Source organism: Blennius ocellaris, assembly GCF_963422515.1.
Source record: "Blennius ocellaris genome assembly, chromosome: 9".
Classification (NCBI taxonomy): domain Eukaryota; kingdom Metazoa; phylum Chordata; class Actinopteri; order Blenniiformes; family Blenniidae; genus Blennius; species Blennius ocellaris.
This window is the reverse complement of record NC_137658.1, coordinates 14,916,878-14,981,503: the sequence shown is the minus strand read 5'-3', so window position 1 is coordinate 14,981,503 and position 64,626 is coordinate 14,916,878. Positions and strand designations below refer to the sequence as shown.

Below are 64,626 nucleotides of genomic sequence, written 5' to 3'. Positions count from 1 at the left end.
CATTCAAACCACATCTGCATCGATTTATCTTTCAAACCTTCTTTATATAGACTGCTGTCAATAGAAACTGGAGCCCAACTTCGCTTCACTCTGGGCAGACGCAGTGTGTGCACAGATCACCAATCCATCACAGGGACAAACAATTTAAACCCTATTTAAATAGTCAGGCATAGAAATATTACCCACAGTTTGAACTTAAGTACAAACAAAAGTGGAAATACAAATATGGTAAAAGATTAAAGTATTAATAATTAATTCATGATTGATAACTGATCTCATCACATTGTCAAGAACATCTGGTTCAAGTTAGCTGCATATGATAGTTATGTTCAAAGCACATTTTTTGAGACAAAGTAGCTAAATTGTAAGCACAATTTAAAATCTAATTCAAACTGTGGGTGTATTCAGTAGTGACTTGCAAATCATATGGGAGAAATTGTGCGCTTGGATAAAATATTCCCATTAATTCTACTCGACCGTGAGTAAGTTGTTACAAGCAACACAAACAACAATGGAAAATTAGTTCATTGTTCTATTTGTGAAAGAAATCCACAGCGAATGAGATCATTTTTGACCTGTTTGCTCCATTTGCACTTGTGAAGCGAAGAGATCCGTTATTTTTAGTTGAGAAGTGAAACATTTTCATATAAACAGTCAGCAGAGGATTAGAGTTTTTACAACGGGTCAGTTTCTGAACTGCATTTTAATTACATGTTATGTCAACAGTTATCAGCGGGTGAGGGACTTGTGCCACAGTTTGCCCGGTTTTTCACCTTTGCAGTTGGAATACAAGCAAATAGTACTTCTCTCGTGAAATAAACAAGGCCTCCAATGGATGAAACACTTGATGAAACATGTAAATATTCTTCCGTGTGAATAAAACCCTCACAGACCTTTACTGTACTGCCTCTCATGAGCCATCACAAATACAGACACTTTAAATATGCGCATATAAAAAGACAGTTCTTCATCTAATACTGGATTTTTTTTTCTCCCCAATAGTTTGTCTCATGCGTAAACAGATTTCTTCAGATTCTACTGATATTAAGAACTTTAGGTGATGAAATCTTCAATTTCTTTGAAGTTTTACTTTGGATAAAGCCTGAACTGGTGCACAGGCAGTATATCACGGAGTGGTGTTTTACCTTTCTCTCATCTTGACATCTGAGGAAATCAATCTCTTTCTTCTTCTTCTTCTTTTTTTTTTACACTTGGTCATGTTGACCTGTTGATAATAAACCACATTAGTTGTGCAATGCCCCACAACCTTGTTTTTTGTTTTTCAGAATCACACATTTTCCAATGTTTTCGGAATATTTAGCCTTGATCTCATTTAAAATAGGCCAAGGATTTGATATGTTGCTTTCGTAAGACTTGTAACTAAATGCAAGAATGACATAATTTGTGCATTCTCCCTTTATGTTATTACATCTTACACAATGTCCCGGCTTTTTCGAGAACTGGAATTGCTATTTTAAGAAGTACAACCACCCTGCGTGCCTTTTCAATGAATGCCAGACACTGAATGAGCCTTTATGTCAAATGTAGTAGTTGGCGTCATGTGTTTCTGAGAAAACACGCCTATTTTTGTACCATAGAAAACCACCCTGAGATAATCTTATCTGCAACTAGAACGTTATCTGTCATCCTGATTATGTCATATGTTTTCAGCCGAGTGTTGATTCTGCGCCGCTATAAATAAAGAAGCCATAAAAATTTTTTTTTTTTTTCTAAATCCTGGAGGAGGTCTGTGCACCACACACGTATAATGCAGTAATTGTGGCACACGCCTTTAAAACAAAGACGTGAGCTATGTGCACAGCTTTGGCCCACATTCACACTCCCAGCAACAGCAACAACAACAACGACGACGACAAAAAAAAAAAAAAAAGGAAACACGGCACCCCAGCAAGCTGTGTTACTCAAACACACCTTTGGCAAACGAAGATACAGACCAAAAAGAAACACACATGCACTTTAAACCCAGGGAGACAAACTCCTAAATCTGAGGATGTCCTTGTTAGTAAGCAGCCGAGGGTACGCCAGTGCTCTCAGCCGCATCATCAAAGCCCCAGCAATTACTCCCATGCTCCCTCACTCTGGCATAAATCTGCTCTTATCTCAGCTCGCTGCAGGATCAGGGAATATCAGCTCCAGCATCTGCTCCATCTACAAACCCAGCCACTAAAAGCACAACAAAGTGGCTCTGCAGGCATAAATAAAGGAAGGAGGGGCAGCGGAAGAAGCGCAAAGGTTCGGAGACGGGGGCACACAGAAAGAAACTGGGAATTGAAGACAGGCAGGAGGATTGAGGTTTTGTGTGTGTGTGTGTGTGTGTGTGTGTGTGTGTGTGTGTGTGTGTGTGTGTGTGTGTGTGTGTGTGTGTGTGTGTGTGTGTGTGTGTGTGTGTGTGTGTGTGTGTGTGTGTGTGTGTGTGTGTGTGTGTGTTGGTCTTATTTGCCTTGAGCGATCGGGCTCATTCGTACTCCAATCTGTCAATCTGCTGTTCGGAAAGAAAAAAAATCCCTGGATTTCCAAGCAGCTCTGCTTGGCTCAGCAGAAATTCTTCAAGGGAAATTAAGATATGAAGAGAAAAGTAAGGTCAGCAGCGCAGGTCAGGGGAAGAGGTCAGAGCCGAGGCTTTGTAGGCAAGGCGCAGATATGAAGTTGAGACAAGCGCGTCATATTTATTGGGCAGGCCGGGGGGAGGGTTTGGGATAATCACTGAATCTTGTTTGTCCTATGAACTTCTCGGAGGAAGCCGAGAGCAAAGAGACCAGACACATTTTTCACATTCTCAAGCAGGTTTCCTGAGAAAAGTCAGCAGATTTCAGGTTTGTTGTCATGTGGAGCTAACGCTGCCTGCACCTGGCTGAGGCAGTGGGCCAGGACTCCAAGCTAATTTCAGGAGGATGTTTGTCTTCCACACGGACCAACTGAGAAGCCACATCTTTCAAACTGACCTCTTTATCACAGCTGTGACCTCCACCTCCCTCCTCCGCCTCATCCGCCCTTTAAATGTCCTGTACCTCCCCGTCCTCCCTGCGTTTCCTCATCTCGGAGTGTCGTCCACTCCCATTGGCTCTGGCTCAAGCACTCCATGCTCTTTGTATGTGTGAATGAATAGAAACTGGTCAGTCATAACATTATGACATATTGAGTAGGTTTCCCTATTTCTGCCAAAACAGTCCTGAACCACGAAAGACTCCACTAATACTGTGAATATGTGTACATAGGAGTCGTGAGATGAGGCCTTCATTAATCGGACTTGATTGCCCATCCCACGTAGGCCTGCAAAAGCCATATAGCCATGACTGTGTGGCCACAAGCAGCCTCAAAACCCTCCTGAAATTTGTGGATGACACGCCGGTAGTTTGTTGCACAACAGAGGTTAAAAGCCTGTCACAGTAGTGCCAGGACAACATGCTGCTCCGCAGAATCAGCAAAACCAAGGAGCTGATCGTGGACTTTGAGAGGAGACAGCAGAGGGACTATCGAGGAGGGTGTGCAGTTCACCTACCTGGGAGTGCACATCTCTGAGGATGTGTCATGGATCCTCAGTGAAGTCATGGATTCTGTCTTGAATGAAACACGTTGAGTAACCTCTGAAGGGTCTATTTGGCTAAAATTATAAGGTATGCGTGGGTAAACTTCCAATTAGGTATCTGATCACTCTGAAATATATTTCACACTGAAGTGAATTAATGTGGAGATGAAACACATTCAGCCGAAGATTCCAACATAATTCAGACGTACTGGAGCAACATTCTTTGGATATTATATCTCCATCAATGTTGCTGCCTGACGTCCCCAGTAAGCATTGATATGAGCTAGCGGCTATCATGCTAGCGATGCCAGTTTGGTTCCGCAAACAAACAAGTGCCTGTTCTAGTTTAATGGTTTAAATAAGCTCTTTTAGAAATTGAAACGGTTTTACCCATTGGAGCTATTTCATTGTTTTTAACTATGTATGTATGTATGTATGTATTTATTTATTTATTTATTTATTTATTTATTTATTTATTTATTTATTTATTTATTTATTTATTTATTTATTTATTTATTTATTTATTTACATACATACATAGCTCTCTTGTCTTTTTACAAGTTTCCATCAATCCACCCACTGTGGTTGTTTTTCCTTTTTAGATATTTTTTGCCTTTTTGTTGTTGTTGCCATTTTGCAATTTTAGCCACTGTGATTTAGCCATTTTAAGCTTTTTCACCATCACCCCCCCCCCCCCCCCCCCCCTTTTTTGAGGGGAAGTTTTAGCACGAAGATCATTTTGACAAGAAGTTCTGTGTGCAACTAAAAGATATAGGGATAAATAGAAAGTGAAGCTTCAGGAAGCCACTGAGCGGCTGAAGAGCCACATGTGGCCTCAGAGCGGCAGGTGGCAGACCTCTGGTATAGGTTAAAAGTAAATTGGTGATTTTTACTCCCCATGGGAGTGAATTTGTGTGGGTGATTATCTATCTGAAGTGGACGCTACTCTTTGCCTCTACTGCCAGCTCGGGTGGGCCCCGGTCCCCCATTAACCTATTGCAGATGAAGTGGCTGTGGCAGACTTTCAAATTCAAGCATTAATTAGGAACGTATGAAACACACTTTGATCTGTAAGTTGACTTTAGAGTTCCAGCTCTCCGTGTCGCTGTCGGGAGAAGGGATTTTTCCACACCGGTTTTGCTTGATGTTGTAAACACCTGTTAGAGGTGTTGCATCGGAATTGCATGTGCCTCAGGCCCCAAGCTGGAAGGAGGGCAACATCGGTCCATATCGATGACAATGTGAAGGAGCCTCCGTCCTTATAGACTGTCCGCATGAGCCAACTTGAGGAGGACACTTGAGGAGGACCGGCCTCATCAATCCTGAAATAACTCAAACAGCAACATGAGAGACGTTCGTTGCCGTCTGCCTGTATCGCAACTGTTATTAGTGCTTTTTTAATCTCTGTAAGTTTGTAAATACTTTTTTTTTTTTTTTGATGTTGCCTTTTCAAGACGATCCAGATTATGGAGCATCGACCTCAGGTTTCAAACGGACAGCTCAGATAACAAATATTTACATACGCTCAACTGAGCGGGACAAAGAGAACAGAAGAACTGGTTATTTATCGTCACTGTTGCTTTGTTACAGTTGCTGTCATAATACACACTCTATCCAGTCTGCTACTAAAACAAGTACAATCAACTCGCACGACACTTGTTGCACTCAAAGTGTTTTGTAGACTAAACTTTTGATTCGTCATTTCTGCTGTGAAGCTTTGACAAATAAACGTAAAATGAAAAACAAAAGCGACGACTAAAGACTCTGCTCATTGCAATCAACGGCACCTTTAAGCTGGTATAAAGCAAAAACAAAACATGAAAAACAATTTCATACGGGAATCAGATTTTAACTGCTGTAACAGCTTCATAACTCACTGACTTCCTGCTGCTGGGCTTATTATGCGTTTTCTATATTATCTGATTTCAGTGTTATTATAAGTGGACTGTTGATTGTGTGCAAACAATCTTGACTTTTTATTCTCTTTGCAGCCCCTCCCCGCCCTCTCTGTTTGCCAGGTTGCTATTGTAAATCAGACTTTCCTGGTTAAATAAATAAAACAAGATAAAGAGCCCGATTATTTCTCTTGGCATGATAGTAATCTATTGTTTTGATACCCCACTCACTATGTGTTCCAGCCTAAGATGGATTGTGTAACAATAATGTGGCCCATACTTCTATATTTTGTGGTTGCGAGATAAACTTTTGTTTATAGATACGAGGCCGACGCTGATGTGGCTACACGCCGACTGCAGAGATCATTCGAGGACGTGTGGTTCGTACCGCGAGGACCTTTCCGGCCTCCCGGCTAGAAAAAATCAGTAATAGAGACGAAATGTTACAAGTAAATGTTATGAGAAAATACCTCAGCTCCAGGTGCTGGCTGGGGGTCAGGGGTGAGAGGTGACTGGTCACACATCAAGCCTCCAGGCTCCCTGAACCCTGACCTCGCAAGACTGATGAATAGCGTGCTAACGAGGAACAGCTCTCCCGTACTGTGTCTGCACTCTCTCTTCTTGTCTTTGACTTACCTTTTCTTCCCCCCCCCCCCCTCCGAGCCTCCCCTTCACACTCTCCCGGGGGCCGAGCTGGCAGCAGCAGAGGAGTAATACTTATACCTGCTGAACCTTTAAAGTACCCCACCATCTGTCGTCTTCCTTGGATTTATAATTATCATCATATCACATTCAAACTCGGCGCTGTCGCACTCTTACATAACCTAACCTCTATCTAACAGTGCATGCCTCACTTAAGAATAGATTGAATAAATTATTATTGGGCGAGGTGTCGGATCTTGGCCGGACGATAGAAATGCTCTCGTTCTAATGAGCCTCATCTCTGGCTCGTGTCTGCACACAAACGCTACCAGCAGGCACGTGCGTGAGCCACCCGACAGCAGGCACAGACCCCCAGAATGCGTGCACAGGCGGAGGACACAGTGCAGACGTGGACATTGCACAAGGATTTTAATGTGCGTGCCGCAGCAGCAATACGCCCCCCCCAACCCCCTCCTCCAACCTCCGGGCCATTTGCACAGTCGTATTATAGAGCCAATTACAGAGATGAGTCTTATTAGCAGAGGTGTCCCGGCCCTCGTTCATCACGGGGCTTTCCTGGCACGGGCGGCTGACGTGCCGGGGCTCTCCGTCATCTTTACGAGACCCGTCTCATCACGGCCTTATAAGACACTCATCCAAACTCCGCTGCTTTGCCGTGATGTAGCGGAGTCCGGAAATCCAGCCATCTGTGGGGGTCACCTCTCAAATGGGATTCTGCAAATTGGAGTGCGGTTGTGTTGCACAAGGTTTTTAAGAGTCTCCTCCTGCCTAATTGGGAAAAAAACGAACAAAAAAAAAACTGGTGTTTTGTTCTTTCTGTTGTGCAAAGCTTCATTACCCTCACTTGCATTTGGCCGGGGCACACTGGGGAGAGAGAAAGTGTCTCCACCGCGGTGACGTGGAGGTGAGGAGAGGAGGTGAGGAGAATCAGATTCCAGGGGTACCGGGGGTAAACATCGCCCCGCTCCCAGCTGAAAACCCATCTTGTTTTTCGAATGGCCTCCGTTCAGACCTCTGGACCACCTGCAGCTCTGCTGATGACAGATTCCCTCCACACTCCAGGCCATCAGTGCCAAAGAGGGACTAATCCTCCTGCTTCTATCCTGCAAGTACAATAGCCCTGTCACTCGTTCGCCTCATTCAGCATACCTTTTGCCACTCGGCCTGTGTGTCAATACGAGGGGAACTGACAGGAGGCGGACAGTAGGTTCCCACGGCGCTCTATTCACGGCTTTCTGCTGGAATCTCTGACCTGTTCTGGCCTGTCTCATGAAACCTGCTCCTCATAATGAAGGGCATTGATCCTTTTTCTCATTCTGCATTCACCTTGACGTCTCGGTTACGGCCCATAGAGCGGCTCCTCTTAATCCAGGAGCGATTCCTTTCCTTTCTTTGGTGAGCAGATATTTCTCCTCTCGACATTGCACCATGTGGTTTTTGGACATTTTCAGTGTTGTTGCCCAGGAAGTGAGCCCGTGTGCCTAATCTGAGGCCGGCTCTAGTAAATGATTTTACAGGGTCAGCTGCTTTCCCCGTGCCCTTACAAGCCGAGGAGATTACAACCAATGCTCTCATTAATGATTCATCCACGGAATTAAAATTCTGGGAGGTTTTATCTTCTTGCAGACTTTGTAAAAGTCTCATCCGACATGTACGGCAGCTCTTCTGAGACCATTTGGTGGAAAACTAAAATAAAATCTTCAATTAATGGAGAGCAAACTCAATTTTAAATGTACATGAAAAAAAGCATTCCCATCCAGTTAGGAGGGGTTTTCATCAGATCCCGGTCTTCCTCCTTGACCCCTTTTGAGGTTTCAACACAGGCCAAGCTGATAGTGGCTGTGGAGACCTTTGTGTTATCAGAGGTAAATAGAAGCTGGAAGCCCAGCTGAGGCGGCGGCTCTGATTTAAAACTCCGCAACCCTGACCTCAGCTGCACAATTTAACCCGAGCCAGCGCAGACTGATGCTCCAGCATGGGAGCGAGAAGCAAGATGGAAAATAATATTGGCAGAGGCACGAAGTGTGGAAATAACTTTTCAGGAGCAGGAACGCGGCCGTCTGAAATGTCTCTTTCGGCACCGCTAACAGGGAGAGAAAAAGAGCTGACGGACAGCTCAGGAGGAACTCAAAACGGTGCTAACGGGGGAATTCTCCGCGGCGTCCAACATGCGACGTGGCCGGCGCACCAAGCCTCTTCATGTATTACGGGCCGGACATGAAGGGAGCTCGCTGCATTGATCTGAGCTCTCCATTAATCATGCACTTAACACACAAGTCTGCCTGGCTTTCATCCTTTCTTCTGCTACCTCATGTCCCCACTTTTATCACTGGAACTACAGGGCTTTTGTCTGTGCAGAAACAAGACATTACTCTCGCTGCAAAAAGGCTCTTTTGAAACCACCGTGTGCATTAAAGCCCGAGAGGCTGGGATACATATTCATAGGCTTTTCAGCAAAGTGGAAAATATTCATGCAGTACAGAGTGACACCAGGTACACTAATCACAATGTGGGGAAATTATATAAACGTGCCGGCTGGAGTCTACCGCCCCCTTGTGATCAAAAAGGGAAAAGAGCCTGTCTGGTATGGTCGAAAGTAAAAGAGCGCCACAGATGAAATGTGTTGATTTTTATTCAAAAGTTACTGTCTCCAGACAAGTACAAATCAGAAAACAGAGTGACTGAAAGAGGATGGGATAATAGACAACAACTCAGAGTGTAGGCAAGAGTGCAGAAAAAAAAAAAAAAAAAAACACAGAAATGGCCAAAAAGAAAAAAGGAAGGAAAAAGAAAGTAAATTTTGTATATATACACATGATCTAATAAGAATTTATACCGATGTAGTGGTAAGTAACAAACAATAAACAGTACTTTTTCCTTAAAAGAATTTTCTTTTTCATTTTTTTTTTTTACTTACATAAAATAATTAGGCAAAAACACATATAGGCTGTTTATCTACTTTTTATCACATTACATCTGACCACCTCATATTTCATGTTCTAAAGAAGCCAATTATCCACCTTTAAACATGACCGATCCTCTGACATGGAAGATTACTGTGAGAAAAGGTGACCCCCACAAGCATGTTTAAGGCTTAAGCATGGAATGACTACAAAAAAAACCTCAGTAGACAAAACATTTTCATTAAAACCTGTGTGTGACAAATATATGTCAAAATCTAAGCTTTGTCTAGCTGCCACAGCGCTGCTGAATATCTCCTCTTCAGTCGTCTGAATGACTACCTTACAGTTTGAACATGTGAAATCTAGAAGTTTCTTTGTGTGTGTGCGTGTATGTGTGTGTGTGTGACAGGACTTTTTTCATGTTTGAGAAAACCTTAAAGCTGAATTTTTCACAAGTCTTTTCATCATAAGCTTTATCCAAACTAATTTACATGTAGGAAAAAAGGTAGAAACCCGAAGACATTATCAAGACGAAAAGAAAAAAAAAAACAAAAAAAAAAAAACGTAAAAATACAAATTTAAAAATCTTCCTTGACGCATGGCTTCACATGCTTTCATTTTTTCCTTTTTTTTTTTCTTTTTTACTTACACATTTCTTAAACTTTGACTGAAGGATTTGAAAAGTTGAAAATAAGGAGGAAAAAAAAATAAATCCAAAAGCACATATATAAAATCAGCACCGATTCATATATACTTTTTTATTTAAAACGCAGAGATACCCATTTCAACATTACGCTGCTGGATTTTAAGAGAGGAGGGAAAAAAAAAACAAAAAAACAAAACGACAAAAAAAAAATAATAAAAAAAATAAAAATAAAAATAAAAATAAAAAATAAAAACAAGTGTGATCTTACTGCTGTCTGTCAGAGCCCACACAGTGGCACTACTGGGAATAAACTCTGCTCGTCTTAAGGAGGGGAGGGGGACGATTTCTAGTACATGATGGTTCAGGAGTGATCCAAATCTCTTGGGGGGGGGGGGGGGGGGTCGAGGACTTACTGCTTAACAGTGTGGAGCGTTCAGTGGACTCTAGCAATCTTCACAGCATAAAGGGATCTGGACTGATTCTACGCGACGTCTCACCATCTTAACCACCAGTGGTTATCGGGGCCGCGAGTCAGGCCCAACAACATGGAGAGGCAAACTCGACAGACAGAGGGAGGGAGGGAGGGGGGAAATAAAAAGAAAGAGAGGGGGAGAGAGAGAGAGAGAGATCACAGAAACAAAGACCTCCATCCACTTGGCTAACACAGTACAAGCAAGCTACTACAGTCCGTTTATAAATTACTACTTCACACCTGGTAACTTACTACAATTGTAAAAAGGGTTAGACATTAAAAAAAAAGGTTTCTTAAGTTAAACACACCAATTCATCCCCGTTTAAAAAAAAAAAATAAAGGGGGGAAAAAAAGCTATTATTGATTTTTTGTCAGACACGTCTCTAATAGGTTTGGAAGTGGCCTGTTTCACTATTTCTGAACAGGAAGAGCTTACCCAAGATTATAAAAGTAAATATTTGAAACAAAGTCCTCTCTGAGCAAGCAACACTGAGTGTGGGTTGTCATTGGTCCACGTGGAGTACAAGCCAGAATGTTGGGTTTTTTTTGTCTCGTTTTTGCTTTTTCTTACAGAAAACACTTCTGTTTTCGCATCTAAAATTCTCTTTAAATACAAAGCGCCTCTTCTGTCGTCGCAGCCTCAAAATCACCCAGATACGAGCTCAAAACATGGACACTCCCAGGACCTGCAGGAAAAAACACAACATCAAACAGTTAGACTTGAAACAAACGGCTTGAATCAATCCGACTGTGAATTTCAGTCAAAAAGTTTGGAATTGAATTGTTTTCTAATTTCATTACATTGAAATGTTTCAACCACTTTTCAGAGTTTGAGGACATTTTGACCACTGGTAAACAGAAAGAAATGAAAACATCTGATCTGATCAGATACTGTAATGTGTAGACGCACCGTCATTGCACAAGATCATAATATAAAAGAAATGAAATGTTCGTTTGTTTACAGTCAATCTAAAACGATATTTCCCCCCCAAAAAAATTATGGGAAAGATTGATTTTTCCAGTACTATTATAATATATTGATGAAGTTCCTTTTCTCAATTTCATTCACGTTTATATATTAAAGAAATAATTCACACATTTCATGGATTATTTGTGCTTCAAACAAAAAAAAAGAACAGCTCACATCAGAGAAAGCATTTATGACATTTTGTTTACACGGCCTGGATGTACGAAATCAGACGAAAAATTCAAACACAAACACAAAAACTGTAATAAATGCTGCAATACTTTAATATCCCAGTGCCCTGGACACAGCTGACTTTGTTTGCAGTTCTAAAAAATAACATTTAAATAACCCCACAGAATATTTTAACATTGTAGGAGGAGGAACTCCAAATGTTGAAGTTGATTTGAGGCCGTCCTGTTCGGTGTGGCGGCTCCAGTTATGTGCTGTTCCTATGCTTTTATGTTATATATATATATAATACAAGCAATAATGAATGAAAAAACAACAAGGAACAAGATGCTAAATATTTCACAACGAGGAAAAGTACTTTGTGCTACTTTGTGTGATCCAAACTATTCAAAGTGGATGCGAGGCATTCACACGGAGCTCTGTCTGATTCTAGAGCGGCCCCTGGAGCAGATCCCCGAGGCCGCCTGAGGTTGTGACATGCTGTAACGAGGAACTTAAATTAAGTGTTTGCATGAGCAGAAACAGATGCTCAGTAGCCAAAAAATAAAGCTGCACTCGTCTCAAGGTCGGATGAACTTGTCTTAATATTTAGCATGACATCTTAAAACCAGTGACCCACGTAACTCCATTACTACTTGGACCCAATTTGTTGGGCTTGTTTGCTGCATTCACATCTCCTGTCACTTCATGTTAAGCAAACCGTTTTTTTTCTTCTTCTTTTCTTTGTAGCTTCGTGTAAAATACTATTCTGAGAATAAGCTGAAAGCATAAAACTGAGTAAAGTACAGACGGCGCTTACCGATTCATCCATGATCGAAGCGGGGTCGAAGTAGTCTGGCTTGAGTTCAGACCGCTCACGACGGTTCTTGGAGGGCGGCTGGAAGTGAAACACAACATGTTTAGAGGACAGACTCTGCTTCTTCTCTTCGGATGCGTCTTTGTTTGTAGACAACAGATAGTCTGGAAGGTCATCTCCAACAAAAAAAGATACAACACAAACAATAGTGACGTGTAATTTTACTTATCCTTTATGAAGTCACTAGGAGTCATTAAGAATAGTATTACAATATTGTGGATTTCATTCGACTTAATCTTGTAAAAGTGTCGAGTCGTCAGAAAATCTGCAATCAATGATTGCTTCTGCCCCCCCCCATCGAGATAACTTCAACTTTCAATATGTGGAAAAAGGATTCAGTATCAGTGCGTTTGGGGTGGTCATGGAAACGTCATGTTACAAATGTTAGACGGTGGTGATTAGATGGCCGTATGACTGAAGTCCCACAGGGCCACTTTGACGACGAGATGAGCTCCGTTTCCCTGCTTTAGGGTCGTTTCTGAATCCTCTGCCCATCGTGAATGGGCCGACAAGTATGCATGTGAAATCCCGAACAAAAGGGTTAAAAATAACGTGCGCAGATATTTGGATCGTTCGACTGGAAGGACTTCAGAAAAGTAGGGCGGTCGTTTCAATTCCCTGCTCGATTGGATGTGACATCCTGAGCCCGTCTGGTGGAGTCCAGCCCCGGCACCCAAAGCAGACGTTCGCCTTGAATCAAATTCAGCCGTGGCTTTAGTCATCGTGCAAAGCTCTGTGGTGTTGGTGTAAACGCTCAAATAGATTTGTCATGTCGCACCAACAGCTGCAAGAATCTGTCAGCAGAAAAACATGATTCATTTTTTTTTCCAAGACAAAGGAAACTATTGTAGCTTCTTCACCGTGGCAACAATATTTTCTTAAGATTTTGTTTTTCCTTTCAACGAGGAAATTTCCTTGACAGGCAGCTGCAAGATAAAACTCCATTTACAAGAAAATCTGGCTACTGGCTGTTGGTTCCCCACGGATTTCAACACAAAACTGTAAACGAAATGAAGTCAAATCAGGAAGCATTTGGTCTCAGTCATGGCAGCGTTACTTTGGTTCGTTAGGCTGTAATCAAAATCTTACTGATGAATAAAACTGAGAGACAAGAGTTTAATCTGGAAGCTATTGGGCTGTAAAACAAAACGACGACAGTATTATGTGAAGGATGCTCAGTGACGATGCCTCTGAGACCCCTAAAACATTTCAACAGCGGTCTTTAACTTTCCCTTTAGCACAAATAAATGGTACATAATACCTGCTTTCACTTTTATTGCAATTCATGAATGGAGGGTTTGATAAATACAGAGGCAGAGCTGGATTTATTTCTTTGATCTAATTGTAGGAGATTTCAACACGAGGAGTAAAACCAGCAATGTCACTGCTCGGAGGGAAAAATCAAAGAGAACACTGCAGATAATAATAAGAATGTAACTAATACATTTGGCATGGATAAAGTAACACGATAAATCTTTCACAGCAGCTTCTTCTGAGTTTGACCTAATACCTTCCAACAGTGCCTCAGAATATCGCATTGAGGAATGAGTAAGGAGATCGTCAAAGACAAGCGACGTAAAATGATAAAAATCAGTCAGTGGTACTGGTGTTGGGCCTAATATCTTTGTTCTGATCTGGTTATCAAAAATCACAAGAGTTATGAAGAAAATCAGGAGGAGGGGCTTTAAAGGCTCCATGAAGCAGTGTAACATTGAAAATGGAAGCAATGGCTTAAAAGAAAAACTGCCTTGTTTCACTGCGGTGCACCACACACTTCGTTAGAAATCTTGGATTGAGTTAAGCACAAGACTATAGACCAGAGTGACGAGCCCTGCTAAAACCTGACGTGCTTCTGCCTCCCATAGACGCAATTCCACTGCAGGAACTTCTCTAAATACAAGGGAGCGTTGACGGACCCGGGCTCTATATTTAGTTCCAGGGTACTTTCTTGAGTATCTGGTCGAGGGGTGAGACCATAAAAAGGTTGAGAAACTTTAGGGTCTGGATTTGCAGGGCAGAACATATTGACCAAATGAGGACTCGAGCATTTCCAGCATGGAAGCAGCAGAAGATGAAACTCCTCCATGTTTACAAGCACTACACTTCCCGGGATTGGAAGAGTCGTGCATTCACATTCCTTTTCCTGACGTCATCAACCTGTCCCAGAGACGTCAGGCAACATCTAATTCTCACTAAAGTTCACTGCTCCCCATGTCGACATGAACACATGGAAAAGCAGGGGTGAACGCGTATTAATTAATTTCTAGTTTGGTATTTATCAAATGGGACTTGGGTCAAATTAGTATTTTTTTTTGCATTAAAGAATGATAATGGTTGATGAACTTGTTTCTTACCAGATCAATGTCCATGGTGTCGAAGTCCATGCCCTCATTGAGGTCATCCATACGCCCCTCAGAAGACATCATCACATCTTCCACAATGGGCTCCTCATCTTCCTCCATGAGCCCGGTGCCGCGTCGACTTCTAAACAGACCGGGACAGCGTCAATCACATTGGGACCGTAATGAGATTTTGCTCTTCTGGGCGTGCGGACCGTGCGCGAGTCTTACATCGCGTGCTGCAGATTGTTCCTGAGCTTGGCGTAGTTCATGGCTCTTTCTTGCTGCTGGCGCGCCTCTTCCTGCTGTCGCTGAGCCAGCATCCACGTCACCTGGGAACTGAAGGCAAACGCACAGGAGCACATCAATTAGCCACGTGTTTTCTGCTGTTTTCAATGGAAATACCATGTGGATGTCAGAAACGACTATGTTGCACGCTGGCCCAGCGCCTGTGAAAAGTCAGGGTAGATAAATAAACTAGTCAGTCATTGTCCCTATAGAGCCAACACTTGGCAGGCTGTTAAATACGAGCGTTTTACTACCGCTTGCCCTCGAAATTAACAGCATGCAAATGGGAAATTACACTGAACGCTCTCCTAATGTATTTTGGCTCATTCCAGTCGGATCCCATTCTCTCAGAACAAGCGATCAGCTGAACTGAATGATGGTGCTGGACGCCAGCCTAGATATATTTATAAAGTTTTAGGCGATGCAGCATCGGGATGCTCTGAAATAAGAGATAATTATTTTAAAGTTAATGGCCATTAAAGAGTTTTAGAACTGCTGGGTCAAAGAATAGAAAGAGAGGCAGAAAACATATTAATCTAATATTTAACTGGGGAGTACTATGAAGTCATTTCAGATGGTGATTTGTTGCCACTGCGGTTGCTTGGCAAAGCTGATATTCTGTATTTTGAAGAGGAAGCAGCAGGCACTGGGGCTCCTGTTGTACCCAGTCCACCTTGAACGAGGCCGTCATCAAGGTGAACAGTGACTCACAGCCAAATAGCAAGCAATAAGTTCCCATACAATAAAATACAATAAACAACCTTACTCATGTTCCCTTGAAGCATTTAGTTTAATAATCATGGTTTGAAGCTGACTGTATCTGTTTAAAAAAAAAAAAAAAAAAAATCTATTATGTGCTCATGAAGAGGCTCAGCATATTCAGATAATTGTTTTTCCTATCGTCGTTTCCATGGACACGCAGCAAGCTGCGGTGGCAGGCTGAAGTTCAGCCATCACCAACTGAGGCGAGAAGGACAAAGTTTCCACTGAAAAGGACCGAGGCTGGAGTGGCAGAGGCTTGCTCTAAAAATCGAAACGGGCTTTCTGAATGTGGAAAAATAAAATATCAATATGTAATCCTCTATTCATACGGATGCTTTGCTATCCAGAGAAGGAAACATTTACATTCAGGAGAGATGTTCTCAAAAACTTTGGATTATGGTGATAAATGAGTATAAAGAGTAAGTTCTGCTCCGTCACGCTGTCAAACCGGGGGATACTGAACTGTGGCCTCTTTTAATGAGCACGATGCTGAACTGTGAAGTGCCTGAAACGGATGGGGAATGTGGGACGAAGGCATGCGTACTTGTAATCCATGGGTGTCTGGTGGTGCTGCGGCGTCTGTTGATGGTGCTGTGGGTGTTGGTGGGGCTGCTGCTGGTCGTGAGGGAGGGGGTACACCCCCATGAAGCTGTCATCGCGGGCCCTCTTCGGGTCTCGCATGGTAGTGGAGGTGAGGTGGGGGGACGGCATCATGACGGGGGTCTGCATGCTCTGCTGCCATACCTCGCTGCTGCTGCTGCTCTCCTCTGGAAGAGAAAAAGACAAAGTGTTCAAGCTCAGGTTAGTGATTCACTCCCACGACGCTACAGCCAATCATCAGTTTTAAATTAAAGACTGAGCACATGAAGCAGAAAATCTCATCTGGTTTAGATGTGTCACGTTATTTTCGAAGACTTTTTATTTTGTGACGCTGACGAGAAGTTCTGACTCCACTCAGGAGTGGAATGGTCAGCTACAAAAGAGAACGGGTTGTTTTGCATTCATTTTCGACAAATAACATGATTTGATCACATCTGCTGCACAAACAAAGGGGACTTAAATGAATGTGAAAACACTTTTTGTACAGTAATGTCCTTTGTCATGTAGGGCAGCTCAGCAACTGAAACATGCCTGAGCTGATCCAGGTGACGGAGTCGGCTCACGACGAGGTGCAGTGAACTGGTTCTTTACATTTCACTCAGGGGTTTTACATGACCAGGATCAGACGGAGATGTTTTGAAAACATTCCAAGTCTGCAAGTCATTTTCAGGGACTCAGAATGCTGTTGTTACGTAAACAGACAGCCAAAACAAAAGTTTAGAGTTTCCACTGGAAAACGTTGTGTCAACACAGCCGCGGTGTTTTGAACGGTCTCTGACTTTGTTGGAGTGTCTAAACATGTGGGGGCAGAACAATCTACACAAATGCCGGATATATATAGAACAATAAATAAGCAAGAAAAACACAACATACGGTGGTTCTCTCGACAATTAGTAGCTACTAGAATGAAACTGTGCTGTGTTTGTTTTTTGTTGAAACCTGAACCACTACCGAGCAACGTTTAGGTTTAAAGTATAGTTATTCTGTTTCAGGTGCACGTGCAGTTAGGATGTCAGCTTCAAGCGCTTCAAAAACAACTCGTCACCACTTCTTGAACGCAGCACATGCTGCCAACGTAATTCATTTCACTTCATTCAACTTAACATATTATGCCAGATAAATACAAACTAACTGAAATACACTGCGTATTCAAACCAAAGCAATTTCTTTCAACATTTTAACCTCTTCTATAGGAAGTTTTTAATGCATTTTGGTATAGAAGCTAATTAAATTAAAAGAGATCATAGCCTGTAGAAGCCTTTATATAATTGTAGTGAAATGCTGAAAAAAGAATGTGAAAGACATTAAATTGAATTAGTTTTGCTCATTGCAGTTGCGCACGAAGTAAAGTGATTAAATTCACAGGCTTTGGGAGTTTAGATGCTGTTATAACAGGAATTATGGGTGAAAGGTATAAAACGCCCACTGCTTTTGCTGACATATTTACTGTCATGAACATTACTGCAGCTCAGACCAACTGTGGCTACAATACGACCAGACTGTTTCTCATTAGAAAATGCATAGTAGTTTTTTCCCCTTCTTTTTAAATCTCTGATGATTAGACTCAGCAGGGAGTCCATTTAAGCCCAGAGGCCTGCCAGCAGCTTGCAACACACCGGGAAAGCATTTGTTTTTTGGTTTTTTTTGTCTAGTTTATCTTTTTGGGTTTTTTTTAACCAAAGTTTGAGGCATGAAGTGAGAACTTTGCATGATTTTGTTCCGTCATGCCAAAAGATAAACGTTTGGACGGTACACTCACAGAATTGTGAAATCCAAAAGCAGGACAAATCTATAATCTCAACAAAAAGGGAGTCGAACATTTGTTGTTAATGTAGAAACGGTGACACAGAAAACCAAACATTGATGTTTTTAGTAAGATCCCTTATGCAAAGTAAGATTTAAGAGACTGCGCGATTTGCTGAGGAGTGGTTTGACTCTTTCCCACCATCTGCTGTTTAATCTCCACTTCCATCAGCTCGGCTGGCTGAGCCATGCTGGTACCAACGCATCTGGGTTAATCTGGGCTCCAACCTTGCTTTTGTAACATCCTGTCATACTGAATGTGGTTTATGAGAAGAAAAAATAAAATAGATACCTCAAGGTGTTTTGACTCGGAACCAAATAAGGACCAAGAACATTTATGTTTTCTATCTTTTAAAGCTTAATCACAAATCAATTTTTTTTCTGAGGTTAAAAAAAATAAAACAAAAAAAAGTAAAAGCCATTAATGCCACTGTTAATAAAATATGAGGGAAGAGGTTTGACTCATTCCCGAGTGTGCACTACCTTCTGGCAGCTTCCTCTTGGCTGCCGAGGTTCCCGCTGTAGCAGCAGGAGGCTTAGCCTTCTTAGAGCGAATGGAAGAGCCTCTGCTGGAGTAGCCGCTCATCACAGACATGGTATCGTCGTCACCGCCGGCCTGCAGGGAGTTCCTGTAGGAGATGAGGGGGAGCCAGCAGTCCTCCCGCTGCAGGGCCATCTGGAACGTCATGAAGCGCTCCAGGTACATGTGCCTGAGGGAGGCGGGAGGTCATGTCGACAAGATGAATAAACCCGTGCAGGCAGAGGACAAACTTCATGCATGAAACCAGGTGCACATTCCAACTGAGGCAGAAAAACGAGCCCCTCACGCATCAGAAGCACCAGTTGCACCAGTTGTCACAAACACCTGTTGCGCTGTGCCACTGAAGCCTCTGAGCCGAGAGAAAGAGAGAACTTACACAGTCCTCTTGTCTTGTCTCATGAGCTTGGAGGAGAATTCGCTGAGGATGTCCAGGAAGGCGAGGTTGAGTGGAGGGCCTCCTTCTCCCTGCGGACTCGGGTCTTTAAACGCAAACTCAATACCATCCCTAAAACAGACAAAGGTACAAAAAAAAAAAAAAAAGTGTGAGCAAAGGAACTGCTTCAACAACTACAAACATAAACAGGTGCATGTTTAAGAAAAATAAATACATAAATAGAAATCTAGTCATTTCTACTGAAAACTTTCAAACATTTAAAATTACGCCAATTATGGCCACCGGTTAAAAAATAAATAAAAACCGCTGATCTTATGAATTATTCCAATATTTTGAGATACTGTTTTCTGATTCTCATGACAAAGGTTCAAATAACTGGCTCAAAAAAAAAAAAACATTAAGAATTTCTTCAGCTTGTATATAATGAAGCTGAAACTTGAATCTGTTAGAATTTAAATCAAATTATTGGCAAAATAAACTTTTCCTCACTGTTCCCAATTTTTTGAGAGGTGCCTATATTTTACAAGCATGGCTGACACTGTTTAGTTTTTGATTCCAACTTTTCACAGGCTTTAAGATGCTGACGAACTTTCTTTCTGCATCTGACTGACTTTTTCCTTTTCTAAAAACATAAAAATTGTAAGAAAATGTTTAAAATTACATCAGCCTGCTGCCCGTCAGAAATCCACTGAATCCCACCCCCACTCCCCAAAGTTTTGACAACTCCAGACAAGATCATTTTTTATGTAGACACAGGAAAAGTTTCAGGTTTCTACAGCTAATTTCTTATGGAGCCTTATGAAGTAGAATTGGCTTCCAACACAGCAGCTGTAGGGCCACAAATCAAACTCGCACGCCACGTTTTAAACAAAGACTTAGATCAACTTAGAGGAAATGAATCAGAATAAAAAAAAAACCTTTGTGGATCATATTGATCCAATTCGAAGAGGCTGTTGAGTTAGAAATAATGTTGGAAACGGGATTAAACCATTCAGGATCTGTGAGTCCTGAAGAGACAAGTCCCAAGCAGCTTTGTTTTCTAACGTAGTCGTCATGTTTAAAGCACAGATGTGGACACATCTGGAGTCTCTGTTCCTCTAAAGTCACACGGTACCTCTCTGGGATAAAGTGACATCATGTTTACGGTTAAAGCTTTTTAAGGCTTTATAAGTACTACAAGCAGAATTAAAAGCTTATCGACCTGTGTTTCATCAATTGTTAGCTGCACACTCACCAGAACCTTTGACCAAGTTATGTCACACAGGTTGGATGATACTTGTTAATTTTCTAAAAAAAGCTGGACAATATACATTTTTAACAGACAAAGCTTAGGCTTTATAGTGGTGATAGCTTTAAAACCCTTGTGAGAGCCTTGTGCTTTAAAAGATTGAATTTTCATTTGCAGAGATACATTATTTATAGGCAAAGATGTATCTAAACCAGTGAGAAGTTACCAAGAACTATGTAATGATGCAGCAGGAGAAACGATTTCAAAGTTCACACTTTGTTACTTAGGAGTACAAAGAACACCCTGTGCAGTATTTCAGAGGGATGCACAAGTTACATGCACTTACTAAGTAACAGAGCTGGTTTATACTAATGTTGCTTCACTCTATTTGAGGAGCTCGCCGTTTCTTTTCCATGTTTTTCCACACTGCTTTCAGACCATGGGAATAGGCTAAACTGAAACATTTCAGCACTTAAGCCCTCCAAGGCCCAGAAGAAAAATAACACAGCAAAAGGAGACACAGTATTCATGGAGTAATCTGTCCAACATGACAGTTCCCAGATATCCTGCCAAAAATCTATGAAGGGTAACACAAACCGCCACAGGCTGAATAACGCCTTACTTGTGCAGCATCGCTATGGCATCTCTGGTTTTGACTTGGTCGAGACCAAAGGTTAGCGAGAACCGGCGGGCCAGCTCTTTGATTCCACAGAACGCCGAGGAGGAGCGGTCGAAGCCGTGGCCCAGTTCAGACAGCATCTCGTTGAACAGCTAGCACAGAGAGAAACGCAAATTAGACCAACAATCTAAACACGCGATTAAATAGTTGATTAATTTGGAAGTCAATAAAAGATAATGAGTGCAGACTGACCTGCTGCAGACTGAGGATGAGTGTCTTGGCACATTGAATCTTGTCAATTTGCCGGGTCTTACTCATCGTTTCTTTGATTATGTCTCCATAGTCGTTGTAATACTGCAAAACAAATACAAATCAAAATGTGTTCTCAGAAACAAGACTATGTACTGCCCTTCTGGCATGTGTAATTGCAATGCAATAAAATAATGTGCTACTTAATCATATATATGGGCACGAACTAAAATATGCAACATCGCAACTTTTTCCAACTCAAACAATAAACAACATAAATAAATTAAATGCCTTAATGAAGTGGAAAATTGATCAACAACATGCATGTTTCACTTTATGTCATCTTGAAACGTTTCTAAAGAGAATAAAACCGTCACTAAATATGGTAAACATCACACCTTGGAAACTTAAGTTATAGTGTCATATGATATGTTATTTACAAAATATGACCTGAGATTGAACACACTACAATAATGGAGGGTATATTTATTATAGACATAACGTCACTTGCACTAGAGGTGTTTCGGACATTTCAACAAATATGGCGTCACTACAGATTTTGATATTGTTCAAACCATGAGTCTGGACAAATCTGATAAAAGTGAAAAACAATCTCAGTGTTTAATGCTATTTAATTATGTGATCTTTGACATACACTGATGTTTGTCTGCAGAAATCTTAAAGAACAAGTTACAAAACTCAAGTAATTTCACTGATTCGGTGTTCATGCTTCTCCTGCCCACATCCCTCCAATACAAAATGAATGGCTTTACGGCACCATTGTCGTCATTTTAAACATCAAATATGTAACCTACCCTCATATACTGTTTGAAAATGTCAGCCCCAGTCTTCATTTCTACCACACAGTAGATGATGAGTTTACAATAGGCCGCAAGAAGGTTTCTCCTCTTGTGGAGAGCTTCAATCTTCACTGCCTCGTCATCCTGTTGACCATCTGGAATCACATAAACACAAAATATCATGTGGAACCATTTCATTTTCCCCCAGAGCAGATGCGCTACAGAAGGCTGCTTGCGTCATATACCTGTGCTATTTGTGTCGTCGTCCTGGTCTATAAAGACGTGGTTGAGGATAAAGGAGAGCAGTTCGGACTGGAGCGAGTCCTCTGGGGAGTAGACCAGCGGCTCCAGGTGTTCCCTGCCTCCGGACACCATCTGGTGGCTGAAGATGAGCAGGAGATCACAAAGGATGGTGAACGCCTGTGGGGAAAGAGTGAAGACGAACACGTTAGGATTTGATCAGGATTATCACTACACTGAGTGAGATGGTTTTTGTTATATTGTTTTGTATTTACAGTTTAATGTATATAATATGCCTGGATAATATTATTAGCTCCAGCTTTTCCCTGAAAAAGGGAAACAAAAAAAAATCACTTATCTGCCCCTGGTTCCATTGACACATATCACAAGATAAAACCTTTTTGGACTCCACACCAACCACTGCCCTTTTACTAATAAAGAAAATATCGCTGAGATTTTATATCAGGAGCCTTAACAAATGCAATCGTAGCCACATTGAGCCTTTAACAAAGAACTGAAGTCAGCTTAGAGAAATGTAATCTAATAATTTTTTTGTGAATTATATAAATCTCGTTAGAAGCTGTCACATCAGATTCAATTAATTTAAAACATCCAAAAATGTCAATGTCTTTTGATTTAAACAAGACAATGGAATCTCCACCCCCTTGGTTTGTAAAGTAAACATAAGTTGAGTTGTTTAGTTTACAACATATTCTGGATATTTCAAGTGTGTCTGTCGTCAAACGGTTAGTTTGTTTCAATTAACTGGCCGAAGCACTCGGTCATATTGGAACAATGTGGCACGTCACCTTCAGGGTGAAAGCCATTGCAATGCTTCAAAAAAAAACAAAAAAAAAACAATAAGAAAGCAGAAAGGACTATTGGTTTAAAAGTACAAAATGTTGAACTTTATGTCGACAGCCATTATATTAATTTAACCAGCATTGACGCAACGGTTCATATTTTCTGTGTTTCCTTCCTGCGTCACCTGCTCTTTGACGGCTGTGTTGACATTGGTGAGGTAGCGCTGACACATCATACAGAATGCCCGCATCTGCTTCCTCAGGGTCACCAGATCATCCTGATTAAAAAGAGAAACGTGCTTTTAAAGTATCCTGCTCAGACCTTTCCAGTATGAATAAACGAGTGAAGGGCTCTCACCTTTCTGGAGCTACCTTCTGATGATTTGGCCAGATGCCACAAGATCACATAATGGGTACATTGCAGTGAATGGATGACTATCTGTGTACCAGGGAGACGCAAGGACAGTATTAAAAAAAGATGTCCAGAAGAGGCTTGCTTTTGGAAATTTGTGATTGAATTTTTTTAAATGACCTGCTCAGGCATGTCTCCATTCTCAATGCCGGTGTTGAGCAGCTTGAAATTGCTTGTGAAGAGATCCCACCCCGACAGGTCGTGTGCACTGCGACGGAGTCCGATAAAGCATGGTTAGGGTCAGACGCGGCACAATACGATACGGATTAAAGAAACGGGTACGTGTCAGGAAACCACTTCATACTTGTGAAACGCTGTGATCCTTTTTAGAGTCGACAAAACCTGATAAGCATCATCTTCATCAGCATCTTCACCCTGAGGAGACAAACGATGCAACTGTGATTTAATGGATACTATTCACATCGGTTCAAGACTAAATTCTAACAATGACTTCAATTGAGAGTTAACAGATTTGACAGACAGTATTGATTTCATGCATTTGGGAGCAGTTTTCTTTGTTTGGTGGCATGGCATTGGCATTTTTATAAAGGGATGTCAACATAAATGAATAAATTGTGTTTCAGGAAAGAGACTGAGTTTAGTTTATATTAGGGTTGCAGAAACGAATCGATTAAATTAGACTATTAAAGGTGTTGGCAACGAATTTCATTATCTATTCGTTGTGCCACGCGATTTATGTGCCACTTACCATGTTGCGGAGCCATTTACTTTAGAGCTTTATCAATGAGTGAAATAAAGTTGGGGGAAAAAGAAGAAGCAGCAAACGGAGCGACAACCTGCCTGACGAGGACAGCGGACAGGTTTTCCCGGCAAATAAATACAATGGTTCACAAAAAAGCTACTGATTAAAAAGAATCTTTGTGTCCCCCACCTCTTGTAAAAAGTCCTCTAGTAGCCTGTTGAACTTGTCCACCAGCTCATCCAACAGCTGAGAGCGAGCGATGTCCACCCTGTTAAAGATTGTGAACTCCTCATTGCAGAGGGCATGGTAGGTCTTGGAGCAGGACTCCAAAACCTCAGTGTCTGTGTGCTTCTCCACGATTTCTCTGATCTGACGCAGCAGGGACTCCAGGTGCTGGGAGAGACAAAGAGCCAGAAGTTCAAATTATGCCAGATAATTGTGCTTTGGAAGTTGATTAACACTGGAACAAAAGTAATCATTTCCATACCTTCTCTAGACGTCCTGTGGTATAGATCTCCAGATCAAAGAACTGAGGCAACTGCAACAAATTCGTCACCTTATCTGCATCCACAGCGTACTGTACAAAAGACAAATAACATCATATCTTATTTATGAGGAAACCCTTTTGGGACAGTGATGCATGGCACACAAGAGCACACAGCTGAAGTAACAAACCTTGGCCAGTAGAGGGGGCAGTGCCACAGCGAACAGCTCAGTCATTCTGGTTCTATCATCCAGCTGAGTCTTTTTCTCTTTAGCTGTCATCACCTGTTCACAAACACAAGCAACTTAATTAAATGTCAACACAAACAGCTCACATGCAGACATGTCAACCTCCACTTGTGTTTTTAATTCCCCACTGAAAAGATCCTTCAGTTTCAATTTCCAAATATTTTGTCTCGCACCAACAGATTTGGCGCATCAGTGAAGCAATGAGGAACAGCTGTTTCCATCCATTCATTCATTGTCAGTTGGGTTGGTTGAGAGAGATTCGGGCTGATCAGCAGTCCATAACAAGGTCAAATAATTCAAAGGATGTACTGGTGGTATGTGGTATTTGACTTGCCTCCTGGCTTTTAGACTTGAGAGAAAATATAACAACACTTTTTTAAAATGCCCAAGAAGAAAATCTATGTGGTTTTTAAATAGACTTCAGAAAATTGTCCAACTTTAAGGTAACGGTGGTTGAAAACTCCCAGTTACACAAACCCCCAAGCAAGTATCTTGTACTACTGGACAGAAGCAAACAGATCTATGATGTAGTATTTAGAACGTCTGATGTTATACATTCATTTCATTTACGATGGGACTCGAGACTGTGTGAGTGCCACAGTTTAGCATTGAGCCGCTGCCTTAACTTGAGCCAGTACAATTTAGGATGTCAAGATGTCACTTAAGTCCAGATGTACTTCCAGCTGCTCAGAAACCAGATGATTGTAACTTTTTGTTATTGTGCATTTCTTTTGCGCATGAATAAAATTATGCTGCAATGCTCATCGAACTCTAACTTTACAGCAAAGGAACTGTATGGCAACTGTTGCATTGTCACCAACAACTTGGTTAATGAAAATGAATGTTGCATTAATCAGAATACTTAATATTTCCCACACTCTTTGCCCATTGGCTGCTACTTTTTGTTTGCTCTCAATGAGCATTGTGGAGTAACTAACAATGAGTAAATTAAAGAACTAAAAATAATAATAAACACTAAAATCTGAGGAACAGTTGGCACTGGCCTGTTCATTCATGGTGAAAATGATGCAATTGAGATTGATCATTTGGCCCAAAGAATGTCACGAGGGCTGGTTGATATGTGGAATATACTCAGTGTATCGCAGCATGTATTCTGTGTGATACAGACAATTACTATATTGTGAATATTCAAATTTCACACTGTGGCTTTTAGCTGCGGACATTAAATTGCCGGCTGCAGTCGGCCAGCTCCCAGGAGACAAAACGAGCGCAGATTCAGACATCCCGTACACTTGCAAGAGCTACATCATACACCTTAGCATAGCAGAGTTCAAGTGGGTAGCTAAATGTGTGAAGAAGAAAAAAACTAAACATGGAAGAAGATGACTCAATTCCAAAGGGAGTTTGGATTCAAGAAGGAACATGTTGAACAAACAGTGTTGTACAAAATATGTCGCAGTAGCGTCGCCACAAAAGTTAGCACCACAACAAATTTAGATCACCATTTAAAAAACCACCCAACAGAAAATGAAGTGTCTGACACTAAACAAGTCGAAACAGCCGATGTTGACATATTTGAGCCTGGCGTCTTCTCTTTCCAGACCAATACCATACGACAATAATAGTCCAAAACTTTCATCAACACATTGGATCCAAGATATAATCTGCCTGATCGCAAATATTTTGCAGAGAAAGCTCTAACTGCATTGTTTATTCAAGTGAGAGAAGAAGGAAAAAAACTACAATTTCATGAATGTGCCGTTTAATAAATACTGTTTTGGCAAGATTCACTTTGTTGTGATTTACCCCTTATTGCATCCAATGTATTATGAACAAGAATGTTTTAATTTAGACATAATCGTCATCCCTCTCTCTGTTACAAGCAAAATTTGTTAAAGCTACAAACAAAGAATTCTATAATAAACAGCCATTTTAAAATGTGACTGTCAAAAATCCAACGTATTTCTCGAAAAAACATCAATATATATCTTATGTATGTTGATATATATTTTCATGTACTTGGATTTATAATATTATTAATATTGATTAGGTGGGCCTACGTTTCTGCTCAGCTGCTTGTTGTTCGTGTGTTTAGAAAACTCAAAACTAAATGAATATATTTTAATTTTTTTTTTTAAAAGACACTTGCTCAAGTTCAAAGTATATGCAAGATGTCTGAAAATGTTTTTTTACCTACAGGCAAGTGAATAACAATGGCCAGTATAATGTCTATTGACTTTAAATAACTAAATTAAAATGTTTTGATGTGTTCAAAAATGGCATGTTCTGTATAATTCACATCAGTGTTACAAACAGCAGAGCTCAGAAACAAAGCAGCAAAGGGTGAAAAACAACTAAAACCACTGGCTTTCCTACACCGGTGTCAGCTTTTGAAGAAAACATTAGAAGAGGTAGTAGAGGGCAATTCCTCCAACTCAATAGGGTGTGCTTCTACTGACCCGCATTCAAAGTTTGATGTAATCAATCTTGAAACAAATGGTCATAACAAAAAAAACCCAGGACAAAAAGGCAGTTAGAAAAACACAAAGTGTTACAAATGACACTATGAGGAGCTGTGTGTATCACAAAACAGCAGACGAGAGTCGGTATGTTCTGAGTTCGGGGGTGCAGGGACGAGCGGCAATATTATGTTCACACATAGCTGCATTGATATGACTAACATGAGTCACGGTGCCAAGTGAGAACGAGTCGCTTCTCATACGACATGACCACGAGGATAGAAAACCTGGGGCACCCCAAACAAGCACACAGGGATTGTTCACTATGCAGCTTTCAGTCTGTTTCCAAGTGAAAAATGCTGCCGATTGATTCAAGGTCTACTTAGGTCTTACGATAGCGCTTACAAAAAGCCTCTACATGAACCTACGACAGGATGTGACTGGCTTTAGAAGCACTGGGTCTTTGGAGTAAGGTGTGAGCATAGGAGGAATTGAGGTTGATGCTTTAATTTATATTTTATGAGTCATCTGCATGAAACAAACGATAAGCGTATCTACACCCCAATGACGTGAAAATGATCTCACATCTGTCCCACATGCTTTCTGTTCTCATCGTTTTCACAGTAAGCTACGCTCAAATTGAATTCCCATTTAAAATGTGCACACTGTCCAGGTAATTCCCTTTTGTGAGCAGTCAGAAACAACGTGTTTGCCACAGAAATATATCACGTCCAAAAAAATCCAAACTATCCTGTTTATGAAATCTGATTGTCTATTAAAACGGCTTGTCTTACCCTCTTTCCTGTTCCTCTTCCAACAGGTGGGTGGCATTCAGCAGCCTGGCGCACAGTGCACAGCATGATTTCAATCAAGGCCGTCTCTTGTCTATCTGTAAGAGCTGCGAAGAAAACACAAACAAATGGCAATCAGTGTAATTCATCCCATCCATGCACTGAACTGCGAGATGGAGAGGTTTGTGGAGGAAAGCAGAGGCGTACCTTCTTCTCCTGGCAATGGGTCATCTAGCAGTAAGCTGATCATACACTCCCAATCTTTCAGTAGCTCAGCACCACATTCCCAGAGGGAGTCCACGAGGTACGCTGCATGCTCGTGAAGCTAACAAAACAAATATCCACACGGGGGGGGGGGGGGGTGAAGGTGCTGTTTTTGTATTTGCTTTTACAAATGACGGGGAAAAATGTGGTCTTAATAAACAGAATTTAAAAAAAGATAATGATGATGATGCACCTCACTCTCCAGGAAGAAAAAAACAGTGGTCTTGATGAGGTTGGCAATCGGACTTTGTCTGCCTCTTCTTTTGGGGGCACCTTCCTCTTCTGGTTCCCGCTGGCTGAACAATCTTTAACGAGAGACATCAGTTAGTGATCACTGAAAACACTCAAACCCTTCTTAAATAAATCAATAATCTGACTTACTTCTTATAGAGGAACTCTCCTGCTGCAATAGCAACCGGCCGGTGTGCCGAGTACACCAAGTGGTACACACTCTCACAGTCCTCGGGGGTCAACACCTCATCTGTACTACTGTAGAGACAAAGAGAGAAATCTGCTGTAGAGATGCTACACACGCAAAGGATATATTACATAAAACAGGAACGTGACCAGTGTGTTTGAAATAACATGTTGTAAAAAAACAGACTTAAATATCAGTGTTTTCCCTCTCTATAAAGGCGGGAGAGATTGAGTGTAGTGTTGAAAAAGATGAATGAACTACAGAACAAGAAGGTAACCTTAAATATGGTTGTGATCTGGGAACAAATGGGACAGGATGCAAAAAATAAGTTGGACCTTCAAGGAGGAGCAGGGCATCTCCATCCTAATACAACAGTGACAAAAACACTTAATAAGAAACAGCTACTTACTTCAAGACCAGAGTGAGAAGTTTGATTGCTTGTACTGCAACATCGTACTCTTTGTCGAGAGTCATTGAGACAATACGATCCTGAGCAGAGGGAGAGAGGAGTGTCAGAAAGCCATTAGAATTACAAAACTTTCCTGAGCAGAAACAAATGCTGACATCGTAAGCCAAGAGTGTGTTGCATGTTTCAGGCTGAGCAAAGGAACTGTTGCAGCCGTTTTCCAGCAGGTGGCGCTAACCTTGAAGCGACTTGTGAAGAGCTCCAGTCTTGCATTGAGTTCTCTATTGTAATAGAGGCCCTGCAGAGCTGTCAGACACTTCAGACGTACCTCGCCTTGCTGTGGGAAAGCAGACATTTGTACATTATGAGCAATCACACCTTTTATTCTTTGACTATAAACCACAAAAAATAAAGAAAATAAAAAAAGGATTTCATTTTGGAAAACATTTCTCATGAAAATCTCAACGTATGTTTGAAATTGACAAGTTATAACTCATTTTTACAAAGACGACTAAACATCAGAAATTAACATGTGAATAATGTGTTTTTTGTTGTTTATCCATTCAATCCGTCTATGGACAGCAGAACTGAAATTGTATGAGGCTGCATTACGTTTACAACGTAATGAGGGACAGCAGTCTCTTACAAACACATTTATACTTTCATTTTTTCAGTTCTACTTGTGTTTAAAGTTTCTCTATCAGAATCAACAGGAAAATTTAAAAATTTAGCAGCCAGTTTTAGTTGTTGATGTACGTCACGGAAACGCCGAAGTATCCCAAAGCAAGATTCCGTTTGTACATTCGCTCTCACGAGATCTCATTCACACTGAAAAACCAATTAACCATCAGTTTCACAACATTTAAGACTTTTTTCAAGCCTTGAATACTCTCTTTGAGAAAGTCTGGCTTTTTGGGGGGGCTAAATCGGCCAGATGTTCGCTGAAGCTGCTGCAACGCCATCGTTAATATTCCACAAACTCATGCGGCAGGTTTCCAAAGGTCAGTGAGCAACTGAAACTGTTTTTGATGGCTACAAATTTGGTTTTGTTTGTAAACATACCGACCTTGGTGTGATTGATTTAGGCGACCGAGGGTTGGAAAAGGTCTCGTTTTCGTGTATTGCTATATTCTCTGTGCAGAAGTGATACTTTTTAATGTATTGTATAGTTCAAAGATTTATTTTCTGGTAGACTAACTTTAACATACGCACAAATAACTAGAAATTATGTAACAGTGGAAAATAAACATTTAAGTTGTCTAGTCAATGAATTTCAACAAAACTGCATAGTGATGAGAGCATCCATTGTCATCAGTGTCAGAGAGCTCGGGATGTTATTGCAAATCATTTGAGGCTTTATGAAGAAAGTAAACATTAGTATGTCCCACCTTGTCGTGCATCGTCCACCCCACATACTTCAGATAGCTGTCGTTGAGGAAGGCATCGCTGTACAGTTTCATCCACACGCCAATCTCTTCTATACAGATCGCCCTGATTTCTGCTATCGAGTCACTGTAAAAAAAAAAATCACATTGTTTTAAAAGTTTAGTCACAACAATCACTACTATACAACCCGAGTTTACTGAGGGGAGATGATCACTACATAAAGCCGTACCGATATCGATGAACAAACACTCCTTTGAATATTGCATTCATCATGTTCTCGATCTCATCCTGATTTTCTTGAAGCTGAAAACAAACAGCAGAAGGGGAAAAAAACACACATATGAAGACAATTGACTGATTAAAAATGCAGTTTAACTGACATGACTGCCACAGTGAGAGTTGACAAGGAGATACCGGTATTATAAAAAGACTTGTGTGACAGCCAAGCGTACCACCATGTGGCAGTGTGGCTGCACACTGAACGAACAGATGGATGCCCGGTGGGTCCTAGAGTTATATAACCCAATATACTGACAATGCCAGCTGAAAAACACTTGGAACTGTCGGTGCAACACTGACGGAGCTCCTGCAGTTAAGAAAACTAACATATGGGCAGAGTCACTCTGAATTGATTGGTTATAAAAAGAACAAGAATCTTGATGAACAGAAACTGCTCTATGCACTGTGGAGTAGAAGAGAAACAAGTGGTTCCCTCCCGCTGGGCTCTTATCAAAGTCCTACCTCCAGCAGCGGAGAAAGACCACTTAGCAGCAACATTATTACTGGTTAAAGCCATCGTGTTCCACAACTGTGCACAAACAAGGCTTTTCAAATGATACAAACTTCTGCAAAAGTGTTTTACTCACACGATAAGAGCTGGCTGAAAGCTGCATGTTTCTTTTCTATCAACTTCTTTAGCCGTGCCAGTTTATTTTACAATGCCCACATCACATTAAGGCAAGACAATATGAAATAAAATGTCAATGTTTCCTGATTTAAGAGCAAACTCAATCTAAAGTGGACATGTTGCACACTATCAGGGTGCTGCAACATTCTCTCTCAAGGAAGTTTGGCCATTTACATTAAAAACACAAAAAAGAAGGTAATTCCTTCTGTATTGGTGTAGAAAATTATTACATTTGGATTATTTTCTCACATCCTTACCATTTTCTGTAACAACATAAATGTGGCACCAGCCAACCACGTGTTTGTATAAACAGTGAGCTGCTAATAACCAACAAATGAGAACAAAACAGTTTGATTCAACCAACACGGGCCATCAGATTTCTTTCACAATTCTGGTTAACAGTGCACCAAACATCCACCAATTCGCGGGCATGGAGGGAATTAGTCTGGAAAAATCTCCGATTTCTTATTACACCCAAGACAAAAAGTAAATACTCGAACGTAAATCAGCCATGTTGGAGAGAATGTGGAAGAGTCAATACAGACCATTCGCTCCAATTTTGGAGTCGCCAGAGCATACAGATGTTTTGCGCAACTATACGTATAAGAAGGCAAAACGTACTAAGATGGGACATTACTAAGAGCTGTACGATACTTTATTTGGGTAACCTAATGGAAAATGACTGGGATAGATATGATTACAATATTGCTAATAACGGCAATAAAGGCTATAACAAGGAACTGGGGTAAAGTGGATCCACCGACACGGGAACAATGGACAGACATAATACAGGAAATCTGCACAATGGAAAAACTGACATATCGATTAAGACCACAAGAAGCACAACAAGAAGAGAAGTGGAAGAAATTGACCTTTTTTTCCCCAGGAACTCTGACAGGGACAGGCAATTGAGAGACTAATCAACAAAGAAGACGAAAACTGTGCAAAAGAACTGACAAAATAAAATGAAGCTCCCAACAGGATATTACCCTCTTTTCTTTTTCCTCTACCTTTCTTTCATTATTTTTTGCTCCCCTTTATTTCTTATATATCCTATTATTGTCTCAATTATGTTAACTTCAATTATATTTGTTCAGGATAAACTGTCCTGTTCTGTATGTTTGTGTTGGAATTTTTTTTTTTTTGAAAAATCAAAGACTAAAGCGGAAAAAATTAATTCAGATTAGCAAACAGATTAGCTAAACCCCTAAACCAATGCAGTTTATTGTGAACAATCTCACCTCTTTCCGCTTTTGCAGGAGCAGCTCCAGTCTGTCATTTGCCCTTTTAGCCACCATTTTGTTCCTCTCTGCCTCGTACTGGCGCTGAGTGTTGTCCATGTTGATGCTCAGGTTTAGAGCTACATTCACCAGGGCAGTCATCAGCTTCATGGCTTTTAAAAAAACACAGCAAAAGACATCAATACATTTAAAAAGAAAAACAGATGAAAGTAACTCTCATAAGTAATAGTAATAAGAAAAACTTTCTAGTACATATGGGTGAGTTCCCCAAAACAATATAAACAAATAAAACATAGAATGTGTATTTTGCCCTTTAATGTAGAAGCTTAGACTGAGCATACAAGTCAACATGAAGGCGACAATTAGCTATACACCTATGATCAAGACCAGCAATCAATAACAAATCCATACAAACTAACTGCTCACGCAGACCAGAGCCGACATCAAAACAAAGGTGGAACAAAAGCATGTGATCGATTATCAACAATGGCAGTGATGCGTCGCTTGATAAATGTTTTGAGGTCACACTGCCCACCTGTTCAATTAAGGATGGGTTATGTAAAATGTAAAACACTACTGCATAACAAGCACAACCAACAACTAAGCTGCAAGACTTGCCGCTAAAACAGACAACGTAAAGAAGAAAGTTTCCCTGCACTGAAGAGATGCATGCACTGCAGGTCTGATCAGACCATGCAGGTGGGTGTCGTAGGCGTTTAGCGGGTTCGGTGGTTCAATTGTTTCTACACGTATTTAAACCACTACAATGACTTCTAAATTAACCAGACGTTTTTGTTTTCCCAGAGAAAGTAGTGCTGTTTCAGTCCCCCCAAACCAATTTACTCACTTAGGTACCAACTTTGTCAGATAACCAGCCATTTATTTACAGCAGATCTTACCCGCCAGTGTTGAGGTGTGTCTGAAGGCTCGGACTTGGGAGTCCGACAGTCCGGTGAGAAGGGAGATGACCGTGTCCATCATGTACTCATCATAGATGATACTGTATTGACACTGGCGCACTAGCACCAAAATGAATTCACAAAAGCTTGATTTGAACTTTTTCCACTGAGGCCCTGCTATGGTTAAAGGGTAGTCACCGCTATCCTGAGGAGACACAAAATAAACAAAATTATAACCATGTCCAGCAGTCCCTCGCAGAAAAATTTGCCAAGTTTCCCTTGCTGAGCAAATTAAATCTATCTTTGTTCAGCACTTGAGAAATGAATGTTGAATATTAAAGTGTAATGATAAAACTTGTAATGATTATTTGATAACTGTTTACCTCATCGAATTCCTCCGTCATTCGTCGAATGATCTCAGAGTTCTGCATGTTGCGAAACATTTCTCCACTAACCACACCTGATAACCACAGAGTGGACACATAGACCATTTATTAGACACCAATAAAGATAAACGCAGTGACAACAGTGTTTGCTTGACTAACCAATCAGTTCCCTCAACACACTTTTAAGGACAACCTAAACATAGGTCAATGACCTGTGAGTCTTATCTCCTACCTTTGCATCCTGAGCACTGGATGAAGAAATTGATGAGATCTAGTAGCGCAACATCTCGGTCATGTTTGTAAGACTCGATCCAGTCATCGACGACTGACTGCAGGGAGACAGGGATACACACATTCAGCACTCCAGATTCCTCCAATGTTCACAACATTAAAGGGCTCGCCTCATACCTGCATTGCACTCCGCCCAAGCTTCACCACCTCAAATAGCATCATGTTTTCCATGCCATTCTCTTGGTGGTGGCCATTTATCCGGCCCGCTCCCTTCCCACCTTTGCCTTTCTCCCCTGCGGCCTTCTTTCCCTTCTTACCACCCTAGGAGTACAAAAACAAGGGCTGATTGTTAATGTAAAGAGTGAGAGAAGGCAACACTGAGTTCATGGATGCGATTAAACATTTTTGCAAAAAGCACAAAACACATTTATCAAACCAGGAAGTTTTTCATGCACAGCCATACCTTTCCTTTCGCTGAATTAGCACCCCTTCCATCTGGATCTTCAGAAAAGTCTGTGTCTGAGGAGAAACGGGTGTCTGTATCCCTGGCACACACAAACAAATACAAAAGTTAATAATAATAACAACCCTAATTTCTTCAGCAGATTGAAGACTTGTAGTGCAGACTTACTGTGTATAGGAGAACTCTGATGGTATTTCTGGTGCTGCTATCATTTCTGTAACATCTTCTGGATAACTTCAACTTGCAACTGGCTTGAGATCTTCAGAAAATCCAAGACAGAGGTTGCATGTGACCTGGAATACAAGATGGAAACATTGACAGGACTAAGCATACAGTCAGAGGAAATTCCCTCTAAAAAAATACAAAACAAAAACAAAGCATATGTGTATGCATTCACAGAAGCCACCGCCTCTGTAGTGTTTCTTTGATGCATTCAGAGAAAAAAAAAAAGCGTTTCACATGGTAACAGGGGGCGGACACAAGCACTCCTGTCACGCTCACTGTCTAGCTATTGGCTCCCTCCCTTTCTCTGCTTCCCTCCGTTTACAGACAACGTCATGCAAGAAAGACTGGAGTGTCTTCCTCAATGGCCAAATATGGCACTGCCCTATCCGCCCCATACACACCTAGACCAATCAAAAGACAGTATCAACATCAACAAGATACTGCAGGGCACAGGGAAACTATTGCATGGTTGTGATGTGTAAATTAGTGGCACATACATCAAAGTGGAAAGGAGAAGGAACTTTTCACATGAAAACCGGCACTCATCTGATCACTTGGAGAAAAATTTACCTTTGTTTTTAGCAGCGACAAATCAATGAAAGCACTCCCGAGTCAAGTGCCCAGTCTTGAAAAGGCAGACACAAACTCCACCCATCATATAGCTTGGGGTGCAGTGTGTGCCTCTTTCAGTCAAAAGTACACTCAGTGCAAACAACTAACTGTGCCACTGTGAAATTGATAATAGCTGTTGTGATGAGACAGCGGAGTCAAATTATAGGTACCTGGTATACGATTTACAAACAAAGCGTTCCGTGTGTTAAATTCCGGTTCGTAACATCTGTAATTATTATAAACAACAATTTATGTAAGTTACTCATAACACATTCTGCGTAAAACCATGCAATATGGGCAGAAAGTTTGTAGATGTTGCAACGAGTTTGGAAGATATCATTAAAGTGTTAATAATTCTCGGTTTGAGTGTCTGATAATGTGTCTATTTCCTTGATTTGTGTGTGTGGGGGGGGCTCCAGCACGCCAAGACGGCCGGATTGTATGGGTGTAGACTGAAAAAGTGGCGCCAAATCTGGCAGTGTACCTCATAAACTTGTTAGTAGGCACCCATACTGAATAATCCTAAACTAAACTAAACGGTGAAACACGTTTCTTCGACTGAACGCAGGGTACGAACTACCCGCTCGGGTCCGTGCAACGACGCCGACGCCACTACGCTCTTCGTCGGCTACTGTCAAAATTGACGCCGGTGCGCCGCTGCTGCTAACGCTGCTAGCTGCGCAGCCGAGGGTTTTGGCGTCTTCCCCCCCAGCGTCAGCTAGTTGAAAATTGATGAAGTAAGCACGCACTCTTCCGTGCAAACGAAACGCAGGCAGTCGACTGAAAAGTGCGACAAGCCCGTGCGAAACGTTGCAGTCAGATTTCAAACGCCTGCCGAGCTCGAACACTCAGATCATAATAACAAAACAACGTAAGCCTTACTGTACGAGCGCGAGCTAACGCGAGCTAATGTTTGCCTCAACGCTGCTCAGCACCGCTGCCATGGGTATTAACCGCCTTCTGGATGCGGTCGCTTTCGAGCGCGTGTCCGAATTTAAATGGAAATAAAATGAAAGATGGGCTCCAACCAACGAGCTGAAATTAACTCCCATTGGTTAGCCATGCTAACAGCTACCGCTAGCGTACCTAAAAAAAACATCACGTCCTTGCGTCCTCCATCTTGCCTCGGGAGTTCCAGTAGCGTATTGCATAAGCGACAAACACTTTGTTTACAAATATATAAAGTGCAACCAAGTGGATTAAAACAACGAGAGGCTCCGTTCTGCGGCGAACTACGTATTTTGCGCCGCCGTGCCCCAAAAAAATCCAGCTCGTTAGCGTGCTAACACCGAAGTAGCCATGTAGCGCGAGCTAGCGAAGCGGACTCGGTTGAGGCACCAGGCATCCGCGCGCAGGGCTGCTCCGCGGCTAGCCTGGCTAGCAAAATACAAATCAACTAAGTTCCACATAGCTCTCCGCCATTTTACAGCTAACTTACCTTGTTGTGAAATGTAGTCCCGGCCGAATCCTAACTTTTACTATTCTCACGCGGCTTCCGTCTGAATTCCGCTTACAATACTGTAAAAAGAGTTTAAAAGTCGCGGTCAGAGGCGGTTTCGGACGTTCTCTCACCCCGCTTGCTCCGTAGTTCGGTTTGTTGTTTCGACGACCTGGGAGGAGGAAATCCTAGTGCAGAGCTACCACCTAGCGGCCACAGCACCGCTCCGGAGCCCAGGGGGATCTGCTGACACCTAGTGATGAGAGGAGAGAACTACATCTCCATGCGGAGCACATGGAGTTCACGCACAACAGCTGGGTTTGATTAATGGCCAATCCATCCAATCAAAAAGCCTGCAAACAATCTTTTTCTCAATAATATACTTTTTTTGAACAATAATTTCCCTGCTTTTATTCCTATTTATTTCAAAGTTAATAAGGCGGTGTCAAACATTTTATTTCAGGTGCCATATGCAACCCAATTTCATTCTGAAGTGATGGGCCTGAGTAAAATAGTGGCATAATAACCTTTAAAGTTGTTTTGTGTTTTTGTTGTTTGTGGCACAGAGTATCTGTGATGAAAATGTTTTATTTTCCCAAAATCAAACAATTGCTTTAAAAAATGACAACAATCTCAACTTGAAGCCAAATCTAATGAAAGTTTCCGGTGTGAAAGACGGTGAAATGTCCACAAAACTTCTCCCATAGCTTGTTGCATTAAGTGATTTTACAACCTCACCCTCCCAGCATGGCGTTGAGGCTACTTCTAGTTTGATATATTTCATGCCATCGTGACTGATATCTGAGCTTAGATCTTTGTGTCATTGTCTCCTCTACTCCTAAGAAAATTGTTAAAATATCAGTTTTCTTTTCCGTGTACATTGTGTGGGAATCAATGTTTTCTTTATTGTTTCATGAGTGTATTTATTCCTATATCTTGCATTTGTTAAAGTTCAGTTAAAATTATTGAACATAATTGTAAGTTGCCTCATATAAAAACACTATTTTAGCATGTAGTCAAAATTATCAGATGTAACATTTATTTCAATATGCCTGAAGTCAAATGACTCATCCAATAAACTTAAAATGTTTACACTATATTAAATGTGATTTAAATATATTAGAGTATAAATGTTCCCTCAAAGTAAAATCAAGGACATGAAACATATATTCACATACTAAAGTGATCTTAAAGAACAACAAAAGCCAACAGGCCTGTTATGTTGAAGGATTGAGTAAGTACAGATAATCTGATAAGGAAAAAGAGAAAAAAATGTTTAAAAAAAATAGGAGTTTACCAAAAAACATGTCCAAAATTGTTTTGTTCAATTTTGGACATGTTTAGAACAACTAACCAACAAAATAAAATGAAACACATTGCAACAACAAAAAACCAACAACATAATATATTTAAAAAAGGAGCGTGAAGAGATATGAATGTATTAAATCACACTTTATTTTTTTACCCATTAGATGAAATACAGGTGAAACTCAGATTCTCTATTAGCAGTTTCTAATGTGATTTTTTTTAACTTTGCAACTGAGATTTGATTTAAAAAAGAAAATCTGCAAAATGTATTAAATTGTTAACCCGTTTATTTGTCACCATGAAAAATAATGCCACATTTGCTTTCTGACATGAATATATCTGATGCTATTAACATTTGGTGAGGTGGGAATGATTAGCTTTAATATTTTGAAGTGTATCTGATTCACTTTGGGGTTCAGTGGTGAGGATGGATGTATATATGGTTTTTATTTTGGGTGCCGTTTCAAAATTAAAATCCAAATCAGTGATGAGGAAAAATTTTATGCAATAACAACCATCAAAAACACAATTAAACACCAACTCCGTAGATTTATTCACGCTTGATAACAGACATGATGGAATGGTAAAATTAGGTAACACCACACTGATTCCCCACAGTACCTAAACTAGAGTTTCTCAACGATAAAAGCAAAGTCTTAAATGGATTGACCTTCACAAATGTCAGTGAAGCAGCACATACAGAGAGATGAAACATTAACATAAAATAAACAAGATAAATTACACAAGTGAGACATGAATGAAACTTTTAATGTCAGGTTTAGTGTATGTGACCAATGGGATTCCTTATATAATCCTGAATGGAGGAAGGCACATCAGGCAGAGTGTTTCTCAGAATTAAAAATGTCCATTAGTGTGTATTTACAAATGCAAGTAGTAATGTCTGATCCATATATATATATATATAAAATTATCTCACTACTAAGAGCTGTTCATACCAACCAACCTCGTTTTTTAACTCTGATTTTAAAAAGGAACAAAACAAACCTGAAATATATTACAGGCTACCTGCTACACATTTATTATTAAATTACAACTGAATTAAAAGGATAGTTGGAAAGCAGCACTGATGATTGGGAGGAGTCTGTGGGTCCCTTCAAGCGATGTAGGTCATGACCTTCTGTGAAATGGCCCCGCAGCAGATGGGGCACTTGACCAGCGACCCTGAGCACTCTTTGCAGCTGACCAGGTGACCACACGGGATGAAGACGATGCAGATATCTCGGTCCATACAGATTTTGCATTGCTTCTCTTGTTGCAGCTGCCGCAGCTTCTCCAGTGGGTCTTCATCTTAAAGAAAAAGATGGAAAGCAATTTAAAAAATAAGCAAAACAAAACAACAAAAAAAAGCTCCTTGGGTATTTTCTTCATTCTTTGGTTCAGCTCTACCTTTCTCTTCAGCCTTGGCAGCTTCACTTCCAGAAGTGTTGTTGAGCAAGTCCTCCATGAGCAGCTCCAGGCTGGAGTATCCTGAGCCTGTCCTGCTCATTTTCTCCAAAATGACCTTCTCCACCACGCCGGGGTCAACACCCATCTCCAAGGCCTTCTGAGCCATCGGAGACTGCAGCACGTCTGTCAACCAAAAAGTACACAACAAATGATCAGGTTGTGCTGCTCCGCAACTTAAACAAAAAACTACTTTAATCAAAATGTAGCTATACTTACCATTCTTGGCCCTTGAAAACCCATTCTGATGACTTGGATTCTGAAAGGGAAAAACATATAGGACCTTCACAAATGACTTCGACATGAACACTATTGATCAAAAATATTAGACTTTGTCACCTCCGTCTACCAATTTGCTTTTTGAGCACAACTTTGTCATAATCTAATAAATCCAAAAGGATCCAGAAAGAGTTACAATGTGTTTCTTTACAAGTGCCAAAAAGAGTAAAAAGTTTAATTTGCATGATGACTCACAGTCCCATTTAACAGGAACCACTTTAAAATATATAGAAGTTTAAAAATCGTGTGTGTGATATAGACTAACATATTTGGATAGGCATTTTGAATGTATTACCCAGAACCGATTGAAAATAAATAAATAAAACCTTGATAACAATACAACAAGGACACCGTTGACTTTCAGGTTTTATGACTCAATCCTGCAGTACTTTCCTACAGAGACAGATTTGTGTTGAGGAAATCTAAAATACTGAATAATAATAAATATTTTGACAATGCCCATCAAGTACTGTGGCTGGATTTCCCACATATACTTCCTTAGTATTCCCTCCCCACTCAAGTTTTCTTTCTTTTTTTTAGTTCCCAGTTGCCGCAATTGCAGCACCTCCATGAAAATGCTAAACATGTATTCCAACACATAGTTGTCCTCAGCTAGACTTTTGCTGTGCTAATTGCCGAGATTAGTTCTTTAACCGAATCGGATAAACTGGAAAAAAAAACAAAAAAGCAAAAAAAACTTGGATAAACTCAGAGAAGCGGAGAGAATACTGACCGATTGGTTGTGTGATGGTCCTCGTAGCTGGACGTTGCTCACAAACGCTTGTCCTTTCTCTGCCAACACAAAGCTGCAACTAAATGGGGAGGAAAAAACAAAACATTTCTTTACAAATTCAAGACGCACAAAACGCTTCTGCGTTCAAAGTGATGCAATACAACATGTCAACAGCCGCGAATCTAAAAATCGATCAGTCCTGCTTAAGATATTCCCGGAAGATTTTGAATGGACTGCATGAAAGAGTTCATTGGCAAAGCGCTTGTATTGAGTTACCCTGCAGGGGTAAAGTGAGCGGGCTGTTCTCACCCTGGGTAGTGTTTGGCATGTTCCTCCCAGGGATCCTCGTCAGGTTGCCAGCCTTTCAGACCTCCACCACAGCGGAAACATAAAACCTTGTCTCCTGTCCCTGAAAACGGCACGATCCACAATAGAAGACATTCCTCAGCTTTTGAAAAATCGGTGGTTTAGTAACAAGGCTGTGTTATTCTGACTCGGCCATCTGTGCTCTACCTGTGCTGTAGAAACCAGCTCTGGCGAGCCTCTCGGGTTCAATGGGGTGCTGGACACCTGCAAAGCTACAGAGCCTCTCCTCCAGACTCCCCAGGAGGACGTCTGAGTGTCCATGCTGACTGCTGCTGCTGCTCTCCTCCACCTCCACCTCCATGCCCCCCTGGAACGGGACATTACCCACATCGTGCCCGAGGATGAAAAAGCAGTTGGGGTAATGTTTGTTGTGTTCCCCCCAGGCGTTGTCCTCCGCCGTCCAGCCGTTCAACATGCCGCCGCAGCAGAAACACTGCACCATGTCGCTCCGTCCCAAGTAGTAGAAACCCGCCTGGGCCAGCTCTCGGGGTCTCATCGGACTGTTAGTGGGCCACGATGAGAAGGTATGAAGTCGGGCCTCTTCACTCCTCATGTGGGGGCTTATCGGGTACGTGCTCTCATCCACCACTTCTCCCGTCCTCAGTCGATATTCCATGTCCGCTGCTTCCTCGTTGGAGACGGAGCCATTAGTGAGCAGGGAATGAGAACCGGCCCGGTGCGTGCAGCTCAGAAACAAGCAAGACGGAGAAACCTGAAGCAAAGGGGAACGTCGGGATTTCTCCATGAGTAAAAGAAGTAAAGCCGAGGTTCAACGAAACTGTCTTTTCACCATTGTTACCTCCTTGTGTCTCTCAACGGGGAGGTCTTCCTCGCACCAGTTCTCCACCGTCTTCCTGCAGCTGAAACAGCGGACACGGTCAGCCTGGCCGGTGAAGTAAAAGCCGGCCTGGGCCAGCTTTTCTGCAGACACCTGCTGGGTGACACTGGAGCCACGGAACGAGTTGAGACGGCTCTTCATCAGGGAGAAGTCGACCATGTTGTCCGACTCCAAATCACCATCATGCCCGTGATCACCCATGCTTCAACAGGGAAACCAGAGGCTGGACTATTTTTGAAGAACAGAACGTCTGCAAATAAAACAAGAACAAAAAAAAAAAATGCTGCACTTAGTGGGAGATGAACAGATTGGTTAGAATACAGGAGGAAACGCTCTAGTGATAGTCCGGTATCGGGTATGTGACCAAATACGGTAACTTCCTGAGTTCCGGTTCTCCTATTGAAACTATGATGAGCTCATGACAGCCATAGAGGAAATTAAACAAAGTTGTAAGAAATGGGGAAATTGCTTCAAGCAGAAAAACCCCATACTTATACTGGTGACTTAGTATACACAGCATACATAATTGACTGTGTTAAAATAAATATGGAAAGTTGACACAGTATTTCATGATGGTACTCACAAGTGACAATAGCGAGGTTGGTGGCATGTTAAGTGTTTTTTTTTTTTTTACTTTTCAAACAGAATTGTAAAGACATTTTGAAGCTTTAAAAAAAATAAATAAATAAATGCCACATATTGAATTTTTTTTTTGTACATGTTGTGACTATACACCCCTTCACGTCTCCTTTTATTGATATAAATATGTGACAAGTTCTGCTCGGACCCTAATAACACAATTGTTGTCCCGCTGCATCCTGCCTTTGATCCCACGATCCTGGGTTGTATAAAGCTGCATAAAATATGGTTGGATAATATATTTATTTAAAAAAAACAAAAAACAACAACTAACAAAAACAAATCAGTGGCTGAATATATTTTTGCCTCAGGGGCTGGAGCTCTGCTCAGCACATCCAGGCTTTTACAGGGTCACTGTGCCTTTAAGAGAGGCTGCCAGTCTGTAATCACATGGAGGAATTGGATATTCCATGTGAGGGATGGGCACTTTGGAGGCAGGATTCTGCACAGCTCATCTCATTCGCTGTGGTGGCATCAGGGTGCAGCCTATCCCTTAGCAGCACAACAAACACTGTGCCAAACGACCGTAAAAAAAATAAATAAATAACATGTCCTTATGGATCACAGGAGCAAGTTAGGCAACCACCATGTAGGCTTCAGGTACAATGCAAATTAAATTATGAAAAGAGTAGAGGTGTGGCATGATGTTATGAGAACATTTTGTTAGTTAGTCACAAGTGCCAAAATGTTACAGCACATGATGGAAATATCCATCACACCCTCATAATGTTGTCCAGGGTGTGCTCTCAACTACATCGCAAGCTTTCAACAATTGGAGCCTAACTTTATCTTGAAAAATTGAAGTCCATCGCCAGTGATTGAGCAACTGTTTATAAAACTGACCTCTGAGACAGTGCATTTGTTTAATTCAAGGGTGCTGCTGATTAAAGGGTGCAGCGGATAATCTTTGAACTGTTATGTGTACTGTCGTTAGATTAGACAAAGATCAATTTATAGATGTGCATGCTCAAACAGAAAAAGAGTGTCACGCAGATGTAATTTTGCTCAGCATTTCAATGCATTTTAGCAGCTTGTATACATTGGATTTGTTTTTTTTACACAATAATGACACGAGAGCATCAAAACAAAACAGAAAGAACTGGCAGCTCAGCTTTCAATGCCGGCGACCTTTACCATCATCTGACCGAGCTGCTGCTGCTAACACCAAGCTCACCGGGCCGGCGACGCTTTGATTAATGCCCAAACGAATTAAAACACACACAAAGTATTTACATTTGTAAAGCATATACAGTACAGCTTGTTCAGACTGGCGCCGTCATCCCAAATGTATCTCGTAAACGAGACAGCTAAAGCCAGCTAAGTTAGCTTAGCAACTCCGCCTACCGTTCGCTCGGTGAAGGTGTCACTCGGTCAAATATCGCGGTAAAACCGGATTAGCTACCTCTGAACGGCTCGCAGGCGGATCTCCGGTCCCCGGGGTGTCACTTCAGTCCGTCTTTAATGTGAACATGGTCCAGAGAGCTCAGTCTCTCTTTAGACGTGACCCAGCTATGCGGAAGTGAGATCGTGGGGGACGTTCCCATACGTAGTGACGAGTGGGGTGACGTCACGAAAGAGCTACCTCTTTGGCGCTTTTTTGGTTTTCATGGGGAGCCCCCAAATTTACTCCAATATGTCACTTCCTTCCTGTGTGCACCCATTATCTAAAAAAAAAAAAAAAAAAAAAAAAAAATGAAAAGCTACATACGAGAGCCACACCTGTAAGAGCATCCAGAAGAATAATACTTCTTTAAAATACCCAAGATAGAATTATACTTTTGAAATGATACACTCATTGTAATTGACTTGACCATGTGTAACTTTACATAATCTTGCTGCACCAAACCTCACCGACCTCCTCCACATCCACATCAGATCTGCTTACTCTCTCAGTCTCACTGTGCGTCCGAACTGCATGATCACCATGGGGCCGAGAGCCTTCAGCCGCTCGGCCACACACCTCTGGAACTCTCTCCCACCCAACATCAGAAACGTCCAATCCCTGGACATTTGACCTTAAAATATTTCTATTTAAACAAGCAACAATGTTGGTCTGCAGCAAATCCACGAGTGTTTTCAAATGTCATTACTATATTTTTATCAGTATTTTAACATGTTCATTGCGTACAAGGCCATCATTAATAAAACGTATTTTTAGATTAATCACACCTAATCTTGTGTTATATAACTAAGTGTTTATGCCCTTTTTTCTGTTTTGATACTTAATAAATTATTGGCTACTCTTCTTCTAACCTATATGAATGCAGATTAGAATTTCCCACAGAAACTGTAATGTGTTCATTGAAAAAAGAGGATATGTAAAAAAGCTGAAAATGTTTTTGTTAATGAGGAACTCGGTGGAAATTTCAGTTTTGTTTCACAAACCACCCCCTCAAATAGTAGTTTCGAGAGGAGCTGGTGCCAATGCAATTTGAAACAACCAACCTATTTAAGTTAATGTTGATTTAATCAGAGGTGGAAAAGAAAACCTTCTGTTCTCTTTGGTATTTGTTGTTTTTGTTTGTTTTGTTTTTTTACAGTTTAAATTTGGGCATTAAAACTAAATATCTACTTTCTTCTTCTTGAATTCTTAAAACTTAATTCATAATTTCTGAATGAATAACACTCTGGAAGTTATATACAATGGAGCTGCTGAAATTAGCAACTAACTTGATTACTCTTCAGTGATCAAGTCACCAATAATGTTTCAATGGCAAAACCTTTTTGAATTGTTGTACAGTGTTGCAGTGGTGTGCACTCTTATCCATTGTGAGTTTGTGAGGAGTTTCCATGTCCTGCCTGTACATCCATATGTTTTGTCGGGGTGCTACGGTGACAAATGAACTTATTTTCCTTTTTTGACAGTCTCTCCAGTAGTAGTTTTGAATGGAATTATAATATTGACGGAGGCCAGTGGGAGCTTCAGACTTTCAAGAATGTACAAGTTTATTCCAAATACTCCTCATTCACAAGCCGAGCAGATTATTTCAATCCTGTTTATAATTCAAACTTAATAGAAAATAAAATGCCTGTAATGGTGGAAAGACTGCGCTCAGTGCATGAGATGTTGGTCTTTGCAGTTTCAAAGCTCCAATTAGTAAAGCTTATAAGTGCAGTACAAGTCAACTTTTCTCCTCAACACTGTCATCGTCTACCATTCTCTCTTTTTGAAAGTGTCACACCAGACCACTCCAGCAGGACGATTTTCTGAACTTGGCAACGGGAGGGATTTGAGCAAAGGGCACCCCCCCCCCCTACAAGTCGGTTCAAGCATCATCCCTCCACGATCCTGCGGAGTAAGTTGCCAAGGCTGCCCTTCGCTATCTGAAGGGGGGTCTTCTCCTCCTTGTTCTCAATGTAAATGCTGGCACCGTGTTCCACCAGCAACTTGGCTGCTTCCACTCGCTCCTCATCGCATGCTAAGTGCCTGGACAAAAAAAAGAGAGAACAGAGGACTCAAAACTTTTGCAGACAGAAATATTCTATTCCGTGTTTTATACTGGTTTGTCCAGCTTTGCGTGGTGGATTGCACCAGGGACGATGTCTCCAGGCCATCACAGAGAGACAAGCACTCATACTGTACATACTCCTACTGGTAATATAGAAGGACCGATTATCCTCAAATCCATGTTTTTGGACTGTGAGAGGAAATCAAGGACATTCTTGCAACAACACAGAGCAGTGAAATCAATCTTTATAGTTTATAAATGTTGAATTCTACTTCATATCAATGCACTGGTACGAGGGGCTATGTGTGTATCTGAGATTTCTGAAAACCAGACTAAATTTGTTTAATAAACTGGCATTACCGGTAGCTCTAAAATTCAGTAAAAAGATATATTATACAGCTTGTCAACACTTCCACATGGTCTCGTTGGTCCAAAAACAATGTATTCAAAGTTTGTTGCCTCAAATCCAGTTTTTCCTTGACTTTCATCCATTTGAATATTAGATCATATGAGTTGCATTCAAAATCTGCTGTGTCTGTATGAGCTAAACTGTCTCCGCCCATACATGCCCATCTTAGGAAGAGGGCCTACTTCTTCACATCATTCCAAGTATGGGGAAGCATATTACTGTTGGAAAACCATTAGAAAGTGAATTTTGCATAATATGACCCTTTCAAGGATTCAGCTTCCTGAAGGCATGTATACAAGGCTGATTCTTCACCGTAAACTATCTCTGAGTGTTATTTTTGAGATTATGTCAACAGTGATGGACTAGTTTCCAGAATTGACAGCTCAGTTTAGTTTCCTTCAACCGTAACATGTGCAAGGCAAATGTGGACGGTGAGCCAAAGGCTGGGTGTGGAAAACCACATGTGGAATATACATATCCATACTTACAGTGGCGTGTTGCCCTGCGAGTCCTGGATATTGGTGGAGGCACTCTGTTTGAGGAGCAGCTGGATGAGGCGGTAGTTGCCCTTAGCAGACGCTCTGTGAAGTGGGGTCGACTCCAACTTATCGGTGACGTTGGGATCTGCTCCATTTTCAAGCAGCAGCAATGCGATCTGCAAAGACAGAAACTCCCAAATGAGGAACATGAAACTCAGTGGTGCCACTGAAACCCACATTCCGTAGTCATGGCCTCTTGGTTTCACAGAAGAAAAAAAAAAGTTATATAAACCTGGATGTGAATGTGAGAACAAGTGGGAAAAGCACAGCGTGCCATACAACTAGTGCATGATTCAATTAGTGCTATTGAAATAATACCTTTTACACAAAGACAGACACGCCCCCCAAAAACTCCAGGTTTAAATTTAATAACGGAAAGTTAATACTTTTAGGATAGGAAACATTCATAAAAGTCTCATTTAAAATTAATATATACTTGAATCAAAATTCACTCTTGTACTGTGAAGCAGTGAGAAACAATCAAATGAATAAAACGGAACGCTTTCACCAACAGCTCACTGTTATTAAACCCTCGGTGCTAACTGTGCCACTAAAAAAAAAAAAAAAGCAGAGTCCCATTGTTTTACAATATTGCACTTGAAAAGCCTTGCCACAGTGCAGACATTTGTGTCCCCGAGCAACACGGAGGGATGAACACACAGTCTCATATCGAGCAGGTTAGACGGTAATGATCTCCTTTCTGCTCTGCCAAAGAAGACAATTCATCACCTGCAATTAATTCAAAATTCAGCTGCACAAGTAACTAAAACATCCACCGATTCAGTCTGGCTCTTATGTTTTATATGTATTTTTACATATTTGATTCTTCTACAAACATTTCACATCTTTTTTTTTTTTAGATTCATCCATCTTCTATATATCTTTCTTTATCTTTGGGTCTTCTCAGGATCTGGCGCTGTTCTCAGCTGACAGTGGGTGTACAACCTAGCATGACATTAACACATCACATCGGATAGGGAGAGCACGCAAACTCTGCAGTCCAGTGTTTTTAGCTACATTTAATTTTCATTTCATGCATTTCCTGAACTTGAGAATAAATAGGGCTTTACTGTGGCATTATACATATTTATAGCTCTATATATTTTAGAAATAGTCTAGATTGATTGGTAATGACACAATTCCATCTTGCTTGTTGATTTTAGAACATTGAGTCTCCTTTAAATACATTTATACAAACCAACAAGTTATGATTGATGTGAAAAACATGAGCCATTCTATCATCAGTTGCCATGGTTTGTCTGACACTGATGGTCTCAAAGTGAAGGAATATCAATAACTGATTTTAACAACCATTAAGGGGGAGCAAGTATTAACATTTCAGAAAAGCACCATCTGTTGAACTATTAAAACAACCAGTTTCGTGGTTGTGTTTTTCAGTTTCCTTTCTGGAGCACTATTCACAAAACTGCTGAGGGCGCCATTTAGTTAAAGAACAAAGAGATGTCCTAAGCTAAGTGTAGTGGGTGTATGTCAACCCTCTTGCCAAGAACAACAACCTATTTTATGAATGAACCTGGTTTCTCGGCTTTTCCGACTGATCTGTGTCAGAATTTTTTTTTTTTTAATTTGATGAGGTAAATTCAAATCCACACTTTCATTTATTACCATTTATTGCACATATTGCATGTATGACCTTTTTTCTTTTTTACCTCATATCTATCTTTAGAGGCGGCATAGTGCAGTGGTGTGCATCCATTCTGGTTAACAGAATTGAGCTGGGCTCCTTTAGATATCAGGGATCTCACGATTTCTTCTCTGCCGGCAGAAGCTGCGATGTGTAGAGGGGTCCACGAAGCCTGAGGAATCACACACGACAGAACAACATCAGCAACCATGTGAACACATCCACACGGGACGGTTCTCAACTGTCCTTTTCGCTGCTTGCAGAGAAGTCCCATCTTATTTTCATATCATACATTTTGGTTTCTAAAAGTTACACATAGTTTAAGTTCTTAAAAGTACCGTCTTTGTTACAGAAAACTGTAAGTATGTATACAATTGACGTTATACTACTGAGAAAATGAAACTTTCAGAACCATGTTATTTAGGGGCATTTAAGGATCAGGAGTTTTACTATTTTGTCTATGAGAGGTTGCTCAATGGGTATCACTACTTGCCTCTTGCTCTAACTCTTCAACCTCCCTGTTTCCAGCCAGTCCACCCTGCCTCCTGTACTCTCGTCGACACCATAAAATCACACCGATCACTGCTGTGGATGCTCACTTATAGCTCAAGTATGTCTCTTTCTATGATGAATTTATAACTAGGTAAGTGTAAATGGTTACATAGTTTAAAGCAGAATAAATCATTTTAACATTGTTGTTAGGAAGACATTAAAAAAAAAAAATGAAGAATTTACCAGATGATTAAAGCATTACCTGCTATAACTGACCTGTTCATGGAAGACAGAACAGAAAATTGCAACTGCAATGTTTCTATCCCCACTTTTAAGAAAATATCATGTTGTACTATATCGAACAGTCATGTTTACATGATGTATGAATTAAGAGACTCACATCATCCTGCAGATTCACCTCCACATCCAGGTCAAGCAGAAACTGCACAATGTCGGTGTGTCCGGCTGAACAGGCCCAGTGCAGAGCGGTTCTCTGGTCCTGAAGAAACAGACCCCCCCCCCCCCCAACATCTCCATCAGATACTCACATCATCTTCACCAGACCCTCACTACATCTTCATCAGACCGTCACCACATCTTCAAACCCCACATCATCATCAGACCCCCACCACATCTTCAGACCCTCTCATCTCCATCAGAGTCCCGCTAACGTCTTCAGTGGGTGTTACAGACTGAATTGCGTCCCCTCATGTTCTGTGGTCCGGGTCAAGTTTTCTTACCTGGTCCGTTTTACACGCGAGCGTTTTATCTGAGAGAATGCACTGCTTTAACTTCTCAAACTGTCCGGTGTAGGCTAAATTGCAGACTTCTACGTTTGATACGGAGCCCTCCATATTTGATCAACAAAACAAAACTTAGAGCTCGTTTGGTTTGAAAGATAAGCGGAATGACTCAGGAAATTCTGAATTCTGTTTCCGCTTCACGCGCTTGTTTACGCTTCAAATTAAAATACCATCAGTTTTCTGACCTGACATTGTCGTTGAACTTACGCATAAATATATAAGTCTGGTTATTATAGATAATATATTGTTGCATAATATATTGTAAAAAGCACATAATAAAAAGACAATAATTTTAATACGGTGGAGGAAAAAGTAAAAATGTTTAATTTGGTAGGAAAACATAATGCTCCCGGAAGTAATACATGGAGCGGAATGGTTGTTAACGTTGCTAACCGAACGACTGAAAAGAAACTGGCTTAAATTTAATCTTGGAAGAAGTTCATAGTAATTTCTTTATAGTGGTCTATTATATCAACTGTTCCATTTTCTACTGATATATACGTAGTAATGGCAGCTACGCTGGTAAGCCTACTTTTCTATGGTCAACCTACTGACGCTGTTTTACGCTCCTTTTTAGTTTTACTCCCAAACAGTGTCACATGTGAACACTTAACAGTGACCGATATTCAATTCGTTGTTGTCTCAACAGGATTTCAGGACCCACGCAGACCAATCTTGCAGATATTCAGAAGAATTCGTCAACATTTACTACGATTGCATGGATAAGAAGAGGAGGGTGAGTGGATTGAGATTGGCAGCCCACACTTCACACATTTGTGTTCATAATATTGTGTCTATCCAGTACACGTGGCTGGATCGGTGCCGGTGTTGGAAAACTCAACACATGGAGCTCTTGTTTGCTCAAATACAACGTCGTTACATAGTTTGCTCACCAGAGAGCAGTGAATGCTCACTTTCAGCTGCGGGTGTTAATGATATATGTTTCAATTTAGAAATGTATAATAACCAAATCTAAACCCTTTAATGTTTTCCACCCTAAAGCCACTATTGAATCGTCCAAAAACTCTACTCTGATTACTTTTTACTCTAAAATAATGGATTGTTGAGATGACTAAAAGACAATATTGTTTATGCTTTTAGAGGCCAATGAAGGGTCATGGAGACTAGATCTGGAACAAAGCTGAGTTTGGGTGAAGAAGGAACTGTACAATGTGGACTGGCCACCAGTCCATCACCGGACCCAGACAGATAGATAGCTACACACGTTTACACTCTCACCTCCAGGAAATTTAGATTCACAATTTATCTTCAAATGCTGGAGTATCTGAAAGAGGCACAGACACACGGGGAGCTCGTGCAGACTCCAAATAAGAAGCCCTTAAGTGGGAATATTTTGCTGTGACTTGAAATAGCATCACATGGCCCTTTCTTCCTGTTAAATATTACAAACATGGCTTTCCCTACGGTGAATCGTTTTCTGAACCCAACAGCTTGTTGTACTTGAGTTGTTGAATGATGTTACCCACTGATTCATCGTATTGACTGCACAGGCAGGTTTTTGGACTGCGTGAAGAAACCGGAGCACACAGAGGAAACATACGGGGAGAAAAGCCCCGGCCAGCACTTGTCTTGTACCCAATACTTTCTCACTGTGAGCTGAGAGCTCTATTGTGAAAATAATTTTGTAAGCGCTAGTAGACTTCATGCTAATCTTGTTCAGTTACAGCAGTTCTGATAACAGGACATTCTGTTTTGTAAAGTCATGTAGTGCTTAGCACTCCTGCCTCACAGTGAAAATAACCCTGGTTTGATTCTCGACTTGAATGAATGAAATATCCCTTTATTCATTCATTTATCTCACAAATGGAGAAATTTACAATGGGAAAAAAAGAGGGTGGGGGTTGAAGCCAGTCACTGGTAGGGGGCATGCACACAGCCACATGACGGCGCGTCGCTACGTCTCCATGCCGCCACTTCGTGTGAAGGAGACTTATGGGCCTTTTCTGTGCACATGGTCTTTTGTTTGCTGGGTCCCACTCGCAGCACATGTGTTTGATTGCGTGTTTGAGGTGTGAGTGTGTGTGACCGTCTTGTCTCACTGTGTGTTTGCCCTGGGATGCACCTAATTGGGATGCAGTGGTCCACAATGTGTTATTTTGTCTATGTGAGCTTGCAATCAAATGGGCCACTTGGATGGAAAAATGTGGCGTACTAATTTATTAACTATTGGTTTTTCCACACAACTCAGATTGCACAAGGATCATCTCTGTAATGCACAGTGCTTTGGGGGGGGGGCTGTGATGACAGCAGGGCAGATCACACTATTCTGATTACACAAATAAGACAGTTTCATTTACTGGGATTATATGCAGACTGTAGCGTGTCATTCTCACTAGTCATTGAGCTTTCTCAAAATTAGATCACAGGAAATCATCAATTGCCACATAATGACATAAGCAGGTGGTCAGGACACTTTCAATCACTTTCAATGATACATTTTCCAATGATGTGCTAATATTCATTCAGAGCATACGTGAAAAACTGTGCGTTATGAGTTTCAGGACATCTTCTTTCTGGCATCCCGTTCGCTGCTCCTCTTGAAAAATGATCTTGGAATGACAAAATACATTGTCTTTGTCAGTTTGTAAGCATACGTCTTCAGTTTTGGCTACAATTCGCATCAATCACCACTTTGATTTTTAGCCTTTTCAGTGTTAGTTTTATTAAACTTGCGTGTTTTGTATTAATAACATTCTCTGAAAACCAAAGCACTTCCGCCATTCATCGATTCTAACTAGACAAAGAATGAAGCTGTTTGTTTACCGTGCTGCAGGATGGGGGCGACTCTGAATCTAGACCTAACAGAATCTTGACCTGTGTGTTGCAGAACTTGACCCGGCTCTACCTCGACAAGGCCACACTGGTGTGGAACGGGAACGCCGTGTCCGGACAGGATGCTTTGGGCGAGTTTTTTGAGTCGCTGCCCTCGAGCGAGTTCAAAGTGCACATACTGGACTGTCAGCCTGTTCATGGTGAGCTGACCAAAGTTCATTATTTTATTAGTTTATCGTCATCAATAGCAAGTGAGTATTTTGACCAATGGTTTAAATTGGAGAATATATGCATATAAATTGTGATTAGGTCGAAACACTCCCTTGAGCTTGTCAGGTGTATTTAGATAATAGATAATGCAAGTACAAAGTGTTCAGTGCTCAGAGACTGGGCCAAGAAATATCTCAATCTCTCTAAATATTTTCTGGTTTCATGAGCTCGACCTTTTTGGGATGATGATTAACTTTCAAACCTACTGCTAGGTTTTTCAAGGACACTTTCTGAAGTAGCGGGACAGGAAACGCGTCTTACAAAAGGAGCTTTATTTGTCTGGAGAAAATTGGTCCATCACATGCATTAGAGTGCTCCACTCAGTGGTTTGCCAGTAAACGCCTCAAAGATGACAGAATATCTCATATCTCCTGTCCCCACCAGACTTGAGGCCTATTGAGCTTATGGTTGACCGTTAATAAAGGAGATGGATGCTGGAGGAGAACAGTACACCTCTCTGATGAGTGTCTATGAAGCTGTGGTTGCTGCTGCACAAAACGTTGCTTGTCAACACATCTAGACGCGTCACGAATGAAAGGCTTATGATTGACCAGAAGGGTCGCCTGACATTCAAGCTTCATTCACATTTTGGATTGACTGAAAGCACGCTAGCTGTTCAGTGATAAAAACTACTCCTTAAAAATACCACAACATGCCACACGTGTGCTGTATGTACACGCATACAGTGCAGGAAAAGTATTCAATTCATATTTTTCCTTAAGTTGACACAAAGTACCCCATAATGTCAATATGAAAACCTTTTTTTTTTTTCTCCAATGTGTAAATGTTTTATATAAGACTTGTTTTATGTTTGAAGGTATTATATTCAGAGCCTTTGCTCAATACCTTGTTGATGTACTTGCGCAATTACAGCCTCAAATCCTTTGGCGTATGAGGCTACAAGCTTGGCACACCTGTCTTTGGACATTTTGGTCCATTCCTCTTGGCAGCGACTCTCGAGCGCCATCAGGTTGGATGGGAAACGTCGATGCACAGCCAAGTTCAGACCTCTCAGAGATTGTCAATCAGATTCTAATCTGGGCTCTGGCTGGGCGGTCGGAGGACATTGGACAGAATTGTCCTCAAGCCTCCTTTTGATATCTTGGCTGTGTGTTTCGGGTCATTGCCCTCCTGAAAGATGAACCACCGTCCCAGTCTGAGGTAAAGAGTGATCTGGAGATGGTTTTCATCTCGTGTGTCTCTGTACTCCATCCTGGTTAGTCTCCCACTTCCGGTGACTGGAAAACATCCTCACAGCATGATGCTGCCACCACCATGCTTCATTGTCGGGATGGTGTTGACCTGGTGACGTGAGATGCCTGGTTTCCTCTAAACATGACGCCAAAGAGTTCAATCTTTGTCTCGTCAGACCAAAGAATTTAGTTTCTTCTGGTCTGAGAGTCCTTCAGGTGCGTTTTGTCAAACTCCAGACAGGCTGCTATGTGCATTTAACTAAAGATTGACTCCCTTCACTGTAATAAACAGGCACACAGGAGCTCTAAAAGAGTGACCACCGGGTTCTTGGTCACCTGCATATGCAAAGTTTGGCTGTGACGTCAGCCAGCTGCCGAAAAAAAATGCTCTTGCAGCAGGAGAGTTCATACACCGAGAAGAAGCTGTCAGACTTGCAGGCCACGCCCCCTCACAGCAAGCACACTTCTGTGCAGCAGCATTTTAACTTCACAACCTCACAGCTTATTTCTCACTTCAAATGTTTTCAGAAAAATGTTTCAGTATTAAGAGAGGAAGTTTGTGTCCGGGCTGCAACGTTGAGCTTTGAGTGAGGCATTCAGGGGCATCACGTAACTCCGACATATTAAAGAGCAGCGGCCTCATATGGTAGAGAGGTTAGATGCTAATACCATTAGCCAAGTGAAATGTGTATGCGCAGCACACGGCAGTGCGACAGACATACTTTTGCCCTGATGGTTAGCACAGCCGAACCATATTTCTTCGGTCAAAGGGAGCCGATGTCATTTGGTTCGGCAGGGCCCCAGAGTGCCAAACTTACTTGTTGTTCTTTGGAGAATGAATTGGCCTGAAGGCCCTCCTCCCCTGATCGCTCAGTTTAGACAGCTGGAGGAGTCCTGGTGGTTCTGAACATCTTCCATTTATGGATGATAGAGGCCACTGTGCTCAATGGGACCTTGAAAGGAGCAGAATCTTTTTCTATAACCTTCACCTGATTTGTGCATCGAAACAATCGTGTATAGGCTTGATGCTCAGGCATGCTTTGTACTCTTGGAGTAAGGGTGGAACATAAAATGTGGAAAAAGTGAAGCACTGTAAATACTTTCCAGAAGTGTCGACAGATTTATTTTTTTTTTTTTCCATTCCCGACCAGGGTGCTGAATCATCAGTGAATCTTCTCTTCATTCACAGAACAAGCGACTCAAGGCCAAACGACGTTGCTGGTGGTGACCGGCGGCACCGTAACGTTCGAGGGAAACAAAGAGCGTTTCTTCAACCAGAACTTTCTGCTGACAGCGCAGGCCTCGCCTAACAATGATCAGCCTGTTTGGAAGATTGCGAGCGACTGTTTCCGATTTCAAGACTGGAATAGCTGAAGCTCCGTCACCTTTCCTGTGACTCACCCCATCACCAAGTGATCAGAATAACAAATGTCATTTTTTTAAGCGTTTGCTTTGTTTTTGTAATAAAAACCATCAGACCACACTGAATATGAAAATGTTTTTTTTATTTTTTTTTTCCCAAATGCTCAAGGCATGTGACCATGGAGTCATAAATACAAATAGGCTCATCAAACAACTGTAAAGTGGCTGTCCTTGTCCGTGTCCTCCCAAGTTTTCACGATGCTAATCCATCAATATGACAATACTTGGAAAAATACATAGAAAACACTCCTATTATTAAAATGAACAGACTGAAGTTCTGATAACGCCTTGATATCAAATCATACATGGATCGTCAACTGAGGTAAAGTACACACAGTATTACAGTATCCTAGTTTCCAACCAGAGCTAACAAGAAGGTAAGCATGCTCCAATAAATAAGGTTCCCACAAGAATTCTGACAGAAGTGGGTTTTTTTTTGCACAATTAACCAACTAGTTGACATTTTCATATATTAAAACATCTGCTTAGCTTCCTGAGTCATTTAGTTTTAGACATTTTGGTCTTCTGTTCAGAAATCATTACAGTAACAAAAGCATAAATAAACCATACTTCATGATGGAGGGGAAAAAACCAAAAACAAGTGGATAAACCGACATGGAAGCTCATCTACATCTGCGTGGGAGAGGGTTTTTCCTTAAGTATCAAGTAAACTTCTCATGGCAGTTTAGTTTGTTTTTTTTCCTAGTTGCTGCTGACTTCTGCTCATCTAAACAAGTACTGCAGACTGAAGGCACAGTAACATCTGTACTCCGATTTTTACAAAAAGAGCTTAACGAGCCTCTGCGGCTTTTACATTTTAGACAGGAAGTAACAGGCAACGCTTCCGCGGCGCGTCAACATCGGCCCGGTTTTTAATCAGCTGGAGGAGGAGTGCTAACAGGTTTCGGTGTATGGCAACGCGGTGCTGTGGCGGTCACAAACACGCGCTCTTCTTTTTAAATAAGATTTGCCACTTTAGTGCATCTCTTTGAACAATCAGAAACTTGTACAAACACATGAAAGAAGCAGCACGTACGGCTCCAACAGCTACAACTATCTACAGTTTCAGCTTTTTCCTCATTTGAGAGCCTGCGGTACACAAAATGACCTAAACCTGGGTACCAGGGCAAGTATTTACATAGAGAAAAAAAACAAAAAAAAAACAAAACAGTGGTTGTGATCAGAAAGACATCCCCGGTGTGACTGGCGAGTTATTTTCCGCCGTACATTCGCTCTATGTGGTCGAGATAGTGGTTCTTCAGCTCTTTCCTCCTCAGCTTGAATGCGTCCGTGACGAGCCCCGTCTCAGGCGTCCAGGGCTCTGGACTCAGGACCACCTTCACTGGAATCTCAAATCGTTGGAGTTTAACTGGATGGAAGAACAAAAACAAAAACAACTTTGATTAATATTTCTATTTGACAACCAATGTGGTTGAGAGAGAGGAAGTAAGAGCTCTTACTGTTAGCAGCCACCTCCTTGATCTCCTTCAGCACCTCTCGCTCCATGTCGGGGTGAGTGCAGATCTCCTCCCACGTCCCCGTGATGCCTCTCCGTTTGGCCAGGTCAGTCAACCTTTTCTGGTTGGGAACCACAAAGCTGATGACGTAGTTCTGGTCACTGTGAGGGGAACCATCAGAAACAATAGAACAGTTGGTTCGTTTGTGGTTCAAGACAAGTTCGCAGGTCCAGCATTTCATATACAGTAATGGAAATAATCAGTTCAAGCTGCAGAGGAAGCTGCATTCATGACTCGACCAGCAAAATGGTTTGAAAGGAAGTGTTTTAAAAGCAAGTGTGAGAAGATGAAGCGTTAAATCATCGATAATCAATCTATGCCGCTTCCTCCAGCTCAGGGTCACGGGGAATTTGAGCTCAACTCAGCTGACTAGCAACACACAGAGAGACGCACACACTCGCACCTATGGGTAATTCAAATCCATCAATTACCATGAAATGTTTATATATGGATAATGGGAGTGGAGAAAACCCACGCATGCAGTAAGACTCCCCAAACCCAACGCCGAGAGGAGAGGGCCAACAATGACAGGAATGTGTGGTCCAACATTACACTACATTATACCATTTTGTTTGCAGGCTTGGAATTATACAAGAGTATTAAAAAGGGAAAGCGTTTTTGGGGTTGGAAGGTGAAAGTTCGCACACAAAACACCGTAAAACATTGATATCACTTAATTAAAAAAGCATTAAAAACTTGTTTAAAATTCTATCATCCATAATGTGCAAAAGTCAGCAATGATGATTAGAAATAAGAATGAAGGGAGGTCAGATATTAGTTGATTACGACGAAATATCAATGAAGAAGGACAATATGGTCCTGAACTGGATGAAGTGTGGAAGAAGATGAAAGATGGAAGGAGTTGGTCCATGAAGGTTCACGTGTCCGACAAACTGAAAAAACAATGTGTTGGGACATGTGGAGATGGTCATTAACGTCAGGGTTTTTTTTTTCAGGGTTGTGAGTAAATTGTGTTCAATTTGCTATTCACTTTGAAAACCAATAAAAGAATTGCCTTCATTAAAATTGGATGACTTGCATCATCCAGGCATCTGCTTTATCTGCAGAGAATTTGTTTATACAAATATCCAAATATGTTAGACGAGAACAAATACCTACGTGTGACGTTTTGCCCGATGGCTCTGTAAACGACACTCTACCCATGATAAGGTTTAAAGATAAGCTTCTCAGCAACGCTATACACACAAAGCCCTGTTTATGGAATAGTGCAACAGAGTAACTCGACATGGTTTTTCGAAACTGATCGCATCAATTCTTATCATCTTCATCTATTCAGTTCCTTTTTCCAGGTGTAAAATAAGTATACTGGTATGAAAAGCCTTATTCAGACCTGAAAGAAACCTTTTCACTCCATGTCTTCAGGGTGTTTTGTGTGCTTCTCTTGCACTAGGGATGTAACAGTTTCACCCTGTTGTGGGTTTTTTTTTCCATGGCTTCTAACTCTCTAAAAAAAGGAGTCTCTCAAAGCACTCATGATCACATTCATGCCAAATACTCACCTATTGGCATAAGCACAGATGTTGTCAATAAGCTGGCAGCTTTTCAGAGCGGATTCAACTTTTCCAAGAGACACATACTCCCCGGCCTGCAGCTTAACCAAGTCTTTCTTGCGATCTAAATGGACAGAGGTTCGATAATGAATGCACACAACCACGACTGACAACCTCGTGTCTCCCGAAATCAGGTCAGCGTGAAGTAAAACTGGCGGGACAATTAAGAAAGAATTTTAAAAAGATACACACCCACTATTTGGAGACAGCCGTCTGGATAAATCTCTCCGACATCTCCGGTGCAGAACCATCTCTGACCTTCCTCATCCACAAAGAAGTCCTGGTCGTTGTTCTCGCTCCTGTAGTAACCCATGGTCACGTTGGGGCCCCCGATCAGGATCTCCCCTCTTGGGTGTGGCAGGTCTTTGCTCGTGTATCCACCTGATCAGCGTGAGAAGTGTAACAACAACAAGTAATTATCCTGCCATCAAAAAATACTTTACATTCTCCGCTGTCAGTTCAGCGTGTACCGACAAGCTTTTGAAGATTACCTTCAGCCCAGTCCCGGAGTCTGATCTCACAGCAAATCAGAGGAGCTCCGACACGACCCGTGCTGACATCCGCAACTGTAAAACGATTCCCAATATGTTAATACCTTTGCACCTTTTCAAGGTCTTCCGACTTGTTTTTTGTTTGGTTTTGCTTTGAATCTGCGCTCACCCTCTGTGATCGTGCCAGCTCCGCAGGTTTCAGTCAGGCCGTAGCCCTGACCCACCGGGCAGCAGAAGCACACGTTCATAAATCTCTGTGTGGCCGAGGACAGCGGCGCCCCTCCCGACAGCATCATCCTCACCCGTCCTCCCAGCAGCTTCTTCACTTTACCAAACAGCAAGCTGCAAAGCACCGCGTCGCATTAGAGTCACGCGACACAATCGCACCTCGGCGGAAAGACGCGAGAGACCGGCTTCCTTACGCGTTGCACAGCGGCGCGTCGTAGCCCCTCTTTATTTGCTCCAGTTTGTATTTGTAGCCCAGGGTAAACAGCGTCTTTTGAACCACGCTCATTTCCTGCACTTTGCTCATCACATTTCTGTGGATGCGGTCCATGATTTCCTTTTAAGGAGAAAACACAGGATTGGTTCAGGTGGATGTGTGAGAAGGAGTGGGCATAGCAGATGTGAGAAGTGGGCAGGAGAGAAAAAGGAAGATTCTTACGGGCACGGCTGCCATCAGAGTGGGTTTGAGCACAGAGCAGTCACCTTTACTTCCCTTCTTTATCTTGGTGGACTGAATGGAGCAGAGGAGGGGGAAAAAACAAAAAACAAAAAAACAGATGCAATTACATTGTTATTAAGCTCATAAAGACAGGGACCACACCCACACACACAAACAAACACCACCGGCGTGACACATTACCTGGTCTGACAGCGTTTGGGGGGACGAGTAGCCGATCCGGCTCCCGTATGTCACGCAGGAGATTTCAGCAGTCATTTCCAGAACATGAGCCAGGGGCAGATAAGCTATGTAAGTATCATCGGGCCTGCCGGCGAACAGGAAGAGAGAGAAGAGGTCAGAGCCAGAAGTTAGTGTCCGTTTTCTGTTCCTCCTTCCAGTGTTTACGTCAAGCTTCTTTGAGCATCGTTTCCAGTGCACACTGTGCGTACTGTACACTGAAATGTTATCAACCATTCCAGATCTCATCAGTCATCGGGTCAAGTAAACACTTTTAAGCGGAACAGATGAAGGCGTGTGGCGATTTTCTGATCTACTGAGAAAGGACACGTACAATACTACAGTGTATTACTGAGGATTGCACACCTGATCCACGGTCATGTTGGGAGCAGACTCTAGATTTAATAGACTCGCTTCTTGAAAAATATACATCAAATTTGGGAATTTCTCTCCCTTAGATCCTTAAAAACTGTAACTTCTTTCAAGCTTCTAAAGATTATCATTCGAAGTTACGGTGGAGGATCAAAGCAGTTCATAGTAACAGTTATTAAAAATTAAGTATTACACAGAGTTTTCTTAAAATTTTACTGAATAGAAGTGTTAAAAGAAATACATCATGTTTTAAATAAATAGAGCTTGGAAAGCTTTTACATTTTAAGAGTATAATCACAAACCCTACATAAAAAAAAAAATGAATATTATGATAACAGTGACGGAGAGTGGGTTTTTTAAAATAGCCCCAACACCATCACATAAAAAAAATCCTGTAGATAGAAATTAAGTCATATTTTGGCAAAAGTTTGAATTCAACTGTCAAGTAAAATGTACTCTTTAAAAAAAACAAAACCTGTACTTCTGAACAAGTAAGACTGTGCGTGCTTTTATTATCTCTGCTTGAGGTTATCCAAATCTAAAAGATAAAATATGACAAACTCAAAAGCGATTTTTTTTTTCTTCCCCCAGTTGACTTGGATAAACGGATTAGGCTTTGGTGCACAGAGCTCTAGAAACAATATTTCTGGAACCTTGGCACAGTGAGCGCACGCAATTTCCAAGCATGTAATCCCTTTTTATTACATTTCCTACATAAATAAAAACATGTTCGAGCAGGAAACCAATGTCAAGTCACACCGTGCTGGTTAGCAGAGGCTTACGATCTTGAGGTGGTAATTCAAGTTTTACATTTAACAATGGGAAGAGCCGACTGACTCACCCGGCGACAATGAGACGAAATACTGGCCTTTAGAAAAATATGCACCCGACCTGAGCGTAATTACTTTATAGCTACCAGCACACGGCGTGAAACAGGAAGAGAAGTCTGACTGGACCGGTTGGAGCCGTTTCATGTTGGATCGTCAACTTTAGTGTGGCGAGCGTGATGCTGCTCATGCTTCATCACATTTCAAAAGAAAGCGGCGATGCAACGCACTGAACAATTACACATTTTGATGAATAGAATTAATACCGTACTTCATGAAGTGAACATATATAATAAAAAGATGCTGTTGCATGTACACATATTCAAACTAATCATCCTCCAGGGGAAATCCTACACATCCACAATATCAATAATCGGTTTGCATGACCTTGCCATGGCTCCTATGCATTATCTGCCAATGCTCCATACAAAGTCACAGACGAGGACATGGTTAACATTTCACATAACTTCCTCCTCCTATTGCTTTACGGTAAGGTGGCAAGCAATATTGGCATCACTTATATAGTCCTGTGTAGTTCTGCTTCCGGGGGTTTCTGTGTTGAGTCTGTGCGTTCCTTCATGTTTTCCACAGGTATTAACAAAAACATGCATATGAGGCGAATAAGCGACTCTAAATGACACGTATATGTGAATACAAGTGTGTGTGATTGTGGCCTGCCTTCACCCACAGCCCAGTGGGATGAGCTTCAGCACCAGTCGGATAAAGCGAGTCATTTCAAACACTGAAACTAGCATGTTGATTTTTTTTTTTTAAATCATCAGCACCAGGATACAATTATTCCCAATATTGAAACGTACCCGAGCCCGGGGATGCGCTCACACTGGCCCGTCATTCCCGCAATCAGGTTACTGTGGACAATCATGACTCCTTTGGGTTTTCCGGTCGAGCCGCTGGTGTACATCACCACAGCCAGATCGGAGGACTGTGGCTTCACAACTGGAATCTTCACTGGAAGACAAAAAAAAAAAGAAGAAAAAAAAAAAGACTGTGTGAGCTTTTCCATCCCTAGTTTTTTGCCAATTAAAATAAAAAGCACAGCCACAGTGAGTCGGAGGAATACTCACTGTTTTCAGGCAGCTTGCCCAAGTCTTGCACAGCTTGCATGCTGTAGAGGGCAAGTCCTGGTGGGTAGCCTTCTGTGCTCATTTTCTTTTGGTCTACGTAGATCACATGCTTCAGTTTTGGAATCTGTGGCAGCACATTCTGGGAAGACGACAAAGGAAACTACTTATTTGTAGTTTTGTGGCCCTCCCTAGTTACATCAATTCCTTTAATATCATCAAAATTATTTTACAAGAAACACCCGACCCGCAATACAATTTTCCATTCAATTATTTTACAAGTCAGGCTCAGAAGCCGTCTTCCAAGAGAATATGAATATTCAAAGCAAAGGTAAAAATGGGGCCTATGCGGAGCAAAGTCTTCTCCAGTTTAAGGTTCATTTGCTTCACCCAAATTAAATCTTGAAGAATTGTCAGCCAAAAGGTGCAACTGTAGAGTAAGAAATGCTTGAGTTAGCTTCCTGAAACACTTCATTCATTGATCTACTTCAGGATTTATGAGGATACCCTTCTACATTCCCTCATACTAACCATTATTTGCTCCATCACAAATCATAATCTCATGATGATCTTTAAGAGCTACTTCTTTAGTCACAGCGCTTTTTTTAAAAATGAAAATAGCTCACTTTCAGTCTGGTCTCCAGCAGTTCGGTGCTGGTAACCAGATGAGTTACTCCAGTCTCGTTCAGTCCGTACGCGATGGCGTCCTCGCCCAGCGTGGCGTAGAATGTCACCACTGCAATGAATTAAAAAAAAAAAGAGAAAAGACCTAGAGTGAGGGACATTCTCACTTCGCAACAATAACACCACTGTGTCATATTCTTACGTGGGAAATTGCGCCTGAAGCAAGTCTGAGCGGTGAGCATCCACTCTGCTCGCGTTTCGCAGAAGATCGCGATTGTGCTTTTGGGCTGCTGGCCCAAAGCCGCCAGTCCGTTCCCAAAATGAGTGATGATGGTGTCCACATCATTGTAAGACAGCCATCGATACTCCCCAAGGATGAGCTGGCAGGAGAAAGAGCCAACGTCAGTGTGATATTGAGCATTTATTGACATTCCAAACGTCCCGTCAGTCAGAAAAACTCACCTTTTTAAAGACTTTGCCGCTGGGCTGAACTTCATTTTCTTCGCTCAACACGTCTCGTGTGCCCAAACACTGAGCCTCTCCGAAGCGCTGCGCAGCGTGGTCGAACAGCTTGTCCAGCGTGTCTTTGCCCGGGAGGTCTTCCCTCGCCAAGGACTCGAAATGATCCACGGAGCGGTACGGTCCCTCAGCACGGCCTGAAGTGGACCGAGCCTTCATCCGCCTGGAGCGCTCTTGTTTTTGGCCCGCCCCAGTGATGTAGTACCAAGGCAGGAAGGAGAGGATGGAGTAGAGCCACACCAGGAGGTGTACTGGAGAGAGGAGGATCGCCTTCACGGTGGACTCTGACTGGAGTCCCATACTGTCGCCAGGAAGAGTTTGTGTGAGCAAAAACAGGTTTCGCTTAAAAAAAAATGATAATTTTTTTTCCCCCCCGTTATGATTGGTCCGCTGTTCCCCGACTGTTTTGGCCTAAAGTGGGAAAAAGAGACAAGATTATTCAGATTAAAAAAAATTTGCTAAATTTGCAGTGAACTTTCCCTATATATGACTTCTATTCTAACAGCTTCTTTTACGTGGAAGTTTGTAGGTCAACATAAAAAAACCTGACAAAATTCATTCTGACTGAATCCGAAGCGAGCAACTTACTATTTTGACCAATCCCCAGATTAACTCTTTGATCACCCAACCTTTCTTGCTCCTCCTATTTGCTTTAGTGGGTCTGTGAACTCTCGGCGTTCAGTTGTATCTACAGCTTCTAAGGAGGATGGCCTTCACCAACACGAGGCCCCTCCCCTGTGTCCAAACACCTGTCGGCGTTTAAGGCAATAAAAGAGGGGTTGTTCTAAAAGGGTCACGCTGGGATGAAGCCGCGTCGGCCCCTCTGACCCAGCGGCCTGCCGTCCGGTGGCCACACCCCTGTGTGTTATGCCAAAGAGGATCGAGCCGCAGACGACCAATGACAGTACTCTTGAGGCTCACCCCACTCGGTGGTCAGCGAAAGGCCACTTCAGGGCAAGCACAGCTCGCAGATGACTCCACAGTGCAGCGTGGATGAAGGACTTCCTGAATAAACACTGTCACTTGTGAAACGGCGTCACGACGGGGCGCAACGATCCTCAAGTAACAGCAAGCAAGTATGTGAAATCAAATAAAACGGACAGCGAACACGAAAGTTACTTTACACTTCTTCTCGAGAACTCTTTCTAATCTGACACGGCGTCTGTAAATAAACACTGATCATATCAGATATCTTACAACAAAGGACATGAAATGTAAATGAAAAGACTTCTCTTATCACAACCATCAGGAAGATATTTGTACCGTATGAGCAGGTTTTAATACCAATGACAGTTTCATGTCAACCCAAATTGCTCTGACAGTTTGGTGGGATGAAACGAGG

The 64,626-nt window shown here is 41.6% G+C and overlaps 5 protein-coding genes across 6 annotated transcripts in view; 1 reads left to right on the top strand and 4 right to left on the bottom strand.

Moving 5' to 3' along the window:
• Nucleotides 1-8,719: 8,719 nt before the first annotated feature.
• stag2b (STAG2 cohesin complex component b) lies at nt 8,720-36,903 on the bottom strand. Of its 2 annotated transcripts, none has more exons than XM_080502108.1 (34): nt 36,873-36,903; nt 34,632-34,756; nt 34,464-34,545; nt 34,178-34,321; nt 34,002-34,098; nt 33,767-33,843; nt 33,384-33,588; nt 32,485-32,636; nt 30,566-30,639; nt 30,339-30,462; nt 29,189-29,287; nt 28,954-29,033; nt 28,508-28,615; nt 28,320-28,431; nt 28,070-28,187; nt 27,866-27,969; nt 24,595-24,687; nt 24,407-24,496; nt 24,109-24,312; nt 23,521-23,591; nt 23,337-23,424; nt 23,163-23,243; nt 22,990-23,082; nt 22,007-22,181; nt 21,777-21,916; nt 20,965-21,066; nt 20,716-20,864; nt 18,848-18,976; nt 18,414-18,640; nt 16,072-16,294; nt 14,709-14,816; nt 14,493-14,622; nt 12,082-12,159; nt 8,720-10,812 (listed from the first exon to the last, which is right to left on the bottom strand). In XM_080502108.1, exons 2-34 carry the CDS (start codon nt 34,673-34,675, stop codon nt 10,789-10,791), a joined length of 3,825 nt encoding a protein of 1,274 aa, XP_080358234.1. In that variant the 5' UTR covers nt 34,676-34,756; nt 36,873-36,903; the 3' UTR covers nt 8,720-10,788. The 2 variants fall into 2 exon arrangements, with proteins under 2 accessions (XP_080358234.1, XP_080358235.1); XM_080502109.1 differs by lacking the exon at nt 36,873-36,903 and adding an exon at nt 36,739-36,779.
• A 1,325-nt stretch (nt 36,904-38,228) lies between these two features.
• On the bottom strand, nt 38,229-43,913 carry xiap (X-linked inhibitor of apoptosis). The gene is made up of 8 exons (XM_080502715.1): nt 43,768-43,913; nt 41,688-41,976; nt 41,036-41,600; nt 40,832-40,931; nt 40,523-40,601; nt 39,730-39,769; nt 39,454-39,636; nt 38,229-39,354 (listed from the first exon to the last, which is right to left on the bottom strand). The coding sequence occupies exons 2-8, from the start codon at nt 41,925-41,927 to the stop codon at nt 39,161-39,163; spliced, it is 1,401 nt and encodes a 466-aa protein (XP_080358841.1). The 5' UTR covers nt 41,928-41,976; nt 43,768-43,913; the 3' UTR covers nt 38,229-39,160.
• Nucleotides 43,914-45,290: 1,377 nt separating this feature from the next.
• Nucleotides 45,291-49,771, bottom strand: psmd10 (proteasome 26S subunit, non-ATPase 10). Its single transcript, XM_080502120.1, has 5 exons — nt 49,640-49,771; nt 49,300-49,398; nt 48,433-48,579; nt 46,712-46,878; nt 45,291-45,792 (listed from the first exon to the last, which is right to left on the bottom strand). Exons 1-5 carry the CDS (start codon nt 49,751-49,753, stop codon nt 45,639-45,641), a joined length of 681 nt encoding a protein of 226 aa, XP_080358246.1. The 5' UTR covers nt 49,754-49,771; the 3' UTR covers nt 45,291-45,638.
• Nucleotides 49,772-50,085: 314 nt separating this feature from the next.
• Nucleotides 50,086-55,454, top strand: nxt2 (nuclear transport factor 2-like export factor 2). Its single transcript, XM_080501833.1, has 4 exons — nt 50,086-50,224; nt 50,352-50,438; nt 52,551-52,695; nt 55,148-55,454. Exons 1-4 carry the CDS (start codon nt 50,210-50,212, stop codon nt 55,330-55,332), a joined length of 432 nt encoding a protein of 143 aa, XP_080357959.1. The 5' UTR covers nt 50,086-50,209; the 3' UTR covers nt 55,333-55,454.
• Nucleotides 55,455-55,466: 12 nt separating this feature from the next.
• acsl4a (acyl-CoA synthetase long chain family member 4a) overlaps nt 55,467-64,626 on the bottom strand; it is a 10,866-nt gene continuing 1,706 nt past the window's right edge. The window contains exons 2-15 of the mRNA XM_080501832.1: nt 63,228-63,695; nt 62,968-63,145; nt 62,768-62,877; nt 62,145-62,283; nt 61,878-62,028; nt 59,825-59,948; nt 59,624-59,695; nt 59,382-59,521; nt 59,129-59,301; nt 58,960-59,034; nt 58,661-58,849; nt 58,418-58,532; nt 56,841-56,998; nt 55,467-56,749 (exon numbers count right to left, since the gene is read on the bottom strand). Of these exons, the coding sequence (XP_080357958.1) occupies nt 56,592-56,749; nt 56,841-56,998; nt 58,418-58,532; nt 58,661-58,849; nt 58,960-59,034; nt 59,129-59,301; nt 59,382-59,521; nt 59,624-59,695; nt 59,825-59,948; nt 61,878-62,028; nt 62,145-62,283; nt 62,768-62,877; nt 62,968-63,145; nt 63,228-63,584 (2,139 nt within the window). The 5' untranslated portion in view covers nt 63,585-63,695 and the 3' untranslated portion in view covers nt 55,467-56,591. The remainder of the gene's footprint in view (nt 56,750-56,840; nt 56,999-58,417; nt 58,533-58,660; nt 58,850-58,959; nt 59,035-59,128; nt 59,302-59,381; nt 59,522-59,623; nt 59,696-59,824; nt 59,949-61,877; nt 62,029-62,144; nt 62,284-62,767; nt 62,878-62,967; nt 63,146-63,227; nt 63,696-64,626) is intronic.

Bases quoted from the DNA above. Each gene is read 5' to 3' on its own strand.
- stag2b (XM_080502108.1), bottom strand. From the start codon at position 34,675: ATGATAGCAGCACCAGAAATACCATCAGAGTTCTCCTATACACA. The intron at 24,688-27,865 runs GTAAGACAAGCC...GTTTGTGAACAG, and splicing joins GAAGAGGAACAGGAAAGAGG to GTGATGACAGCTAAAGAGAA. The intron at 23,244-23,336 runs GTCATTTAAAAA...CCTGGTACACAG, and splicing joins ATGGAGACATGCCTGAGCAG to ATAGTCATCCATTCACTGCA.
- xiap (XM_080502715.1), bottom strand. From the start codon at position 41,927: ATGGGTGATCACGGGCATGATGGTGATTTGGAGTCGGACAACATGGTC. The intron at 39,637-39,729 runs GTAAGTATAGCT...TTTGGTTGACAG, and splicing joins GTTTTCAAGGGCCAAGAATG to ACGTGCTGCAGTCTCCGATG. The intron at 39,355-39,453 runs GTAGAGCTGAAC...TTTTTCTTTAAG, and splicing joins TGCCAAGGCTGAAGAGAAAG to ATGAAGACCCACTGGAGAAG.
- psmd10 (XM_080502120.1), bottom strand. From the start codon at position 49,753: ATGGAGGGCTCCGTATCAAACGTAGAAGTCTGCAATTTAGCCTACACC. The intron at 48,580-49,299 runs GTGAGTCTCTTA...GTGATTCCTCAG, and splicing joins AGGTGAATCTGCAGGATGAT to GCTTCGTGGACCCCTCTACA. The intron at 46,879-48,432 runs GTAAAAAAGAAA...CTGTCTTTGCAG, and splicing joins CCTCTAAAGATAGATATGAG to ATCGCATTGCTGCTGCTTGA.
- nxt2 (XM_080501833.1), top strand. The intron at 50,439-52,550 runs GTGAGTGGATTG...TGTGTGTTGCAG, and splicing joins GCATGGATAAGAAGAGGAGG to AACTTGACCCGGCTCTACCT. The intron at 52,696-55,147 runs GTGAGCTGACCA...CTTCATTCACAG, and splicing joins GGACTGTCAGCCTGTTCATG to AACAAGCGACTCAAGGCCAA.